The following is a 72,089-nucleotide window of genomic DNA, read 5'->3' as shown; positions in this document are numbered from 1 at the left end:
CACAATTATCAAGAATCTAGCTCTTACCAATTTGGCCAGCCAAATAATATATAGTCGCCTGGCTCAGTAAATGAATATAGGAAACTTACAGAAACTAATCTTAATGACTAAATTGTGCCTTCTTTGTGTTAACACACACAAAGATTCAGAAATATCAATTTATAACAATATTTGTACTTTTGCATAACTCCTGATCACTCTTCTCTGAAACATTTCTAGAGCAGAGGTGACGCATAAGTGGGGAGGCAGTGAAAAAGCTTCAGCTAGCATTAATTTTATAGCTCTATGAAATATGTAAATGTACAGGGGACATCAGAATAAGAGCAGTAATTCTGAATATTCTAAATACTTATAAAGCTGAAATTCTGGAGGTTTCGGACCACTGTATAAAATATCAGACTAAGCTGTCATAGTTCCATTGAAGTCAACTCTGAGTTTTATCTGGGCGTCATGTAGTCCGGCATGTTGTAGTCGCATGCAAAATTTTACATATAATTTATCATTTTATATTTCTCATATTTTTCCCTTTGTTTTTATGCTAACAAACAGCTCTTTGCTTTCTGCACATTCTGGTATGTGCTGGAATTTTTCACCATTCTACTCTGTGGATGAATGCATGCTTGCTTGTTTATGCTACACACACTTCAGTGTTACCTCCATTATCTTTATGAAACACATTCTTTTCTTTTTTTCCCCTCACTATGAGCAAATGTCCACCCTCTTAGCAGCTCCCTGGATCAGTGTTTGTTTGCTAATGAACTGAATGTGTTAAGCTAGATGAATAGCTTCCTCTGCTATCAGATCTTACTCTGGACCTTAATGACAGCTCCTTATCAGCAGTACCAATTACCAATGAATCCCCAATTCTATCTCCTTTGTCTGCCCACATTTCACAACACTTAGCCAGTTGTCACAGCATCCTAACAAAAGCCATTATTGACTTTTCACTTTTCTGATACATAATCTTCTCATGTCTCCTTTTCATAACAGCTTCTTTACACATTTGTTTCATCTTTGTGCATCATAATATGATAAATATGGTCACCACTGCCTTCTACCACAGCCTGTCCATTAGTGTCCCTACTGCATTCAGAGGCTAGAACAGTGCACCTCATGCAAATTACAGCAAACAATAAACTGAAGGTAAAAACTTTCTGGAAACTTTGATTATACATAAAACACAATTGTGATTTTGCTGTTAGTGAAATATTTAATGTTATAGACATATTATCGTGTGTATATGTATATATATATATAATGACATTGGAATTGGGAACTTAACTATTTCTAGTAAAAATATAACAATGCTACACATACTTTCTCCGATTTCTTAGCCTGGCACATGTATCCCTACAACTTCCTCACTTGGGTTTTTTTTTTTTTTCTCCTGAAAGTCTTTTGTAAGTTTAGCAACTCAAAGCTTACAGGTAAAAGACTTGGGAGAAACCAGATTAGTAAATAAAAATAAGGCTATTTTGTTTACATTTATTTTGAGGAACTATGGAACATCTACCTAAGATTATTTTTTCCAGAGTAAATTTATTTAGCAGTAAAATAAACAAACAAACAAACAAAAAAAACCCTCCATCCTGTGGTATAGGCATAAGAGGAAAAAAAAGAGTTGAACATAAGGAGTCCCATATGCAGTTCCATATATTCCAGTAATTTCTTTGTGATTTGCACCAAGTAAAATTCAATAGTTTCTAAAATTTTTGAAATAATATTTGTCTAAGGTGCTTTGTCCTGCATCTTTCCTCAAATGGCTATGTCAATATAAAACATATTTTGTTTTGTTAGGAGTAAGTGTTAATCTGCTTTGGGGTAGGAAGGCCCTACATAGGGTTCTGAACAGATTGAATCAATGGGCTGAGGCCACTGGAATGAAGTTCAACAAGACCAAGTGCCAGGTCCTGCACTTTGGCCACAACAATATTAGGCAATACTGCAGGCTTGGGGCAGAGAGGCTGGAACACTGTGTAGAGGAAATGGACCTGGGGGTATTGGTCCATGGTTGGCTGAACATGAGCCAGCAGTGTGCCAGGTGGCCAGGAATGCCAATGGCATCTTGGCTTATATCAGAAATAGCATTGTCAGCAGGAGCAAGGAAGTGATCATCCCTCTGTCTCAGCACCTCGAGTACTGCATTATCGTGGGGCCACCACTGCAAGAAAGACATCGAGGTCCTAGAGAACATCCAGAGAAGGACCGTGAATCTGGTGAGGGGCCTGATGAGGAGTAGCTGAGGGAACTGAGATTATTTAGTCTGGAGAACTGGAGGCTCAGGTGTCACCTAATCACTCTCTGCAACTATCTAAAAGGAGGCTGCGACAAGGCAGCGGTTGGCCTCTTTTCCCATGTAACTAGGGATAGAACAACAGGGAATGTCTTCATGTTGTATCAGGGAAGATTTAGGTTGGCTGGGTTGACTGTTGGGAAACATTTCTACTCTGAAAGCGTGCTCAGGTGCTGGAATGAGTTGCCCAGGGAGCTGACTGAGTCACTGTCCCTGGATGTGCTCAAGAAAAATTAGATGTTGTACTGAGTTGACATGGTTCATTGGGAAATATTGGTGATAGGTGGATGGTTGGACTGGGTGATCATGGAGGTCTTTTCCAGCCTTGGTCATTTTCTATGATTGTTTAAAAAGATGATTGCTACAGAAATGTTTCCTGGACCCTATTTATCCACAAGAAGCAGACGGTTGTTTAATACATAAAACATACGAAACTGTCTCAGACTGTACTTTCAGGTTATGCTCAGTTTGCAGGCTCTTTAAATTAAAATGTTATTATAAAAGCCTTTAGATCTTTCTCTTCTTATCTTTTTTGCATCAACAGCAGGTACTTGTTAGTGAAAAAGAAAACAGAAATTTAAAGTTTATGCTGTCTGGCATCTCATTTTGTTTTTAACAGCATCACCCAGACCCAGGTGATAAAAATCTAGATCAAATCATTAGAAGTCATTGCTGTGTTTTGTTTGTTTGTTTGTTTCAAATTAAATATAAAGCAAAGATTTAGAGCAACAACAAAAAAGTATTAAAACAAGGATAGCAAAGAGAGATCACGCAGAGACCTTCCCATTGAAAAAATATCACATAAATCAGCCATTCATCTAAATTAAATCTACATTTTGCAATATATATATATATATATATAACCCATTGTATATAACCCATTGCTTTGCAAGCATTTCTCCAGATAGAACTGGTATTTGCAAAATGCCTGATCTATATAAAGCAATGCTTAAGGCAGTGACAGTAGTGCAAGCACACACAGCATATGTACTAGATGGAGCACAAAGGTATCAGCACAGCTCAGACGGCTCAAACTACAGTGGATTGGGCTTTAGTGAACCTAGTCTTAGGTCAACATTACAACACCTTAAGAGAACATGGGAACATTGAGGGGGACGCATGGTAGCTACTGCTATGCATATCTGATACACATCGTCTCATCAGGAAAGGCAGGAAAGTCCCTATTTAGACAACTGGAAGGAGCTTTGCATGCAACTCTGCAGCTTTGTGACAGACAGGGTCTCATGCTGGAAATAAATGAAAAGATTATTTGACTCAAGGTCACAGGCAAACTGAGGATACAAGAAAAGTAAGGACTAAAAATGCTCTCATGAAAAATGTGCTTATAGGCTACTTTCTTGTGAAGAAGTACTCTGCTTTCCTTTAGGAGTAACGGGATTAACCAACCACGCACTTCATTCTTCCCTAGCATACATAACTAGGATAGAAAGAATAGGAAGCACTGAATGTATGCTGTGAGCTAGAAACAGGGAAAAAAATAAGGACTGACCACACTCTTCATTAAGGTATGCACCCAGAATGAAAAGAGTAGAGGTTTGATTCAAGATTGTGCATAATTCATATAATTCATGGATACAGACATGGAGTGGTTTTTTTTTTTGTTTTGTTTTTTTTTTTTTTTTTTTTTTTTGTTTTGGTGGTATTTTTTGTTTTGTTTGTTTGGAGGAAGAGAGGAATACGGAAAGAATTCTTCCTCTTTTAGGGGCTCAGGCAGTCATCATTGCAAATGTGCTTTCAGATAAGTTTTTACCACACCCTTCATTGTCACACCCCATCACTCAAATCTGACCTTTAAGTTGAGCCTACAAACCCACTCAAGACACAGTTCCAAATAGATGTGTTATCCTCTGGGGCTGAGTCAATACAAAAAAAAAAAAAAACAAAAGTATTCTTTAGCGGAGACAGATTTTCTACTAAGAAATATTTTATTCATGAACTTTTCTTTCTAAGAGAAGCTAAAATAATTCTTACTAAAAGAAAAAAAAATCTTACAGGCCCACAGTTACCAGAAAGAATTCCTATCAAGTTATACAATTGTTCTACAAATGAAAATAAAAAAGAAAAAGAAAAAAGAAAAAATCCTGACCGTCAGACCTGTAGAATGACAAATGTTAATGCCACAGATTAGGTGCCTCTCAGCTGAAATCTGCTTGAAAAAAAATTATTCAGAATGTTTTTTACCACTAGAAGTGTAGTAGAATGGCAACATCATCTACCAATGCAAATGGATGCCTAGCTTTCTGTCATTTACCCAGATAAAAAAAAAAAAAACCTTGTGTTTAAGTCAATGCATGTAAACACGATCTGGGTGGTTATGAATTCTATTTCTCCTAATATAGTAAATTTCTGCAGTTGCTACAAAGGAAGCACCTTTATGTACATTTGAAATTACGTGGGGTTTTTTTGCACATCACTCAGTGTAAACAGTTATCAATCTATCAGATGATGTTTCTTGTACTCTGTTCCAATAATTGCAGTGTAAATTTTAGTTCTCAAGAAAACATTGGCCTGCTCTGTCTCTGGTCACAACAATTTCTGGTCCATTAGTGAAAACAACAAATATATCCTGCAGCAGATAAATTACTCAGCAACATCAGATAACATGGTGGATACCACAGGAATTTGACTCTTGGAGTATGGGAAAGCTTTCCTTCTCTATTTTTTTCCACTGTCTGGAATAGTCTATTCGAATGTTACTGAGACTATCAGCGCTGACGACCTCCCAAACAACTTAGGCATTTAAGTTGCAAATAGCATTTCTGATGCATGTCTGTTTGTGATGCATTATCATAAGTGCCTTGGATTTTCATGCAGAAATTACTTTGATATCTATGATTGTGTTTCTACCTAGTTGATCTTGAATTACCTGAGCAATAGCCAGCTAATAATAAAAGCCATTCCTGGAGCTCCTCTTCTGCTTGTATAATCCTGGATTAGCATGCAGAGTCCAAGGACAGCACTGGTTTGAGAGACAGAGAAAATGCTATGAGTTTCAGAAGATGCAAGCATACACCTCCCATGACATGTTTCACCCAGAAAAATAAAGACTTTCTCATCCATTTTGGACAAAATACCTATATGAAAAGGAAGTCACTGCATACAAATCAAGTATGCATAACTACAAGACCTCTCTTCTGCTTATCAGTACTGGTTTTCCTATTCTATTTTCAGTTTTTGGTTATTGGTTTTGGTTATTAGGATCAATTGGACCCAATTAAAATATTAAAGAATATGTAGCAATGAGCCATTTTAACACAAACTTGGTTTTTTTATTACGCTTCTGTTGAAGCCCATGTTCCAACTGTATTAAAACAGAATAATTCTATAGTTAATAGCTAATAGGAAGAGGAGCATAATTTCGACAAGATTTGCCTATTTGAAGAAATACTTCAATGCTGAGTTCATACTTACTGAATTGAAAGCTATTTTTTTTTTCCCTTTATGTTTTATTCATGAGATCCCCTTTTGCTTTTTCAGTTTAAATAAAGAACTGTGATTATCTGTAAAACTGATTGCTTAAAGTAATTAATCATTTTCCTTATGAAATTTCCTGGGTAAATTAAGGATCTTATAATTGAAGGGTTTTCTCTTGTGTAAATGGAGCATGCTGAGAGCCCAGATTGAAAAATAAATGCACTGCCCAGACCCGTAAAGCTGTTTCTTTTCTTTCAGTCTTTTGCTTGAACTAATAGCTGTATGATGACAGTACAATATTGTTACTAATTCACAGAAATATTTATATTTTTTAATAGTAATGATTTTCCAAAAGTAAAATGCTTCGGTATTTTTTAAAATTACTCTAACAATTTTACTTTTGTACTGAGAGTTCATTTTCAGCATTCAGGCTGACATTAAACATGGAATATGAACTGTTGGTTTTTGGTAGGTGTTTTAGAAAACCTAATCTGCAGTTACAGTAGTTTGCTCAGGATGGTACCGATCTGCATAAAACAAGCTGGTACCACAACCAAAACTTCAGATTAGAGGCAGTCATTTAACCAAAATACTCCCAGTTTTCTCCAAGATCAAAGCCTGTACTGTGTAACATCAGATAATAATGTGGAAGGAAAAAGGTAGACTGTTAAAAAGCCCTAAAACATTAAAGATATATGTATGCATATGTGCACTCTAGCTTGATAAAAAATATATAAATATTGACACAAAATGAAAAGAGGACCAAAACTTTCCTGCTGCTTGAGCTCATTAAGGAAACAGAGTTCTCAATAAGAACATTATTGATCTTGATGAGGAGGAGTAGTGAGGAACATTAAACAATAAAAATTATGAAAATGGATAAGATTTTGAAAACTGTGTGAAGAAGTCAGAAGAAGGTAGGTAAACAAGAAGAAAAGGTAGTCAGTTTATTCATGCCCAATTGCAACAAATGCTTGTAATAGTAAAGGAATGCTTGGATTCAACTCCTATGGGAAAAGAAAAATATTATAAATTTAATAGAGATGGACAATTGTAATAAAATATTCTTAATACTAATTAAGTTCTAATACTAATTGAGTGAAAAAAAATCTATAGATGTCTCAAAAGAACTTAAACACCTAGTAAAAATTATAAAATTGTTAAAAGGCTTTACTTCTAATACATGCAGTTCTTATTTACATTGTTTTTCCTTGTTGCCAAAAACCATCAGCAGCTTTATTTCATTCAATAAAATATTGAAAGGCATATTAGAGGTCTAATTCCTACTAATTTCAATGAGAATTGCACCCCTTTTGGTATTCTGGGTTTGGGTACATTTGTCTCTGTTCTCACAAAGAAAATGAGAATAACATACCTTGATTTCATAGCACTTGTGAGAGTTTTAAATATTTCTAAGTCGCTCCGCAAAGGACATCTAAGTAAATGAATATTATAGATAACTTGAAAAATCATCACTATAAAAGTAAGAAATGGAACAATCTGTTACTGAAAAAGCAATAGAAAGAACATATATTACTGCAAGGTTTTTTTTTTTTTTCTTGATAAATCTGATGATAAAAGACTGAGAAATTTTTAGTATTAAGGCAAAAGTTTCATTAGAGAAAAGGCCAGTCAAAATATCCTAGCATGGACTCAGTATTTTAAGTTTCTTTTGTTCTGTTTACAAAATAAAGATAGATTTCCGTAATTTAAATGGAGAAGTATAAGAAGTTGCTATTTACATTATGCTGAAATATTTTTGATTATTAGAGAGCTACATCTTTATTCATACTACAAACATAAAAAAAAAACTTTATTAGTGTTCAACGTTATACCAGGTTGCATTCCCAAACTTGTAAAATGTCAATGTATTGTTTTTCTTGGAATCTTATAATTAATTCATCATCAGAATAGCTTTGGGTCTTCATTCTGATCCATTTTCTAAACAGTGTTACCAGGAAATTACGTTCTGTGCCTCTGTTTGTTTAAAGAATATCACTGCTGAATTTACAACAAGCAAACTAGTTAAAGGAAAGCCTTTGGGGGATTGTAGTAAATTAAAAATGAAAACACAATGAGAGGAATATGGAATTTACAACCAGAAAAAATCTCATAAAGGAGTGTACATTTCAAGATGTATATAAATCAAATCCAGCTTTTGCAAAAACTTACAAAATAATGTATAAATGGTTGCTGGATTCAAAGACTAGTAAGTTATATTACTACATCCTGCACATTCTTCCATCCTGTAAAAATGGGAGGCCCCTCAGCAGTAAGTGCAAGGATTTTGTTTGTTACTGCAATTAAATAACATGAAAAGTCAGAAATGGGCTTACCTCTAGTTATCAACAAAAGGCTTTGTCCAAATTCACTGAAGGCAATAATAATCTTTACAAATACGTCAGTGGCTTTCATTCAAAAATTCATTCAAAAAATTTTTATATAAAAATATTTTAGTGCAAATTATTGACAACTCCTTGATGTTTAATTGCAGTGAAGCTGTGTACATTTGCAGTGGTGAAAAATGATCTCCCAAAATGAATGAGGAAAATGTATATAAATAAAAAGAAGCCAATAGGATCTCAGCAGATGTAAAATAAGTCCCTGTCCTTAAATTACATTAGAATTGTTACTCTATAAATCTTCTTAAAATGGAAAAATTTTGCACTGTCGACTTCCACTAGTAAATTTCATATCAGGAAAGAAGCAAAATAGTGAGGAAAAAGAAGATAAGTAAAACGAATCTATTCCTGTAGTGTACTGCACTACTTTTGATTCTATTCACCAGTTGATAGATTGTCTTATTGTAATAAAGACTAGGTTCCTGGTTCCAGTTCCACAGTACTCTTGTGAAACTTGAGTTGTAGTTGCAGTCAGCAGAGTTAGTGTAGTAGACTGGTCAGCTGGATGACAGTCAGTGCTTCAAAGGCATTACAAGTAAAAGAACATAACTGCTACAGGAGAAAGACACAACAGGGCAGTAGTTCACCAGTTACATACGATTTAAACATTTGGCTTTATATTTCAATCTTGTGCTGTACCAACGTCTCTGAAGTTTGCTTCCTTCAATTTTCCTCTCCTCCCTTCTACATCTTCTGATTTCAACTGCACAGTATGCTTCCCATTCTTTCCTTACTCAGTTGAACTTAAGAAGCAAGAGTAGAAAACCCTGTTGAGACTGAGGAAAATTGAAAGGATGTCAGTAGTCCCTTGAATCTTCTCTCAGATCTTCAGTTGCATGATCTATGAAGTTTGCTCAGGTGACAGTCAGGAAACTGCAGCCTCTGGCTCAGCACCCTCATATATGCTTTAAGAACTCTGAAGGAAAAAATTAATAGGACTATAGAACCAGAAGCAGCATGTCATAAAAGCAGCAACGTGCGGCGTATTGCAGGAGAGCTACTAACAGACACATGATGATTCTATAGATGGTAATGTAATACTTCCAAGTTTTTCATAGCAGATCTGCTGCTCCCATAAACTGTTTTGCAATTCTCAGTTGATCAAAAAACAAACAAACAAAACACTAATTTTTCTACATCACTTCTAGTTCATTTCAGGTCAGTTCAGTCTTCTCAGTGGCATTTTTTTCTGCTAATTCATAAGCTATAAGCAAAGTAAAGGTGCATTCCCACACAGGAAAGACAAATTAAAGATAGTTGCTCTCAACCATCTGTCTAGACCCCAACAGAAACCTGAAGAATCTCAAATGTTGTTTTATTGCAGCCGGAGAAATGTTTATTTGAAGGATTTGTTAATATTTCCTAGGAAAAAAAAACAAATTATATATCCCAACTAATTCTTTTTATCTTGCCTTTTATTAGTGACAGCAACAGCAAATTTTTGACTGTGCTCAACTGCTTTTAAAGTCACAGAAAATTCCATTCAGTCAGACAAATGTCTTAACAAAACAGTCTAACAAATTATTATATAAAAACAGAAAACAATTTATGTTAAGAAAATTGTAACCAGTCCTAAATGCATGGCCTTAAGATACTATTCTTGGTAAGTTCCACAGGCAAATTTGTGCCTTGTTTCTCACAGTTTGTGCTTGGAGCCTCTCAGGCTTCTGGTTGCTCCTTTCCCTGAGATCTACTTGGCCTGTGCATGCAGGGCACTGACAAATGCAGAGAATGTTTCTGGCAAAGAAAAATTTATTTGACAGCTGATGACTTAGGGGCAACTGTGATGTCTGATTTATGACCTTTATCATCATCTTTTATTTGGACACTTCTTCTGTCAGTATTGAAAGCATTTTTTCTTTTTCTTTTATCCTTCTCTTTACAGATTGCTCTGTACCTCCATATTTGACCTTACAGTCACTTTGTGCAATCTTGGATGGCATTCTGTCAGACCATCAAAAATTAGCCATTTCTTACCAAACTGACAGAAAACCCTAACAAAGCTTCAACTGCATCTTTTGGAACTTTTTTATTTCCAGGGTACAAACTAAAGGAAATAGAAATTACTTACATCAACCACTCTTTTGGGGGCAAGTCCTTAAGATACATTCATTCTGTTGCTACAGAACTTCTGAGATGTTATGGAATGACCATATCTATGTGGACATGGCACTGTAAGTATTCCTGTAAAAGACAGGATTTACTAATAACTATTTCAGTTAATTGAAAAAAAAATCCAACAGATTCTTTCCTTTTTTTTTTTTTTTTCCCTCTCACATGTTAAATAAGTACTTGGAATAATGTCATAGCTCAGTCACTTGTTACTGCTGTAAGAATTGTTGGCCTACAGTGAGGAGTCACATTAGATAATCAGAATGGCCCTCTGAGAGCTGTGAATACACAGGCTTCTTCAACCTGAACTAATTCCTGCATGTGAGAAAATGCTAGTGTAGATAATCCTTTTCCAGTTACCTTACTGTTAAAGATGATAGATCGTTCAGAAACTGATGTCAGAAGAATTCTCTATCAAATTTTTTTCTGAATTCCATGGCAACAGAGCATAATCTAGAAGAAAACTAGCACAAACAAATAGCATCCTTGATGAAAACACAATCAAATAGAACCCTTGATGGATATTTCATACTTAGGTGTAAAAAGTAAGTCAGTTTTTTACCTAGTCAGTAGACCATCTTAAATCAGATTTGCTTTTTTTAATTGTTGTATTCTTTATGATGGGGATTGTGTGACATTGTAATTCCAATAACTAAGCAGAAGAACTAGAGAACAATAGCCATATTGATCAGATACTTAATTCTTTAGACAATAGAAAGATACAATCTGACTGCATAAATATTCCTAAACTGCAATTTATACACATTAAAAAGAGTGTACTTTGGGTTGTTGAGCTACAGATTTCAAGAAGAAGGAATTAATATCAAGGAAAGAATGGAAAACCAAGAAATTTTTTTTTTGCAAAACACACTTTTTGGAAGAATATTGTAGTTATTTATCTGTCTGTTAGTAAGTCAGTTACTCTCTGAATTTCTCAGATTCTACTTACCTGAAAAATATAAAAAATATACCGTTTATCGATGTATTTGTGTATTTGTGCTACTTGGTAGAATATGAAATTTCTAACAATGTAAACTATGGTCAGTTGATTAAAATTCTCCCCAAAAATCAAATATTTTTTATTATTTTAAATTTGGCATGATGCATATTTTACTTCTACTTTGTACTTTTCATTGTTTTTTTTTTTTAATTAAAAAAAAATCGTACATCAAGTTGTAAACACACTATTTAATATTGAAATTACTTATCCTAACACAATGCAATCTATTAAATACTAGAAGACAGCACATTTGTAAAAATACCTTATTGTACAGTTATGGAAAATGACTGGAAAAATGCAATTTCACAAATGTCAAGAAATTAAAACAAGCAAAACAGAACACCCTCTTCCTTTGTTCTGAATATAACGGGCTGATCAACTTTTCTCCTTTCAGGAGCCACAAACCACAGACAGCAGATCTCAGGGTGTGAAAAGGAAACTGAAAGAAGCTTATGGCCAAGCTCCAGCACAGCTTCCAGGCTAGCCTGCACCTGCGTATGTAATGAGGCTGATAACTTTGGTCACAACACTGGTAACAGCAGTGTGTAGTCCCTAGCCCTTTTACAGTCTGCCTATGGATCAGTGCCTTCCAGGCAGTAGAGCTCCACTTCTGATCACACAACAGAATGCTAACTAAACAATTGCATTGAACTGCTTGCAAAATGTGTGTAGCTCAGTCTTAATTAAGGAGTTTTAGGTTTTCTGCTTCCATAGAAGCAAGTTTAAATGTGGATGTAATCTCAACACTAATACTCAACACTAATAAATGTCAGCAGTCTGTGCTACAGACCACAAGATATACATTTCTTTCCATGACTCTTATACCTCCCACAGCCACTTCTGGTTCCACTGATAGCTGACTCAGGAATACACATTATTTTCCAGTGGCAAACTGTGCTTTCATATATTACAATCTGTTTAATTTTTTTCTGTAAATTGCAGTAATCGTTACTGTAACAGTAAGTGGATTGTGCCTGAAAAATCATTGGGCTCCTACAGCAATAAGCTGAACTGAACGCATTTTGTTTGTGATCTAAATGAAAAACTAACACACCTTTTTCTTACCGTAGAAAAGTCTTTCTTCAGCCATTTTATTTCTGTAGAGATGCCGAGGAAATAATGTCACTATATCCATCATCACTTATTAGATCTGATTGGATCTAGGAGAAAGAGCATAGATTGAAATAGAAAAAGAATTTTAAAAAAGAGGTAAATACATATTTGAGGTACGAACTTGAATTTTCTTTATTTCCATGATCCCTTACTAATTTATTTCTATTTGATGGCCCTGAAAGCAAAGTTCTCTCACTTGCTGAATAAAGCTCAGCCTTAGTTTGTACAGAAGAATAATGGAGAATTAAAAAAAAAAAAAAAAGAGCAGGCTGAAGAGGTTCCAGAGGCCTTAAAGAATGATCTGAGATCTGGAAATTGTGTTAGCCCTTAAGTTAGGAAGATACCCATTCTGTGAATTCATCAGATTTCAATTTGATCTAAACTGTATGACTAGATTTAGATAATTCTAATTTTAATCAGATAAATTCTAAAGTAAAGATTTCCAAATGGGAGTAAAATGTCTACTAAAAAATATAACAGATCATCATACTGAATAATTTATCTGAAAATTTGAAGTTAGCAGCATGTATATGAGGGCTGCTCCAAAAGTAATGCCTTCTATTTTATTATGTTCCTGAAAAATAGCAGTAGCTGAGAATTTGAACTGAAAAATTGCTCTATCAAATAGTGTCATTGTACTGTTTGTATCTGTTGTAACTTCCATTGAAGTAAATAGGAGGCAGTACTTTTAGAGTGACCTACATATTTATAAACAGTGAACTGGGACTCACAGCTTAGAAAACTGAGCCAGGAAAAACTGAGCCAGCTAATAAAGCAAAGCAGAATTATCTACATTCAAAACTTGTTAAATTCTAAATAATACTGCATTTCTGGGACTTCATTTCATCAGCTAAAATTTTGCTTCAGATGAGGAACTGTTTAAAATTGAGATATGTAAGAAGTAGGAATGTATAAGATCAATACATTTAAATCGTGCGTGAAATTTGAATGTCTCTTACTTACCCTTTTCATCTTTTTTAGGTGATCTAAATTTTTTTTTATATTATTTTTTTTAGAACCTATTTCATTACTAAGTGTTTTAATAGACAATATTTTACCCCACAGAATTTCCAGGCTTAATTTAGATCATATGGATAAATGCTACTACACTGCATGTTCAGATTTTCACCCATAGGATGTTATTTCCATGGTTAAAAACCAACCAACCAATGAACTAACAACACTAAAAATCCCCCACCACACACATTAAGGTTTGAGTTCCTGAACTGACTTTAGCCCGCTGTGACATAGTTGCAGCTGCAGGGTGAATTGCTCCACCATGCATTCCAGTGCTGCCAAACAAGTTCTGCAGTACTTTTTTTGGTCAAGTTAGTGCTGTCAATGAAGCATAGACATTCACTGCATCCACCACAGGTATATACAGGCTTCTAAGTATACAAAAATGTTATGTAAACTATTAATAAACAGACTTTTAAAAACTGTCATAATTCCAGCAAAATACCTGAGCCAAGTAAGAGGTATATCTGCAGTCTTTAAAATTCACATTTAAGTTTAATAGTTAGGTAACATTTTCCAATGCAGCCAATTGTCTATTTGGGGAAAACAAACAAACAAACAAAAAACCTTAAAATCCACTATAAAATGTTTGTTTGACTAAGTAAAGATAATATATAATTATGAAGGACTTTTAGTTTCCTTGAGATATAAAGCACTATAGGAAACTACATGAATGTTATAACATCCATAAAATAAATTAATAATGTAAAAACAACAGATACTTTCTCTATAAAAAGTGCAGAGAATAAAAAGAGTAAAAATATAAGTCGTCATTATTAACACATTCTTTGTCTTAGCCAAATACTGCATTTTCAATTGATAACAGCTAAGAATCAATGGCATTTTAAGAAATAATTTCTTTACTTCTTCTAAGTACGTGCATTTTCTTCCTATATGTCATTTTCCATCTAAGCATACCGCTATTTTGTGGCAAATCACTAGTCAGAAGCTTGATACATCTTACATAATGCAAACTGAGCTGCAGTTTCAGAAAACATCACCACAAAATTTCTTAACTTTTAGTCCGCATAAAAACTAATTCTCCATTCAAAATGCTATGCATTGCAAAAACAGAATTTTATAGATTTACATTACGTATCTAATTGTAGTGAAAAGGATAAACAGTTTAGTGAATATATCATAGAAAAACAAAGTATCAGTTGTTTAAACAGGCCTATCAGGAAAGCTATTCAGAATTTCATGCACTGGGATGAGCCCATTTGATTTATTAGAAACCTTCACGAACAAATCACCTCTTTTAATTTTAACCTCTAACTGTAATTACAGGCACTTGGCTAATGTCAACACTAATAAGATCTAAAACATTTTTTTTCTTGGACACTGTTCAGAATTCAGAAAAGTATGCCAAATGGTAAATTGTTAAAACTGGAAAGGAAAAGCAAACACTTTTCAGCAATTACTGAAAAATTTTGATTCTTCCCATTAACCATACATTGTGTAACATCTGGGATCTGTTTTTGATAACTACATATCATTTTAACCAAGGTTCACACCGTTATATTAATTCCAAGTTTTTGGTGACATATATAATCATTTTTCGCTATAACATGCATACATTTATTAACCAAAAGTCTAAGGGCTTCGTACTCAAGAGAAGATATAACATATGGAACTAAACATCATCACTGGCTAAATGCATGTGCTATAACCACAGGTGGATGTCACCTTTCAAATCAATTTGCATTGAAGACTGGATTGTACGTTGTTAATTCTTTGTTTCACTCAAGAACGTAAAGTGCTTCTTAATGTAACTCCATATACTCAGGACATTAAGACCTTCAGGTTTGTAACCTTAATTCCCTAAATACCTGCATTGTAATTGCCAGTGATGTAAGACATATAGCATCCCTTACTAGCCTGCTAGTTTTAGTCTTACTCAAACTAATGCAGTGTCCTTGGAGTTCACCCAGTCTGTATACATACCTGGGATTACTCTGGTCCAAATGCAAAACCTTGCACTTCATTTTGGTTAATCTCATTACATTCACAAGGGCCCACCTTTTGAGTTTATCAAAGTTCCTCTGGATGGCATCCCTTCTTTCTGCCACATCAACTGCACCACTTAGTTTGGTATCATCAACAAACATGCTAAGAACGTATTTGATCCCATCATCTATGCCACTGATAGAGGTGTTAAAGAGTATTGATCCCAAGAAGGACCCCTGGTAGACACCACTTATCACCATCCTCCACTCAGACTTACAGCCATTGACAACAACCCTCTGGCTGCAACCTTCCAACCAATTTCTTATCCACCAAATAGTCCACTGTTCAAATCTATACCTCTCCAATTTAGAGATAAGGATGTGGTGGGGACCATGTCAAAGACCTTGCAGAAGTCCAGGTGGGGGACAGGATTTTCCCTCCCTTTGTCCACCAGTGATGTCACTCTGTCATAGGAGGCCACTAGATTGGTCAGACATGAACTTCCCTTTGTGAAGTCATGCTGACTCTCTCGGATCACCTGCTCATCCTTCATGTACCCTAACACGTCTTCCAGGAGGATCTGTTCTATGATCATCCCAGGCACAGAGGAGAGGATCACTGGTCTGTACTACCCCTGGGTCCTCCTTCCTCCCTTTAGTATAAATGGGAGTGATGTTTCCCTTTTTCCAGTCACCAGAGACTTTTCCTGACAGCCACGACTTATCAGATATGACAGAGAGCTGCTCAGCAACCACATCAGTGCAAGTCCAATGCGTCTCCAAAATGAGTATCCAACAGAAGAAGCATGGATTTACAAAGATGGCATTAAGAAATCAAAACTGCTGCAGAGAGGACATGGGGTGAGATTGCTGTAGGAAATCCAATTAAAGAACAGAATGAGAAAAACTTCTGACAGGTCAGTCATATTTCACATATTTTGAAAATAAATGCCTAGGTGGTAATGAATTTATACTCTACCAGGCTTTGCATATTGAGGTTGTATTATTTGTTATATTTAAATTAGCACCCTTAAAACTAAATTGTCTTAGAGAACCACTCAAGCTACTGTTGAAACAATAGCTGAGTTCTGTTCTACTGAAGATCAAGTTTGCATATTAATATCTTTTTTATATGTCTGACATTATGTTAGTTTTGTATATATATATATTTTCTTATTCTATGACAGCACAACAAATAATCTTATTTTACCTTATCAAAAAAGGTACATTTTTGCATTAAATCTGTCCTCCAAATATCCGAGCTTAGAGCACATGAAGAATCAACACTCTTTGTTTACATGATGATTCAATTGCTACATAATGTCACTGAAGTTGTTGTATTATTTTTTTATTAAGAAAGTGCCCCAGGGCCAAGAATACCGATCAGCTCTTTGGAGGTTTTGGTAGCAGCATCCACAATACAAATATAGTTTAATAAAGCTCATTTTAATTGATATATTTTCTCTCTAATTATTCCCTCCAGTCATAGGACAGGCAGTTTTATCTTAGATAGTGTCACACGCTGGTATTAAAAAAGGTATTTTGCTAACTACATAAATCAATTAGTAGCAACACAGGCTACGGGCTAGCTGAAGTAAATGGTATTAAGTGTAATTAAGAGTAAACAAAGCTTGTCCCTAAATTCTAAGAGGCTATGTACAGTTGGATTTCAGCAACTCTATTTGGCAGTAACATATTTACTTAGTAATTGTGACTCACACAAACAATATACCTGCTCTGATTAATTTTAGTTACAAACCCTGTGGTAGGTTAATTAAATGATCCGTTCTAAATAATGACAGCCTTTTGAAAGTAGCCCTGTAGGAGCTGAACCGTTGCCTTGAAAGGCTTGAACCAAGCAGAATTTAACTAAGGCACGAGGTAGAAATTCTTTTTGACAATGTATTTACACAGAGAATACAAAGAAACTCTTTTTACTTTCTGAAATGTCATGCTATTAAGTATTTGACTACATTGTTGGCATTCTATACTTTGTAGCCAAACAGAAAAAGAAAAAAATAGAACTGAAATAAAACACGCTTGAGATTCCACAGTAAAATACATAAAAAAGTGGCATTGCAACAAATAACTAAATGACTCAGTTTATAATTGGTGAATTCATAAATGAACCAGCTTTAAAAAAAAAAAAAAAAAAATGTTCTTCAGTCTCATTTCTCCAACAGTTTGTGTGCCACCTTTGCAAGGTCACTGCAAATTATTCATTCCTACCAGACTGAGAACAATGTGAATAGTCATACCTATGAACTACAGCTTATTTCTCTGACTTTTGGCCCTGTGTTACTCTGGGGCACTTATTTTGTAAGATCTGAGAACTCCTCTAATTCAATACAAGCATACACAAATGCCCTGTTAACTACTAAAAATGAATTCAAATGCTATACAGTAGATTAATCAATAATGACAAACACTTCATTGCTAGAGACAAAGTATCTTCTAGTATGGTGTTTAGATAATAGGAAATAAGAATAAAGCCAAGACCATAATTACAAAAGCCCCCATAAGTTTTTAAATTCATCTTTAGTGTCAAATAAAGGTAACTTAAATATATATGTATGTATATGGAGAAAAATGAAGATTTTTATACAAAGATGAATTAAAGTAATTAATCATAGGTTAGTAATAGAAGCATGCTGTCTCCAGAACATACATGAGAGACAACAATTGGGTTTCTTTTTGTTATATAGTCCACGTGGGTGGTAACAAGGATAACAAAAGTCCAAAGGAGACCTTCACACTACATAAAATACTTAAATAGGTTGCTGGGAATTAGGTTCTGTTGCTGTCAGGTCCCTTGAACATTATGAGATGTATTTTCCAGATAAATTCTCTAGTATGAGAAGTGATTATGAGACCAGATCTGCTGAGGGTTATTCAAGTCTCATACAGTTCGCACCTGAACGTTCAAGTAATGGCAAAGATTTGGGCTTTTTTCTCTAGAAGTGTGGAGTGACTGTGACATAACATGCAGTACACCAAATGCAGAGGCAAAAACATCTACTTCATGCCATATGTACTTTATCCATGTGTAGTTTGATTCCTATGAGTTATGTGTGTGAAGTAAATTTCACCTTTATTTCATAAAATTCATATTCAACTTAAAAATATCATCTATTTCAGTTTCTCAGTGACAGCTGTCAGAATCTATCAACACTTAGCACAAGAATAGAATGCTAATAGGCTTGTAATATCAAAACTAAACAGACTGGTGAAACTCGAAATACTATTACTGAAAATATTCTTTTATCTGATGTTGTGTGCAGTGGGTGAGAATAATTTTAATCTTGTCTTCTTTAAAAATTGGATTGTAAATGAATGCTGACAAGATTAAATAAATGTACTTTTGATCTGAGCCTTTCCAGTACTTTATTTTTTAATTGCCTAAATGTACACTATTTGATATTCTGCAAGGGTGGGTTTGTAACCCATCTTTGGTAGGACATAGGAGAGGGATAAGAAGTTTTTTTTGCTTTTTTTTTTTTTTTTCTTTCCTCTATTTATTTGTTTCAAAGTACCTCCAAATGAATGATTTTGAATTTAGTCTGTAGAATGAATTTCACCTTGTGTCTTGCACCAGCTCAACTCATGTGAAGAATACTCCCTAAAGTAAAAAAAAAAAAAAAAAAAAAAAAATTATCCTCAGTTAGTTTGCAAATGACACTGAGTTGGGAGGAAGTGTTGATCTGCCTAAACTGAGCAGAGTGGGATGAAGTCTAACAAGACCAAGTGCTTGGACCGGCATTTTGGTCTCAACAACCCCAGGTAACACTAGAGGCTTGGGGCAGAGTGAATCATAGAATGGCCTGGGTTGAAAAGAGCAATAATGATCAACTCCCTGCCATGAGCAGGATCACCAACCACCAGACCAGGCCTCCCAGAGTCACACATCCAGCCTGATACTGGATAGTCTGATACTCTGGATCCACAGTGGCTGGAAAGCTGGAAAGAGTTAAGGTGGAAGTGGGCCTCTAAGGTCAACTTATCCAACCTCTGTTCAAGCAGGAAAATCTGCCCTGGGTTTCCCAAGTAGCTTTTGATCTTCAAGGAGATTCCACAACCTTTGGACTACTTGTGCCAGTACTCACAGCAAAGCACAGAAATGCTTCCAAATGACTAAGGAGGACTTTGTGTGTTCCTGTTTGTGCCCATGACCTCTTGCTCTGTCACTGAACATCACTGAAAAAGGCCTGGATACATCATCTTTGCTCTCTCCCATCAAGTGTTTTTAGACACTCATAAGAATCCCAAAACTCTGCTTCTAAAGGTTGAACAGTCTCTGCTCTGACTCAGAGATCTAGACAACAAATTATCAACTTCTCATAATCCTCAAGGAGTCCTAGTCATCAAAACTCAGTTTCACACATACGATCCATGACAACAGGGTTGATGAAACAGGCTTCCTTATTCAGAGGCAGCATAAGACATCTGTTGTTTCTCATCTTATAAGGAAGGAAAGCAAGAACGACCAGTAAACTGGCAAGAATTGCAATTACGGAAAGCAGTATGGAGGTGAACAATGAACACAGAAAAATGCAGTATTGTCTTGTTACGTAGAGATTGTTGATACAGATTAGTGAAATGATCACAGGTCTTTGCTGCTCAATGCTTGTACCTCAGCAATGTTTTAACTAAAAGAAAAGGAAAAAGGAAAAAATATTAGGCTAGGAATATAGAAAAAAAATTACAAAATTTATGTAGATTTTCAACCTGTTTCTTGTCACAATAAGAAGTCAGAATATTGTCTTGCTTATCTATACTTAAATCTGAGGTATACTCAGAAAGAAATGCTTCCTATTTTACTGTGTTGACCCATGACATCAGAGGCAGATGTTGGTATGGCAGTAGAGGCTGAATGGCACCTGGCATGGAACTATGTATGAAGCAAAGGTGCATCATTGAATTCCTCCATTTGGAAAAATTTTCACCCCTTGACATTTATAGCTTGCTGAATGTTTCTAGACACCAAACAGTGGGTGTGAGCATGGTGAGGTGGCAGGTGATGTGTTTCAGCAGTGGCAACAGAGACAGTGGTTCAACTTCACTGGTCCAGATTTTTAGGAGTGTGGTATGCAGGCTCTTATTCACTACTGGTGAAAATGCATTGCAAATAGTGGTGACTATGCAGAAAAAAAGGTGTTTTGCAGCAGAGAATTTGCTTTATCAAACAGTGTTATTGTGCTCTTCGTATTTGATGTAATTTCCATGAACATAAATAGGAGGCATTACTTTCAGAGCAATGTACACATAAGCATATAAAATGAATAATTACTGTAAAGCAGAGCTTTACCTTTGCATTCTTTACTTTAATTTTGAGTGCTTTCCTCAAAACAAAACAGTTTCCTTTTTCATTTTATTTGTTTCATTGCTATTGGAAAGATTTACATTTACCTTTCCCATGGTGAAGGTCACAGAATGATGGATTAAGCATTAAAAATAACCAGAAAGCATATCTGGAAGACAGCAAACATACTGAAAATAATAGATCTTTTTTTGATGATGTTTGAAGATGAGCATTTTTGTATTCATGTTGAGTATTTCTTAAAAAGAGAATTCAAAGTCATATCATTATATACAAAAGATAACAGTTTCAAAGAAAGTTATGGTACTCGGGCTAGTGCACTAGATTTTAATAATTCCCAGAAAAAAAACCAACAATATTTAAACATAAGTTTAGTGTGCTCGCTTGTCTAATACTTTATGAACATAGAGTGGAGAGACAGACTGACAGAACATTATAAAAGGAACAGAAAATGGAGAAAAAAAAAAAATGTAACCAAATAACTTTTCACAGTCCTAACATACCTCAGACGGAGATGGGGAGGCATGAGGAACAACAGGAGACAGAAGATAGTTTGCCGTTTAGGTAGCCAGTGGTTCTGATATGGTGCAACCAATGATGTAGCTCTGTTTCAGAACAAAAGCAAATAAGCAGCAGTGCCAGGGATGTGAGAGGAATTGCACATAGCTCCACGCATAGAGGCTGAATGACTTTCTGTTTGGAGCCAACTAGTGAATGCAAGTTTGCCAATGTTAAGAAAAACATGATTCTGAATTCCCTTTAAGACAAACATTGTCTGAAAGGATATTCAACAGTAAGTCACTCAGCTGTAGATACTCTTTTGTATCACTTTATAGTTGCAGTTTAACAGTATACTGCGTGCATATGTATTTATGTATATTTTTAGTGCTTCTTAAAAACAACAACATAAAGCCACATATCTATCACTTCAGTGAAACATCCTCCCAATAAACAAATAACCCATAAAAATTACCCTGTTTCCCTGTTTATTCTTCATGAGTTTGTTCTTTTTTTCTTGACAACACCCCTGCACAGCTGGAGCCTATTAAATTTAACAGCAGCACAGACACTTGCAAAGGCCTTAGAACTCCTCCTGCAATAAAATATCTTAAAAAAAGAAAAAAAAATTAAAAAGACATAAAAGAAATTGGCTTCCACATAATGAGATTATAATATGAAATTATGAAAAAATGAATAAAACCACTTATTTTTACTCCTTTGAAATTAACCAAACATAGCTCATTCATGAATATTTGAAAGTGATATGATCCATCCATCTTCTTGAACATAAAGATCTTTTCCTTATAGCATTATTTGAAAGCTCTAAGGAAGTCAGTGAATGCTTGTGTCCCATTAATTTGAAATAAAATGGGGTGCTTGTTAGCTCCTAACAGGATACATGTTAAATGTACTGGGCTATCAAAGACCTAGCTTCAGCATTCACAATTTAAGGCCGAATAAGGAGTCCCACAAGAGGAGAGGCATTGTTTTACCTGATGTTCAATTTATTTCTTAGTTACTTTGCTTAATTATCTGTTTGAACTGTTTTCAATAATTTACAAATAGTAGGATTACAGCACTTTACAGCTCACATTCACATGATTATGAGAACCTTTTGAATTTCTTCTTATAAAGAAGACCCTCAGGCAAGGCATATTTGATAATCAATGACTCTTTTTGAAAGCTATCACTGATCTGTTAATTCTCAAATTTACTCTCTTGAAATTGAGTTGCCAGAAGCTTTGAAGTAGAACATCTTTTGGAAAGAGATGTGCCAAAAGGCTTCAAAACTCTTAAACGAGTTCGTTGTCATTTTCAAATTAGAGAAAGACACAAGAAACCAGATCAACACAGGTTTTTAAACACAAAATGCTCAGAATGTGATAGACAGGAATTCCCTGTACAATAATATTTCTATCCCACTTTACTAATGTTCAAAAGCATTTTGAACTCTATATAAACTTCTCCACATCTTTACCCATTTCCCATCGGTGTGGGAATGAATTTGCCCAACTCTCATTCTGCTGTATGCAATCATACTGGAGAATCTCTACCTGCCATCTCTCCCCCTCCAGTTTTTCTGGCAGACTTTAGTGAACTGTAAAATATTTTTCACTCTGAACATTTTCAGTTGCTGTCAGGAATGAATCATCCTGACTCTCCTGCAACAGTCCTTCATATACTCAACTACAGAAACACACAACTTACTGCAATAGCTGTGAACCACAAATTCAGTTCTGCTGTTCACCCACAAAGACAATTTCTTTACTTTTTCTTTTCGTACTGACCATAGGTATCCAATAAATGACACTTGAAACCTGAAAAGGTTTGAAACAGTTGGTCCAGCTCTTTGAAAATCATATCTTGTGATCAGTGTTCATTGGAGGATGGTTGCGACTCTGAAAGTAAGAAAATGTAGCCAAATCAAAACATACGGTCATTCTACAAAATATATTTTACTTTACTAAGATAGATCTGAATCAACTAAATTTATGACCAAGCATACAGAGACTGTTAGTTCACAGGTCATTTAGTTTTTGACTTCTTACTTTCCTACTGCAGTCAACAAGTTTATAGAATTTCTGGTTATTTACAAAAGCCACACATGATAGGTCAGAATGCCTGGCTCACAGAAGTTCCTGAACCATTTTTTCAGGGGTCAAATGTATAAAGAGGAGAAAAGGCTAGCAAACACAGTAGACAGCTACTGAGCTGAAAAAGGAACTCTGTTATAATTGCAACAGAGGTTAAATACATCTGGTTGTAACACTGCAATTCTACTAAAGATACAGTATTCAGATACAGTAGAGTATTCAAAATATTTAAAATATAGAGTACTTCCAAAAAAAAAAAAAAAAAGTCAAAAAGCACAAAGACTTCATTTAGTGGTCTGATATTATTAGCTACAGAAACCAGCAAATGAAAGAGGAAAATGAGTTAGAGTCTTTTGTTCATTAATCATATCAAATTTACATCTACTTTTTTCCAGCTTGCATTTAATTTAGACCTGGAATCTCAACTGGGATTTTCAATTTACATTTTCATTAAAATATCAATAACAATCCTGCAAAAGCAATCTTGATGAAGAGAGAGACAAAAAAAAAAAAAGTTTTATGATTGTCAAATGTAGTTACAGTATGCATTACAGATTTTGTAGGCCAATGAAAAAACATTGGCAAAATTATTATGTAGATTTCCTAATTTTCAAAAGACATTACGGTTTTCCAGGTTCTGGCATTTAGGTTACTAAAAACGTCATTATTGCAGTATTTTCCTTTTTTATTAAGACATAATTGCTATGTTTTGTGGCCACCGATTTTGATTTCATGCTGTGTTTTTTTTTTGTTTTGTTTGTTTGTTTGCTTGTTTTCCATTTTTTTTTTTTAATCTTGCTTATCCTCATTGGCTTCCTGCCCCCTTATCCTGATTTCTTACTATTAGGGATGCACCATTCTTGATTTTAGAAGAAGTGGTGTTTAAGTATCAACCAACTCTCATGGGTCACCTTATCTTCTAGTGCTCTATCCCATGAGATACTCTAGGTCTTTGAAGAGGTCCAGGCTGGTTCTCCTGAAGACCAGAGTAATAGTCCTACTTATTGCTTTGCTTCTTCCACTCAAGATCTGGAACTCTACCATCTCATGAACACTGTATCCTCCAACCTTCACATCCCTAGCCTGTCCATCCTTGTTAGCAAAAACTTGGTCAAAATGCACATCCCTCCTCATGGGTTCTTCCAAAAACACCTGTGTGTTCCTGGCCAAGCTGCTTATTCAACAGATATCAAGATGATTCAAGTCTCCCATAAGAACCAGCGGCCAGGATCTTGAGGCTACTTCCAGCTGCTTGTAGAAGACCTCATCAAATTCATCCTCCTGATCAGGTGGCCTGTAGTACACACCCATAACAGCATGATCTGTGTTAGTCTACCTCTTAATTCTTACCCACAAGCTCTCAACGTGCTCATTGTTCACCCCCAGGTAGAGCTTAATGCATTCTAGTTGCTCTGTCACATAAAAACCAGCTTCATCACCTCATCTCATCAGCCTGTCTTTCCTAAAAAGTACGTAGCCATCCATGACAGCATTCCAGCCGTATGACCTGTCCCACCGTGTCTCTGCAGTCACAGTGAGATCATGACCCTGTAACTGCACACAGATCTCTAGTTCTTCCTGTTTATTTCCCATGCTGTTTGCATTGGTACAAAGACACCCAAATTTCTCTGGATGGTTTCAAGGTTTCAGCTGGGCTATTGGCAATGTTATCTTCTCTGAGGAATCTTCACAAGATTCTGTTGGAATTGAGAGGTTTATCCCCACATTTTCCTAAAATGACAGTATTCCCTGGCTGTTCTCTGAATCATCACTGTTTTTCCAGATTAAACAACTAATCGATTGGGCCTTTCTGCTGCGTTGCTTCATTTAAAATCCTGAAAGCTAACCCATTATTGTTTCTGCTTCAAAACTGGAATCCCTTATCCCTCTAGTTGCTGTGCAAGTTCTGCTTGGAGTTTTTAAGAACTTCCTGGATAATTTTTGAGTTGTCAGCTACATATAAAATTTTGTGGGAAATCATTCTGTATTTAAAGTGCTAAAATCGGTGAAGTTTCCTAGATCTACAAGACAATCTCTAAAAGACTAATTCACAATATAAAACTTACTCTGTGAAGTTATAGTTAGTACTATGACATTCAAAGATCAGTTGAAAAGAAATAGCTATTTGGTGTACATTTCTGATATACTCTTGTTACAATAAATACCAAAGAGTGATATTAAAAAATATATGTTTATTTTCAAAAATCGTGGCTAAGTCACAAAGATATACTAGCATTTCCTCTTATTTATAAAGGAAAAAGGTGTAACTGCTTCAAAAAAAGAAAAAGAAAAGAAAAGATACCTTACACTGAACGTCTGATAACCATATGAAGAAAAGTATGCAGCTTATCTGAAGAATGAGAGAATAGATGTTTGCTTTATCTAGCTAAGTAATCAAACTCATCTGCAAGACTAAAGACCAAATGACTGCCTCTTGACAGGAAGTTTATCCAAAAAGCAAAGAACAGAATGCCTCTTAATTACCAGTGTTTACCATGTGAAGAACCAGACTAAGTAGCAGATTTAATTTAATTGACATAAAGATAATGATTACTACCTATATTTCTTTTATGTGCATTGATATGATATTTTTGTTTAAAAAATTAGATGCTTACTAACTACATGTAGAGGAATTCTAATGGATATCCCTTTTTGGCGAGTGCCAATCGATAAGGGCAGCTAGTGTAGCCTGAATTCTTCAATAGGTGGAGGTGGGAGGGTTGCTGGCATTCATATCGGTGCCCTAGCACTCACCTGAACTCCCAGCCTTACCACAGAAAGAAGCAGAAATGCTTCTCTGAACAAAGATATTTCCTGCCTGTAAAATCAGGAAGCTAACCCTGGTCAATTGTCCTTTGAGATGTATATAGAACCTTCAGATTTAAGGTTTATGAAGATTCTTATATATGTCTCTGCTTACTGGACATTCTGATTTTTAAAACTGTTGTAATTAAAGGTGACATGCTTCAGAAATAAGGCAAATTGCTATGAAAAGAACCATTTCAGTCACTCCAGAAAAAAAAGATATGCTCCAGGATAGTAAATTGTCAGTTAGTTTAAATCCAAATTTAGGTGGACAAATCTTTCACAGTTTAAGAGTCATCTCACATATTTTAAGCATACTTAAGAAAAGAAAAATTCAAGAAACAACAGAAGTTTTAAACATATTATTATTGAATATGCTCATGAGGCTTGAAGATAAGTGAATTTTGGTCAGTGAAACTGCAGTTCATTTTGCTTATAGTAATTAAAATTACAGGCAAGAAATACTGCCAGCATTCTCATTCTTTCTCATTGTAAGAGCACTTTAGATATGAGAAGTTTTACAAACAGACTTCTTCTGTTCTTAACTCTCTTTTTAATAGTTTACTGATGCAAATTAGAATTTAATTATACCAATTAGTAGTGCTACATCACACATATGATGTAGCTTCAGCTAGGAGGTACCTAATATACATTAGTATAGTTTAGGTTTGTAATTAAAGTTCTTAGAGAAGTGCAAATTCAACATTATGATTATAAAACATTAAGACAACATTGATGGCACTGAAATTGGGTGTTTTAAAATGACTCTATAAATCAGTCTTAAAAAAATTTTCTATCTGGAATGACTATTGCACTCTGCTTCTCAACGCATAAGATGTTGCTATCTCCATTGACATAGCCATTTTTTTAAACGTTTATTATATTCTTCTCTAAATCATGTTTGTTGATTGAATTGAGCCCCTTTAAAGATATCTGTCAAGTTTCAATTTTATTGAGAGTCTTTTTAGAGGCTTTTTGCAATTCCTTTCATCTCCTTCTTAGACATTAAGTGCAGTGAATCTACTAAATCAAGACAATCTTATCTTGATAAAGCTCTGTTTTGGGATTAAAAGCAGAAGTCTAATTCTTTTATGTCTACAGCTTCTTCCCAGCAACATTTCATAGAATCCACTTCTGTGGTGGAGTGGTTTTATAATTTTTTTCTCTTGGCCCAGGCAAGAGGAGTGACAGCAAAAGACAATTCTTAAGATTGCTAATAGTGCTTCTCTTGAGATAGCATGTGAAGTTATTTTATATAAAGTCACTGTCCGTTCCAAAATAACACTTGTTAAGTGATAATTTTTGCTCACTTGATTTGACAACAGCATTTAGAGAAACTATTAATGTTGTAGCAGTAATTAAATTCAAAAAAGTGAAAAGATAATTTTTTTTCCTTATTGCTGTGCCTCTTTGGTGTGGTCTTAAAAATCAAAATCAAGTGATAAACTAAAAGAGCACTGCTAAACATTTATTCTACTTCCTGAGTAGCTACAAGTGATACTGGACTGGGACTGATGGCACGGTGTTCTCAGCCTCTGCTGTCACCAAATAGATGACAAAAAACATTAGCATGCAAGAAGGCATCGCTGTAGTAAGAAACCAAGCTTGAAAACAGTATTTCATACAGAATGTGACATCCAAAATGGCCAACTTGGACTTCTTCATGAGTGATGCTAGATACCTTAGTCAATCCTGGAAGTGATGAGTGATACCTGTTACCACTTCTCAGTGTGATACACAGCTGGGACATGATGCTGGGCACTGGGGAGTTTACCAACGTATTGTATATATCTGGGGCTAAACAGTACTCTCACAAAAACATACCTCACAATGTAGAGGTTACATGAGGAACCTTAAATTTCTTCTTTCTACCTTACAGGCTCTTCTGTCTCCTCTGTTTCATAAGTTTTCCTTATCTCCATCAATCATAAGTTAGGTTTGGGAGAGAACTGCAATCAAAGAATTTCAAGTGCGAAAAGGCATTCCTGCAGTATGAGACACAATATGGAAAAGATCATGATCCATATTTCCACAACAACAAAAAGAATATCCAGGATGATGTGCTGTAATCCTTTTAGCAAATGTAGGAGCTGCAAGCATTTTAATTGCAAACTGTTTTTGTGCTTCACAGTTAAGATGTGCCTCTTAATTATGATACAATTTAAATTTTTTAACTTAGATCTTGCATTCTAAGCATATTAAATTGCCATGATGGGCTACGGTTTATCATGATCATTAAAAATGAGATGTTTAGACTGTGGCCATTCATTAATCATAGTCAGAAATATAAGAAATAAATGGAGTGTAGTGCATCTTGGGAATCTATGAAAGATAATGAAATTGAATTGCCAGAAAAATAGGACAGAATAATACTTATATAACAAAAGAAAACAAAAAAACGAGAAATACTATAAACCCTATCAAATATTATTTTGAAGCATTTTATCTGTGGTCAGTGTCCCTTTCTTTCCCTCCATACACAACTAGATATGTCGCTCCAAAATTAATTCCTCCTATTTATTTTCATGGAAATTATAACAGGTGAAAAGAGCACAATAACACTACTTGAAAGAGCAAGTTCTCAGCTACAAACCACTATTTCTCAACTAAGTTACCACCAGTAGCTGTGAATTTTCACCAGCAATAAATAAAAGCCTGCATGCCACACATGTAAAAATCTGCACATGTGGAGGTGACCCACTGTTGCTGTTGCCACTGCTGAAATACACCCCCCACTGCCTCATTGTGCTCACATCCACTGTTTGGTCTCTAGAAATGTTTAGTAAGCATCAGTGAATGCCAATAAGTATCATTTTTCCCACATGAAAGGATCCAAGGACACCACCCTTTGCTTCCTATGCACTTCCATGTCAGACACTATTTTTTAAGACTACCCCTCTGCTACCATCTGTCACACAACAACCAAATGTAACAGTATTGGTGAGAAGGTTCAACCTCTGCTGCCGTACCACCAACATCTGCCTCTGATGTCATGGGCCAACATAATAAAATAGGAGGCATTACTTCCAGAGCAGAACTTGTGCCTCATTAAAAACTTTCCCAGTATAAGAATACCAACTAAGGTAACTAATATTTTGCATGTAGACATTTTTATTTCTTTTTATATGAAAGTTTTAATGATAGCTAGTTTTCTATAATAATTATAAATATAAATATTTGTGGCAAGTTCTGCAGTTTAATCAGTCTTCTACTGAAAAATGCAGTAGGTTGAACATGAATACACTGAGATTGTAAGTTGGCTGAACAACTAAATTTGGATGTCACAACTTGATTAACTTTTAACTACACTATAAAAAGAGAGGGAAAAATTCCTATATAATACTGCGTAAGCTCATTGGAATGCAAGTACTGGAAAGGTTTCTTTTAAAGATCACAACCTCCTTCCCGTCTATTAATGGGACATGAAGAGAATTTAGATATCTAAAGACAGATCTGTGGAAAGTCATACTGGAGGCAGTATTTAGTCTGTTTTGGCTAAAAGATTACATCTTTAAAATGAGACAAAAACCAATATCTTAACAGTTTCGGATTGTGTCTGAAATAAAAAGAGATTCGTCCGGAGATCATTGCTAAGACAGTCATTCTGATGTCTGAGGCAAAAATGTCAAGGACCTTAATATTTCTGTGCCTATTAAATAGACATTATTTTACAGAGGCAACTATGGTCTGATCAACAACCTGTAGATTACTTCTTGATCTGACTGTCGAAAGAAGAAGTTATCAAAATCCAGCATTTGATTTAAATAATCTTCCGATAACTTCAAAAAAGCAGGGCAGAAATGACCACTGGATGAAAGGGGCCCTCTTACAAATTTCCCTTCTCTATGCATATAAGTTTTGTCCATTTTGAATAAATTTCTATATTTTACTCAAAGGCAGCCTGTGGAAAACAGGAAGAAGTAAAAGGACATGTAAACATATTGCTCTACGCTGAAAAGAAAAATGGTATAATAAAACTTGCCACCTACATTGCAATTTTCTGTATGTGAGAAAAATGAATCAGCCTGTACATACTTATTCACACAATGCAAATTCACTGTATTGTTTAAGATATTGCTGAGTTTGCATAAAGCCAAACTGGAAGTACAAAAACATACCTTTTATTTATCTATCCTTAGAAACTCTATGTGCCAAGGCTTAACTTGCCATAGACGATCATTTGAAAATATGAGAAAGCTAACAGACATGCAGGATTCAAAAGTATGAATTACATACAGCATCCTCCACTGTACCAATTTGAAAATAAAAATAAGTTACTTTCGCAAACAAAAAAGTCATTCACCCTTCTGAAGATGTAATTATCTATTAAAGAGTTATTAAAACCTTGTTCTAAAGTCAATGTTAAGTGGTGACAGGTATTGACAGACATTGTATTGGAAAAAATATGTTTTTTGGATCAAGATTTTGTAGAATATATTTGATACACAAAGAATCTCATTGCTAGCAGAAAGTTAAGTATAGCTCATTCTGTAAAAGTGCAAGGCATTTGGGGTATTTTTTTTTTAAAAACAGTTTTTAAAAATTGTTACAGGTCACGCTTTTGACTGTATAACTGAACGCAGCTACCTCTAGTAGCAGAAGGCTTGGTTTAAAGAGGCAACATAATACTGACCAAAACTATAAGTGCCTACAAAGGGTGTGCACTCTGTTGTCCTTCCTTTTGAGAAAATAAATTGCTCCACATTTATGTTAAAGAGGCATAGCACTGAAGTATATTTTTGTAGGTATTACATAAGTATGGAAAAAGGCTGTTTCCTACATGATGATGAAATACTTCTTTTAAAATACAGAGAAGACATTTGTGTTTTTGAATTGCACCCAATGCAAAGTGATGTCATGTCGAAATAAACAGAAGTGAGCATCAGCTACATTTCAGACATGAATACACGCTGTTCTGCAGCAACAGCTGTGCCTGAATGAAAAAGCTGATGAAAAAATGTCCAGCGTTTGCAAAGAAAAAAAAGTTATCACTCTTACAAGAATTGTTGGGGACCAGATGTTAAAAACTGGTGCAGTCTGTTCATTTCAGAAGAGAGTGCTGAAAAAATGTTAATCAGGTGTTTTTATGTGGTTTAGGTTGTTCTACGTGACTATTTTATGGACTCATGTTCTTCGTATTAAATTGTTATGCTGTAACCAAAATCAGTGTGTTGCACATTCACACAGAAGTAATAGTTATCAATATGGGACAAAATTAATAAATAAAGGAAGAGGGTGCTATGACATATATGTATTATGTCAGATATATAGACACAACATACAAGGACATATAAAGTAAAGAGAAAAATTATAATCACGAATCAATATGATTTTTTCTTCCCACATATTGGCAGCAAAGATTCCTTGAAAAGCATAGCAGAAGCTAACAGACAAAAACCTGCTGGAAGAAACTGCACGCTTAATATTTTGATTAAGTGAAAATATGAGAAGTTCAATTTCACACCATACAGCTGTGTACCAACATATGCACCAACATAACTCCCAGTTACATTAGTGACTTATACTGCGCAACTGCAAATACAACTCAGGGCAATTTCCTAAATTGCTAGATTGGAGAGCAAAGCAAACTGCTTGGCACACAAGGAACTCTTTTCTGTTATCGCTTCTCTTAAGAAGAAATACACTTTGGGAAACTAACAACTGGACCAGTGGCTTGTAATGAGATTCTTTTGGAAAAAAAGAAAGTGCCAATTCACAATTTAGACAATAGTCTAAGAGTACAAAATTCATATCCACAAAACAAGGTGCTGGAAGCCTGTGCTCCAGATGTTGCACAGGACAAAGCTGGCATACTGGCCTTCTGGGCCACCAAGCTTCAGGAATCAGTTCCCTCCTGTGAGACAGAGATATTGCGGTTTCTACGATTAACAGCAGAATATCAGCTCTTCAACATTTTAATGTCATTGTAGTTCTAATCTATCCTTACTCAACACATAAAAAGTACCAATATTATAACAGCAGGTGTACCTGCGTCTGAAACGCCTTTGGTTGTTAGCAGTAAAAAGAAATCTGAGCTAACACAGTGCAAAAACAGAAAGCAAAACACAACAAGCCTGGCTGCATAGAATAATAGAGTATCTTGGGTTGGAAGGTGCAAAAATCACCAAGTCTAAGTCATTTCCTCAATGCAGAAGCACTCAAAATTCAAACTTGGTCAGAGAGCATTTGGCTCAAGCACTTCTTGAACTCCAGCAGCTTGGTGGTGTGACCATGGCTCCAGGAAGCCTGTCCAGTGCCTTACCACCACCTGGTGAAGAACCTTTTCCTAACACCTAATCTGACTCTCGCCTGACACGGCTCCATGCCATTCCTTCAGGTCCTGTCACTGTCCCCAGAGAGCATAGATCAGCTCTGCTCCTCTGCTCCACCATGAGGCTCCCTTCAGTCTGTTCTTCTCTGGGCTGAAAAAACAGTTACTTCAGCTGCTTCTCATACATCTTGCCCCCTAGATTTCACCAACTTTGGAAACTTAATAATTTTATATTCTTATATTGTGGCATTCCAGCCTGCACCCGATGCTCAAGGTGAGGCCACACAGCGCAGAGCAGAGCAGGACAGTCCCTTCCCTTGCTGGGCTGACTCAAGTGCTAGGCTTGGTGCACCTCAGGATATAGTCAATCCTTCTGGCTACCAGGGCACACTGCTAGCTCAGATTCAACCTCAACGAGAATCCCAGTCTGTTTGTATATCCAGGATTGCCTCATCCCATATGCAGACTGCACCATCTAGTCAAATCATCAGAGAGAGCAGAGAATTAATGGATAGAGAGTGAGTTCAGGAGTTTTTCACTCAATAAGATCAAAGAACTGCACACATAAAGGGGTCTTATGCCTTTTTTTTTTTTTTTTTTTTTTTTGCTTTAGAATTGATAACAGGATTTCACAAGTTGAAGCATGTGGAGAGATTGGGTCAAAAGCTGTTTTCTTTTACAGCAGGTTAGATCCCAGAATTGCTCTGTATATATGAACAGCGTCACAAGTGAGCGTATAGAACTATGTCCACCTCTGAGTGACTTACCCTCTGTCACACTGCAAACAGGAGTTGCACAGATTAACAGCAGTTCCCAGAGAGTTGACGTAAGCACTGGACTGAAATATATGCAAGCAGACAGCAGAGTGCTAAAGGTACAGCAGTGTCCTAACAGAAACCCCTTGGCAGAAAGGTAAGAAAGCATACAATACTATCTTGTGCTTGGACTTCAGAAAAAATGGAATGTGTGACTACCAAACCAATATTTTACATCTTTTTTTTCCCCCTAAGTGTTTTTGCTTTTAACCTTGTGCTGATGCTTTCAAGGGATATTCAAAGCAGCTGATTTTACAGATGCTTCTGGCTGCACATAGCCTAACAAATTTACCATAATAAAACATAATACAGTTTACTGAAATCACAAGCAGATACTGACATCTGACTTACATAGAAGACTTTTCTTGTAAAATTTTGCTAATTCTAGGTGTAAAATATTAGTTTTCAGTAATACTCAAATACTCTACATTTTGAAAGTGTCTAGAAACTTCAGCTGTTAAATATTATTTTAAATGATTTTTCATTAGCTTTTCGGTGGTGTTCATACCAAGGACAAAATTAGATTATAATAAAAAAAAAAACAAATGAAGAGATATTAGATATTCACAGAATCATAGAATAGTTTAGGTTGGAAGGGACTTTTCAGATCATCTAGTTCCAACCCCACTGCTATAAGTTGCTCAAAGCCCCATCCAGCCTGGCCTTGAATGCTTCCAGGGAGGGAGCCTTTATGTTAAATTTTAATTACATGTTCAGCAAATAACATTAACATACATGTGTATTACATATTCTAAGAACTTCTAGGGAAGCTCTACTGTGTGTGGCTCCTGTGTGAAAATTGTTAGTACACTACAGATTGATAGTCACGCAACTGATGACCAATTCAAGTGATAAGAAGTTAGGTGACATTTCCAGTGACTCATCAAACACCACGATACAACTCAAGACAGTTCAGGCCAATGTGTTAAGAAGATGCTGTGTGGTAATAACAGAAGAACACTATTAGCTTTGCCCTTGAACTCACAGGTTCATTTGGTAAGAGACCTTTCTTTTTCCAAGCAGATTTTAGCTATTAACACTGCAAGAATAAAAAGTTGGTGAATGAAGTGCAACAACGAAAAAAAATCCCAGCTGAATTAAATTATTATTTGTAAGACATTCCGAGATATTGATCTGCCAGACTTATAAGTAATTCATGCAGTTTAGTGATGAACAAAAGGTACAATTTTTAGAAAATGTGCTGTAGGGCATAACTTGTAGAATAATTAAAAACTTAAAATTACTTCTTTTGACTTAACACCCTCACTTTGACTTCAACAAAACAATGTTACATGACTCAATAGTATAATGACAAGAAGTTTATGGAGAAAATTAGGAACAAGTTTTTTTGCATTAGGCCTGTGAGAATTTCTCTGTTATAATCTGATCGATACTTTGCTTCTCCCTTTGACTTTTATATACTGCAGAACATTTAAAATAAGTAAGTAGACATGAATGGAATAAAGAAATAATGGGTCTATAAAATATTCAAATGTAAATGTGCTTAGAAAACATCAAGTCAGTTATCACTCTAATAAAAAATGAGCTTTTTCTTCAAAAATGTGAGCAAGACATAGCCTGCTGAAGGTCTTACTTTTTATTCTACCAGTCATTGAAGTTCTTGTATTGGATTTAAAAGTATTTGTAATGCCGTAAGTAAGGGAAGTAGAAGAGGAATGGTAAAAGAAGATTGATAGGAAATGACCTTAATAAGCTTTACAGATTGTTTAAGCTGGGAAAAAAAAAAAAAAGTTAGTAGCTAAAGACCCATTAGAAATACACCTAATTTGTGGTTTAACCCCACGTTTGACATTTAACTTGGTTTTACCGATTCCTTAATCCTCCTGGCCTTCAAGCCAAAATATCTTTTAATTAAAAAGCTATAAATGTGCCCCTTTGGCCATCTCTTAAATCTGCAATCCTCTTAAATTTCCCCTTAAAAGTGTAATCTCCTTAGTTCCTCAGAGAAAAGCCCTGGCTCAATGATGCTGTGGCGCAGCGCCCGGCAGAGTTGAGCAGCCTGGCCAGACTCTGCATGCGGACTTTGCACTGGGTAGGCTAGAGTATTCTGCTTCTCACCTTACCACAACTGGCTCCTCAAATGGGGCAGTAAGACAGGAAGAGAATAAAGTTATATATAAAGCATCTTATCTGATTGACTAAATTACTGGTAGGGCAAACAATGAATCCTTTCTCTCCAGCATCATCTTTTCTATTGGTAACAAGACAGAACATTTATGCAAACTAGTCGATAAATCTTGAGTATGTGAGTCTTTGGGTTTTTAATTTCCACCACACTTTTTAATGCCATTAGGAAACAAAAGCAACCACTTTAATTTCAAATTATAGTTCAAAACAACTGAGAAAAAAGTGATATCCATGAGATGTATAACGAAGGACTGCATTTTCCTAAGGAGATTTTTCTAAGAAGAAAACACATTTGTACTTAACAGGAGGAAAAAAAAAAATGCTGTGCCAAATTATTGTTCTGTTGCAAAATTAAAAATCAAGATTAGAAGCCAACCATATTTCTCAAACATGGCATGTTCTCTGCACCATATGCTCTGAAGAGAGATTCATTTAATTGTTTGGAACAAATCCATATAGTTGTCAAATTCCAAAACTCCACCTAAAGTCATGTAATAGGTTTCTTCAAGGTGCTTTATATCACATTCTGCTGTTTTCCAGATTTGAATTATATTGCTCAACATAAAAGACATTGACAGCCTCTCAGTCTGATAATAAATAGCTAAACTCAAAAGGCAATGAGAGCCAGATCAATGCTTCAATGCTAAAAATGATAGTGCAGGTAAAGCTCCTTAAAGTCATCCACATTAAATGTAGAGAATTAGAAATTAGAGGGTTGTTTACAGTAGACAGCCTGCTGGGACACCAGAATCTAGACAAACTAGGAGAAATTGTCATTTAAAGGGCAATATTGCAGAACTCAGATCTCTTCGAGGTATTTATCTGAACAGGTTGCCCAATATCCAAAGCTGGTCACCCAAAGGCTGATTGAATCACCAGCGAAATGCAGCAAAGATTCCTTTGCCTTCTTAGGAGGATCTTAGCCTTGCTCCCAAAACCATTTATGTAACAAGCGTGCCCCAAAAGTCTGTCTAGGGTCTCAAGCCTTTAAATATACCAAGCCTTACTCGTTAACAGGACAAATGATAAGGCAATGTAATCTGTGGAAATGCCATTCACATTTCCCATTATAATCTATTGCTTATTATTATGTTCACAGGTAGGTCTTAATGAGAACTTTTGAGCTGAACATAAAGCAAGAACACGTCAATCTCAGAGAAGAATCAAAATGCCCTTGTTTGGCCTTTTTAGAGGGAAAAGGAGCCACAGGACAAGGAAAGAACTTGCAGAGATAAAATAATCCCAAACATAGTCTGGTTCTAGTACTGTGGTGCAAAAATTATTTATAGCAATAAAGTTCATTGCTCTGTCTACAATATGCTGTATAACTGTTTCAAGAATTACCTACGAGGAATGAGAACTTCAAAAGCCATTTTATAAAAGAACAGTTAAACATTAGTGTATATGGAAGAGCTGGAACCACCTCAACATAGTATTTACCTAGAGATTCCAGCAGACTGAGTAACAGAATGGCTGGTTATATAGGCAGAACAGAAGGAGTAAAAGTAACCTGTGTCACAAAATCAGGCACCTTAAATTGGACTTAGGTACTCAACACGATAGGCTGCAAAAAACTCATGTTTTGCTATGATTGAACCTTACTATATAAGAAGAGAAAGACCAGCTGTTCCACTATTTGCAGCAAAAAAAACAAAAATCCTGTTTGTTAGCTTTATTTCAGGAATTAAGCGTTTATGTCCTTTTGCATATTGTTTTCTGTGTTTTTTCTTTCAATTATAACAAAATGTTTTAGCCAAATTCACGCTTGTGGAACTGCATTTACTTTGATAAATTGCATGGCAGAATTGGAGAGTGAAGTAGTTTTGCTTATGTGATACTCTTATGCTTCAGGGATTTTACTGTGGACAAGCAGAACTTTAGTTCTGTGGGCTTGTCATTCATAAAATTTTCAGGGAGGCATGTGCATGCTGTGAGCACAGCTTTGAGATCGCTTTCATTCAGAAAGAAAATGAAGCAAGCACTCCAAGCTCATTCTTCAAAGCAAACCACAATGCAGTAAGCAGAAGAGAAACTTGTTTCAAAACTTTATGCCTGTTTTGAGGTAAAATGCTAATGCGGACTCACCCTGAGCACTACAAAGCTTAATGTTATTCTTTTCAATGTTTCTAGGTGAGGAGATCCCACCAGAATTTTACTACCATTCCTTTTAAATTTGAAAACATTATTCTTGCCACCCATCAGACCTAGCAGAAGAGTAACACTTATCAAAATAAAGTCTTTCATATAATGTTAGCAGAAAATATTTGTGAGGGATGGAAAAGGACCTTTGTGTATTGCAGCCAGACTGCTCACTGAATAACAAACAGCATCTGGCTGAAACAAGACCTTTCACATTCTCTATAAAAGGCTTACTATCATTTTTTTCCTCTTTTCAAAATGGAATAGGAATAACAACAAAATACAAAGCAAATAAAAATTGTTCTTTTTCAGTAGCGAGTGTTCTTAAAGTGGAAAGAAATGGGTTCAAAGTCTCTTCTCTCTAAATGGATTTGAAACCCTCTCCTACCATGCTTTTCCCTTAGAGTAAGGAAGTTTGAGTGCTCCAGCTCCCAAGCCCTACACCCTGACCCTTCCTCAATATTTCATACCGTATTACCCAGCCACCCCATGAGCCCACTGCAGTAGTCTGTACAATGCTGAGACTCATTCCTGGCTGTAGCTGAGTCCTTAGGAAGCACCCCGTGGTGCCAGGTGTAAATCACAGTCTTCATCAATGGTTGACCTCAGTGTGGTCACACGATGGCTCCCACTTCACCTTGAAAATTACTAGACTTGGAAAGACTCTTAATTCTACAAGAAACACAGCTTTAGGAATCCACATCTTCTCTGTGAATGTTTTGTTTGCTTTATTCCTTTGTACTGCTCTACAGAACATTCATGTCTAAATTCTACATGAATTATGTTTTAGGAGACTCTGCGCCCTTTCAGACTTGGCTGAAAAATCACTGCCTGGGAGAAGTACCTACATTTGAGAGGCACCAATCAACCTGAGTGCAGACAGGAATGAAGAGTCACTACACAGTGCTGACTGTAATACTGACCTTGCTTTTCAGGCCCTGGTCCACAGATATTCATTCCACTCAGGGAAGTTTGGATCTTTCTGTCTCTGTTGGGCATCTATCATCCTACAAATTTCATGATGAAGATACCTCAGACTTCCTTCTTTATACAATAAAAATGCTATACTTTCCAGTCCTCCCTGGTCCTTGACAGACAAGTGATCACCTCAAAGGAATTTCAAGGTGGTTTTGTCATGGTGAAAGTGAAATTTCCCGTAGAAAAGGAGCTAAGATTTTTTTTTTTTTTAGTCTAACAACATTTAAGTAGCCTAGTAGTCTTAATTTAAAAAAAAAAAAAAAAGTGCAATAACAATACAGTTGTATTTCCTACAAAAAAAAAAAAAAAGAAAAAAATACAGCAAAAACAAACAAACAAAAAAAAAACAACCAACCAACCAAACAAAAACCTTCCCTTTTATGTCTTCCTTGCAACTGGAGGCATGGTCAGCATTCCTTTTAGTGATCTATTAATAACAAAAATCTTATTTACTTGGCACTAGCAAACAAACATTTACAAACCTGTGAGAAGTTTCACTTTTATAAAGTTGCTTTCCTAAGTACTGTATTGATCTATGCTAGCATTTGGTGAATTGCCTTTTTTAATTACATGAAGGATTAACTATATGCCACATTTTTGTTCCAGGTTGGTCTATTACAAATAAGTTTTACTAGACAAAATTAATACTATATTTTATTTATCTGGACATTATTGAGGAAAAAAAAAAAAAAAAAAAAAAGAACTCACAAAACTTTATATCAGAATGCCACTTCTTTTTCCAGCCACATGAGCTGCAAATTCTAGCAGTAATTTAGAATTTCTACCAGGGATAGAGATCCTGCTGGTGCAGGAATCAGGGTAGAAAGAGGCAGGATTTTCCAAACGGCTATAGCTATGCTCAGTCAGTAATAAATATGGGCAAAAGCCTGTCAACCACTTCTGCAGATAATTCTAGCTTTCTTTTTGATTACAAACAAGACAATCTCACCAGAGTTGGCTATGTTTCTGTAATTCTTCAGGACTTTGTCTGGAGAGTACAGATGCATGACCAATAAAAGTGCACCAAATATCTTTTTGTCTCATCTCACATAATAACATTATTTAGGTGTAAGGATAGTGTTTATTTACAATAAAAATCTTCAAAAAAGTTTAATATCAATCCCTAATGTTTATATTTCCTTTATCAAATAATATTACGTGTTAAGTTTTGCTCTATTAGATTGATTTGATATATATTGATTTCAGTTTTAGAATTCTCTTTATATACTCACACACAGTTGTTTTGTTCACATTTAACAATGTATATACTGTGCTAATTTATTTTACATTGAGTTTAATTTGACAGCAGTAGGTGCTAATGAAAAATTATAAAAAGAAACCTGTAAGCCTTTCTAAATATGTTTCAGCATACTGATATTTTTTCTAAAAAGAAAATCACAGAATTTAACTACATACCTTCCATAACTTCTGTATGATGCTAGCTCTTTGATTAAATCTCTATTTGTTTTGTAAATAGTTTGTAGATGAACACCCCAGAGGGAAGCTTCCTATGCACAAGCGAGAACAACCTTCTCTGAATTCCAGACCAACATCTTTCCTCTTTTCTTTGCTCACTGAATGGAACTTTTTAAGACCATTATAAATCTTTAAAAGCTAATGGCTCCCATCTAGCTTTTTACCTTCAACACAGCTTTAAGAAAGGATATTAAATTATATTTTCTAAGGATTGCCAGTTGAACTGCATTGATCTTTCTTTGTATCTGCTTATGTAGTTCTCCCAATAATTGCAACATCGAGCTTTCACTACTTTCAATGTTTCTAGACATAATACATATTTATATTTAACATAAAAGGCTATGATTTGGAATGCTTCTAAGATTACCATAAGTAACTTAGTCACTGTAAATTACCATAATAATACCTAGTATGCATCAAATTAAAATCTACATGGATCCATAATGCAAGTTATATTTGAAGCAAACGTCAGCTGTTCCATTACAGCTAAGAGACCTTCCTTGTAACTGCAGAATAAGGACATGACAACTGAAATAGAGGGATGGATCCACGTTATTACAGAGAAATTATTCTTTAAATGGCACTGAAAAATATGTTTCTTTACTAATATAAAAGATCTTCACTGTTTTTTAACTCCTAATTGACTGCAGTAAGTAAACGGCAGGTGAATATTGAGATAAATTTTATGGTACTTAAGATAGGACTACAATTCCATTGTACCTCTGCATAAGTCCTTCTTCAAAGGGCTTCCAAGCAGTAGCCCGTTAAGGAGCTAGAGGTACTGTAAAACACACAAACAAATATGTATTTCTGCATATACACACAAAATCAAGAAATGAAATTGTAGATATGTAAAGACACTGGTATTTCATATTTTTATCTACAGTTATATATGTTTAATAATGTAATTAGTCCTAACATATTATCTTCCACTATCATATGACATTCTCTTTTATATTATGGTAATATAGGATTCTGTTCCATATTCAACTGACTTTTCTTTCCCACGTGGACAGTTATGGAAAAAATTCTGCATTTATAAGCACTAAATTCCTATTACATCACAGAAGATAAACACAACTAAAGACATCACCTGGCCCATCTTGCAAATTTGCATAAAATAACAACATCAAGACTGAAAAGGACGTTGGAAGAGAGGTGTGTCTATCTGTCTCTTCAGCTTCACTAACATTTCTCCTTAGCATCACTAGTACTTTGACCACATGTATGGATTTCTGTCTAAACTCAAACTTGAAGAAAGACAAAAATAATTTTGGCAGATTTAGTACCTTGCCTCTGAGAGAAGACAGTTCTTGTAAATCACTGTCTAGGGGACTGATGCTATTATCTTGCTCTGACTTGGATAAAATTATGGATAATCTATATTTTTTAAAGTACATCTGACTGTTGTGAATGAACTTGTCAGTGTATTATCAGGAGATAAGAGCTGTAAATTGCCATGACCTCCATAAACAGTAGTAGTTTTGGATGTTGCTCAGTCTGAATTTTCTCACTTCTCTCTCACTGTCCTAGAAATCCTCTTATTGAAACATTATTCTTAGGACAAAATATATTAAAAACCTAAAACACATTTATCACATAACACAGTATGTCACAAACACTGATTCTAAGGGAACTGAAATAGGACAGAGGTCTTAAGATGTATCTCCCTTCCCAGGGGGTTCCTTGGAGGATGCTCTCAAACATAATCAAAATTTTCCATTTTAAGAAGTTTGGGATGGAAAATACAGCATCTAATACATACAAATGCTTAGCATTCTGTGAATAGTACCAAAACCTAATAAAAATATATAAAAAATAAAACACCCATGCTGTGTAAGAAGAATTGCAATTCTTCTTGACTATGGGTGTCCACAATAGGTATGCTCACAAAAGCATGTTGTGACAGGCTGTGGCCTCCTCAACATTAAATTATTTTACTTTCTATGCCCTAGGAAACATATATGCGGCTTTTGTGGTAGTTTGGACAACTGAAATGATACAAAGATTAGAGGATATGACAGAAGAAGAGCAAGTAGGAAACTTAATGTACACAGCTTAAAGATAAAAAGATTAAGGGGATATAAAACTGCAAATAATATCTTCAAGGATTCAAGGAAATAATACCAAGCCAGGAATAGGAGGTCGCATGTTACCCCAAAAAAAAAGTTATAAAAAAATTGTGTGTCTTAAAACTACTATTAGAAAGTTTTGATTGGACAGTTGAAAAAGTACGGGTAAAGAAATTAAAAAATGAAGTGTTAAACCTGCGAAACCAAGTGAGGTAGCTGCACCACAATACGAGAACAGAACAAAGTAAAAATTGTTTGTAGCTGTACAATAAAAACAAAAACAAAAAAACAAAGGAAAACAAACAAACAAACTGCAGTGAGCAAAGATTTGATACTCACATCCAGTTTCCATTCAATTAAGATGCCCAGGAGTAAGGCCTTCAGAACCTAAGAAAATTTTCCCAATTTACTACCGGGCTGTTTTTCACTGAGTGATATATGAAAATGCCAGAACTGCCAACTGTTGCAGTTTTAAGCATATTTTGTGATAACAGAATTTCTTCTTAAAGAGTTTTTACTCTGTTTGTCTGGTTCTTTTCAGAATTTTTTAAGACCTGCCAGCCTATTTTTCCATTATACTTGTCTTTGCAAAAGGAGGAAAATACTATCTAAGGACTTTGGAGGGACTTACAGAAATTACATAAAATGAAATAAAATAAAACTTATCAAGAACAAATGAAAGAACTTATTTGATCTCTGCCTATAGTATAATTAATAAACATGTTTTGGTTAGCAATTCTGGAAGAGAAAAAGCAAATGAATCTAACTTCAAATATATCTCATTGCAAATCCATGGAAACAAATAACAGGAATGAAAACAGTAATGTTCAAAAGGATTTAGATCAGCCACAAAGGAAAGATGGATATCTGGTTTCAGACATTGTTTTTTTTTTAACCTCCTACTCCATCACCTCCCTATTAACTTATGAAACTGTGGGATAATTCCAACTAAATTCGATGAAGATGTAGTCCTTCAATAGGAACTAAATTTCAATCAGTTTAGCAGTAATCAGCAGCCAAGTAGAGAAGACAGACTCAAAGAAGTACTCTGACTGTGCAAAAAGCAGGAAAATAAATGCACCATTATCTGCTCTGCTCAGCATGCTAGGCAGCCGATCAACAGGGCTGAGGTGGCCAGTTATCCTCACATCACTTAGAGATGGCCTCAGCATGAGCTGCAAGGTAATAGCTGGGAGATTTGAGAGGCAGCTAGGGGGACTGGCTGTTGTGGAGACAGAGGAAGGATTTAATGGAAGACACTCTAGATCAACTGTACTACAGGTAAGGACAGAAAGAACTTAAAACAGATTGGAAGAGGCCTGGAAAGTTTCCCTGGCCGTAGAATGCTTTATATATATAAATATATATATATATATATATATATATATATATATATATATATATTTTTTTTTTCCCCTACAAACTGAGTCATATATGAAACAATAGTTATTCTTATTTGTTTCTGTTATGTACTGAACATCTTAAGAAAACCTTCTGAAGCCCATATTCTTTAATCTAAAATTTTCTAACACACCTTAGAAATTAAGTGCTCGTATTATATTGATCTTTCTGTTTAATTCTGTTTTGAATAATACATCACAGTAGTGGCAATGCTTTTATGATTTCTTAGTGTCATACATCATAACTAGCACCCCTACTCTAGTGATGTATTACCCACAGAGTGGCACTAACCAGAAAGATAAATGCTGGTGTATTGATGTCTACGTACATCTCTTGAGAAACAGAGATAAAGACAGATTAATTTATACACACTTTAAAATCCAGAAATAAATAAAAAGTCTATCCAGTACAGACTGTGTATCACATTCAGCAGGATATATGTACATCTTCACAAAAGAAAAAGTAAGAAAGCCATATATTTGTTTCCAAGTCAAATATTCTGCAAATAAATCCTGATTCTCTGAGTGAAAGGAGCTCAGAGAGGAACACCCTTTGCTCACTGACAAGAGAACTCAAATATAAAATGAATTGTTTCATACAGTGTACAGGGCCTCAGCATTTTTACAGGAATCAATCCTGTCTTAAAAGTGTTTTCAGGATCACAGAATTGTAGGGATCAAAAGGGACCTCTAGAGATCACTGAGTCCAACCAAGCAGGTTCCCTTCAACAGGTCGCACAGGTAGGCATCCAGATAGGTCTTGGATATTTCCAGAGAAGGAGACTCCACCACTTTTCTGGGTAGCCTGTTCCAGTGCTCCATTACTCTGACAGTAAAGTTCTTCACGGTGTTAGTATGGAACTCACTGTATTTCAGTTTCTGCATATTGCACTTTGTTCTATTTCTACACACACCAAATAGACTGATCAACTTGACATCTGCGCTATTTGTGAACAGTGATTAGATCCCCTCTCAACTTTCTCTTTTCTAAGATGAAGAGTCCCAGCTCTCTCAGCCTTTCCTCATAAGAAAGGTGCTCAAGAACATGATCTTCATCTCTGCTGGACCCTTTCTAGGCAATATCCGTCTTTTTTGAATTGGGGATCCCAGATCTGGACACAGTATTCTAAATGTAGCCTTACCAGTGCAGAGTAGAGGGGGAGGATCATTCTTTTTAATGCACCTCAAGATAACACTGGCCTTCTTGGTTACAGGGGCACAATGCTGGCTCATGGCCAACCTGCTGTCCACCAGGGTAATTAGGCCCCTCTCTGCAGAGCTCCTCTTCTGCAGGTCAGCCCCTAACTTGTACTGGAGCATACAGTTATTGTTCCCCAGGTGCCATACTCTACTACATTTGCTCTTGTTGGACCTCATCAGTTTCCTCTCTGCCTAACGCTCCAATCTGCCCAGATCTTATGGGTCACACTTTCCAAGAGAGAAGCCCCTTTCTACTTCCTTTCTTACACGCTACACTGATGCTGAAGTTAGTTTCTGTAACATATTTTATGCTTTGCATCTAATTTTCTATTTCTCTAGCATGAAGATTTGAATTACATTAATCTCATTCTTATTCACATTAAAAAACAGAGCTCGTTATTTGGCCATAAACATACTATATTGTTTCAACTGCTTGCTGTCTTTGCTGAGATTTTTTAGAGTTCTGCACAGGAGAACTTGTGTTGTGCAGAAGGGTAACTCATTCAGGAAAGTTCATAGACCATTCTCTAGCAGATAATTTGTGTTCACATCCTCAGTGTCCACAAATTTAGAAGGTGCCTCTACACAGAAGAGAAGCTCAGATTTCTGAGCAGTAATGGAAGTTCCTGCAATCTCAAACTCTTTCTGCTCACAGCCACTTTTTCCCACTGTGGGGCAGCCTTTTACTGTGCTGATTTGCATCTCTATCAGTCATGGTCCTAGCACAGCTTCCCTGCTCAGCAACACAGCAGAAGTGCTGGGTGACAGGTGAGCATGGGCATTCATAGGTGAAAGTCCTGCTGAGAAATTCTCTTTTGTCTGGCCAAGAGTCATTTTAAACAAGTCCTGTCATTTCATTAAATCTCTCTTATTTTTTCAAAAGAAACAGAGACAAAAGAACAGGATTTGAAGACAGAAAGATTTTCTCTCTAACTATCTGAAAGGAGGTTGCAGTGAGATGGGTGTTGGCATCTTTTCTCAGGTGAGAAGCTATAACACCTGATGGAATGGCCTCAAGTGGCACCAGGGGCAGTTTAGATTAGATAGCAGGAAGAATTTCCTCACTGAAAGTGTGGTTAAACTTTGGAACGGGCTGCCCATGGTGGTAATGGAACCACCACCCCTGGAGGTCTTTAAGAGACGTAGAGATGTGGCACATTGGGATATTGCTCAATGTTCCACTTGGAAGTGGACATGGACTTAGGTGATGGTTGGACCTGATCTTATTGGTCTTTCTTAACCTATATTATTCTATGATTTTTTGATTCTTTACAACACTTGAAAAATATTTGTCAGATAAAATAAGTGCAATATTTCTTCTTCTTACCCATGTAAATAAAGTTGAAGATCAATGCACGTGGTATATTAGATAATTAGGTCATAAACCACAATAGTTATTTCAGATTATGTAGTCTATGAATGAAACACATTAATTGGGGCAAGATGAATCAGCTTTGAACTAATGGACTTGAAACTGTGCCTTTCCTCTGAGCAGAACCAAAAGCAAAGATTTCCTGCTTTGTTTGCCTTTGTTAATTGATCAGTCAGGAGCAGACATGAAAATATCTCAAGAAAGATTTAAATTTTTATAAATTATTCAAAACTTAATCACTACTAGACATAGTGATTATAGGACAAGAACATCAGAACTTGTGAAATTTCTAGCCTGATTTTCTGCATTTGTGCCTAAAGATAATGTTATTATCTTGGCTTCTAGGCTCATCACCTTACTGTGAAATCAAAAAAAGAAAAATACTTATGAAACACAGAAGAGAACTAGCCATATAGGGAAACAAAAATACATATACACAAAATATCCTTTAGATAACTTGTGACTACTGAAATATCACCCTGTTGGAGAAAGATTAGAGGTAACAATCTATTCCACAGTCACTACTGCGCAGTATGTAATACTAACAAGTTGACCTATCAAGTCTCTTAGCAACATTAAATCAGTCAGTTAGATGGTATGAATTATGAAGCATATGATAATGGAATTTTCCAGATTTGTTACGCTTAACTGGGTATTATCTAGCTTCTTGTATGATTAAAACAACATATACCCTCACTACCTTGGAGACTAGAAAAGACTTCTTAACTGCTTTTTTCATTGGGAAGTGGGAAGATGTGGTGGACAGAATGCCAATTAAACAAGTGACAATGGTAGCCTTTGGCTGCTGGACTCCTCTGTTGCAGATTTAATAGTGTATGTACTGACAAATTTGCCAGGTGCTTTGTATAATACAATCAGCATGCACAAGTTGTAAGACCATATTCTCATGCTTAATTACAGCAACTGTAGCATCAGCACAGGTTAAACACAGTGGCTTTCAATTTCCAGTATTAATCAGAAGAAAACAATGAAATTCAGTCCAGTAGGCTTTCAATTCCCTATCCTTTTATTGTAGTTTCATCATTCTCTTCCCTGAAAAGGCTTTATTCAATTTCTGCCTTTTATATCACACCCTGTGAATCATTTGAAATAAAATACAAGCCTGATAATTTGTTATAAAGCTGAGACTGCATGTGCATCATCAGTCCTGTTGAAAAATTATTTTGTAAAAATGGCTGCTAATGTTGGTTAGCTTTGTATTTGTTATTTTTTCTGTCTCTTTATGCTTTTGTATATCTGTCCCCAGAAGATCATAAAATTATTTTAATTAGGAATGTCAACTTCTGCCTGAGAAACTGAGGGGGTAATTACATCATTTATATGCAAAATGGGTAATTTTCTCCCTGCTCTTCACCATTCTATTCTTTCCATTTATTTCCCTATATCTCCACTCTTCAGAGTTGAGCTATTTAATTTTATTTTTGTCCATCTGGAATATCTCCGCCACTCTTCCATTCTGTCTCAGACATAAAAGTAGGAACTACCCTTACTTTAAATCTTCACAGCTTTTTTATCAGAAGTATTCCTGGCGTTATTTAATACTCATAGGGAGTTTTAGGCCCACCATGATACGCAGAAGTAGCTTCTGACCTCTTGTACCAATCATCAGTAACATTTTACTTAGTCTTATTATAGAAAATTGCAAAGGAACTGGATACGAGGCTTTCACAGCTATTAAAATCACAGTTGACTGGAAAAGCAGCATAGCAGAGAATGAAGGGAATCAAGTTGAAAACAACTGCTCATTACAAAGAGGCAGCACAAAGTCAAAAAGCATATAGATACTAAATGAGACTGATATCTCAAGAAGACTTCCTAGATATGAATCATTTCTGAACCATAAATGAAACTTATTTAAAAGGTAATCTCAGTAAAAGAATGTGTAGAACTATAAGTCCCAAGCTTTGTAAGCAGTACATGAAGAGACTTCAAACATTCACTGCTGTGCTTGTAACGGATGCCATCCAAAGAGGTCAAAGGAAGACTTTTTCCTGACACTATACCATTCTGATGCTCTTAACTTCCTTCTCTTTTTCCAGCTGATTAACACAGAGGTAAACTTTGAAACTTCTCTCTAGATAATGCAATAACATAGATTTTAAAAGTATATATAAATACGTGTCATTTAAATGTGAAATCACTCAATTTCTCACATTCACTAACAATCTGGGGGAATTAGTTCCTGGCAAGAAACCAGACTCATTGGTATCTAGAAGAAAATATCTAGACTACTGAAAGATTCACTATTAATACCTGAATAAATTGACTTTTCTATAGTATCGTCTAATCCAAACTAAGAGAACTTTCCTATTGATACTTTTAGAGTTAGAAGATCCTAAAGAAAATGGCACGTGTCATTAAGAAATGCAGACAACTTCTGGCACATATAGAGAAAAATAAAGAAACAAAAAAAAAAAAAAGAAAGAAAGAAAGAAAAAGAAACACAAACCTCCAAAGGTTCATTGAACTGCTTCTTTATAAGAAGTTGCAAAGGCCAGCTTAATAAAACGCAAACAAAAAGGTGCCCATTAATTCAAAGAGCTTCTTCATTGAATCAAATGATGCAATTATATAAGATAATGATTTAGCTACTAGTCTGAATGTAAACGTATATTTAAATCTCCTGCTTAGCTGGACCCTGGAGCATAAACCAAAGCAGTGGCAGAAAAAAATAGTAGACAGTAACTGACACAAAAGTAGACAGCGATTGAGAAATTCAGAATCAACTATGTTGATTCCTCATCTTCAAGAGAGCTTCCTGTTTTCTCTGTCCATGGGAAGGAAAGATCAGGAAACCAGCACTCCATGATATAAAAAGAAGAAAACTGCTCCGCTGTTTAGGGGAGGCAGAAGTGCCAAATCATTTTCAGGAAGATGAAAATAAACTTGTATCTAAACAGGTAGCTCTGGATACTGAGAAGAAAAGTACTCTTGGGTGGAAAAAATAAAAGCCTATGCACTTGGTTTCATAATTCTATACTTAACAGAAAAGCAGTGGATCAGAACAGAGATGGGAATTTTGAGGAACATCTTTTCATGCCTAAGAGACTTCATAACAGAGTTTCTCAGCTATCTATCCACCTATCTATGCCTCCTATAGAGCTGCGCAGAAGCTAATGCAGAAGCTGGATATGCTCTCTACTTTAGAAGTTGCAAGGGGAGTGGAACAGCATGCACTGGTATTGTCAAAAATAAAAACTATTATACATTACAAATAATTTTTTTTTTCCTCTCATCTGTGCCTGTCTCAAGCATCCGGGAGAGACAGAAGATAGAAGATACTTTAAAATGCTCATTTTGTATCAAAGGGTTTCCCAGAGTGGCCCTAATTAGATCTCTTCACATTGAAATAATCTCGAAGAAAGTACATTTTCCTCAGACTACATCTTCAGATATTTCTGATATCCATATTTTTTCTGCTGCATACATTTTAACAGCATATCACAGAACTGTTCAAGTGGTAGATTTAGACCCAGATATAAACCATACTTGTGAATGAATTTTACTTTGACCTTTCCTAGGCTGACAAAAAGAATTTATATCATATAGTTTTTTGATTCTCTTGAAAAAATCATTACCATAAGCAAGAGGTGAAGGAAATGTAATCAGTTGCCTATTGAGCAGACAATACAATTACCCAGCAGACTTTAGTAAAAAAATAAAAAAGAATATAAATTCTACAAAAAAGGTATTTTGAGAAATGATAGACAAGCTTGAAATGGAAGTTTTAACAAGACCTGGAAGGAGCCAGACTATAGATTTAAACCTCTTTTAAAAAAGTAAATTGTTTTAAATTTTCATTTCTTAAAAGCAAAACCATGCAGGAAAGATGCTAGTACAGTTAAGTATAGTAATGATCTGAAATCATCATAAACATGCTTACCTCAGATAAGGAAAACATAAGAATCTTTCAACAGTGAAATACATAAAGAAATAAGAACGTAATCCAGCAACTCAATAAAAACTCTACCTGCAAACATGTAAGGATTTCTGACATTGGTCCTTCTGAGCTGATTTGGGCACCTTACACCAGGCCCTCCTGAAGGGAGGTTCTAACTCAATTGGGAACTCTCAAAACATAGCATCAGATCAATCATATATACCTCTTGTTACTAATAAACCTTCCCCATGAAACATGCTGTAGTGAAGCATATCAGTACTTCAAGGATTATCCTGTCAGGAAAATATCCAGCTACCCAATTTTCCCAATCAATAAGAGAAGTTCAACAGGAACACTGTTCTAAAATTTCCAGTTTCAGTTGCACACTGCATAGAGTGAAGAAGTTGTCTTGATTTGCCATTTCTTTGTTTTGAGTTCAGCACTGGCTTCGGCAATCTCAAGGCACTTTACTGTTGCTCTGCATTCAGAAACCATTCTCCTCTCTGAAGCTGTTCTGTTGCATCCACTACTACACTATCTGAGGTTGATTGAACCAGCTGGAGTATTAACTGCACAATTATTTGTGCAAGTCTGATGCTGCAAAAACAATCAATCATTACATAACAAAGGCTGTAATTCAACAAAGTGTTCAAGGGTGCATGTAGCTGCAGAAAATTCTGACACATTTTTTAATATTATAAAAATCTAGCTCATTATATGAAAAAGAAAGTTTATAATTCATTTGTGCCTGTTGAAGAATGTTAGTGCAACTAACTAACTAACTCATTCCCAAATGTGCTATGCATGCCATGGAATAAAATCAGAAAAGTGATGGACACATGGGAAAAATCAGAGAGCTCTTTTACCATACCTTTAATTATTTTTATGTTTAAAATATTTTGTTCATTCTTAAAGCCATAAAAATCCATTAAGAAAAACATTTATAAAAAGAATGTGAAAAATTAAGTAATTCTACTAATCATTCAAGCTGAAATTATAGCTTTTCTTTACTGCTAATCAACCACAACTGTCTTTTTCAGAAAGAAAACTACTCTGTAGGTCTAATAAAAGGTCCTAGTCCAAACTAATTTTATTTTCTTCTGTTTTACTCTGGGGAACTAAAACAGACCAAATCCAAGAACATGATTCCTTTATCAGGTTCACGTCATTTGTCTTTAACTTCTAGACTTTAGAATCAGAGAGAATACATAATATTTCCATTACCCTTACCCCAAGTAATAAAAGCCTGCTCTGCTACTCAGCTCAGATTCTAATTACCCATCTCCAAGGTTAATTTCAATGTGGATCTGCAAATAGATTAATACACTTTGTTCAAATAAAGAAAACATTTACAGAAAATACACCATATGGACACTATTTAGACAGATGATCTAATTATCATAATGCCCAATGAACTGATGTAGGAGAGGTTTTAGAGCAGGATGCTTCTTTCTGGACTTTGCCCTCCAATCTTGTTCTGCAGCAGAGGTGATGTTGTTCTCTGAAACCTGTGACCAAAATGTTCTCACTCTACGCGATAAAAATTCACATTTTTGTATTTTAGAAGTGTTCTTTAACACAAGTGATCTGCAAGTCCGAAGAAAAGTTGCATTAAATAACAGGGAAAATAAGACTGCTAATGAAGACTGAAGAGGCAATTCCATGAAAGAAACTGTTTTTAGAGAGAAAGGAGAATTATTATAATATTACAAGTGACAGACAGGTACACGCTAATATGCCTGTTTTAGAACTAATTGCCTTAAGATCTGAGACTAAATTACATCTGTATTTCTTTTGAGGCTTTCTTTGCCTATCTGCACATCCTCATAGAATTTTCCTGTGGCTTAGCCTTCATAGATGGGCAACATAAATTGTATCATAGCTACATCGTTATTTTTATTGTCAAGTTAAATTATAGAGATATTTGGGAAATGTGACTGCTATTTCTACAAGTGAAAATCTATTTTTAACACTACAATTTACTAAATCATAAGAAAACCACCTATTTCAGCCTATTAATGCACAGAAAATTAAGATGTAAGCCCCCACAGTGCTCTTTTCCTTACAGTACTTGTTAACTATCCGTTGGCATGTCTGTGCACAACCAGCTTAAGCATCATGAAAGTGTCAGTGACACAGGCTAAGGGAGATCTACAAATTAATTTGAATAATAATAAAGCATTTACTTCCCATTACAAAGGAGATGGACAATGTATACAGTTCAGCAGCACTTTAAGGTTGTTCTTAAGCTTTTAGAATTTCTACAAAGTCTACTAACCTTGGAGTTGAGTTTAATACCTAATGTCTCACAGTGAACGTTGTACTATCAGAGTACTTTGACTGAAGTATACCAACAAAGGGTGCAATAACATCAGATGATGAGGAGAAATATCAATTCAGTTCAGCCTCTGCATTAAACTACTTCCATTTGCCAATGACAAGACTTTGTGTGGTCTTGAAACACTCAGCCAACTTCTCATTTTTAGCTTTAAATTCTTCATTTTTATCGCGCACCACAATCTTAAGTCTAATTACAGCCCTACACCAAAATATGCTATTGTATGGAATTATGCTGCAGGACATGGAAAGTACGAAGAGTTATATAGCTTTCACTGACAATCAGCGCACATTCTCTTAATTGCTGTAAACTCTTCATTTTGATAGTTCATATTACCCCTACAACTACATAAGGTATTCATCTTAGCTGTAATAAACATAGAGATTTTCAGTTAGAAGCAAAATCTCCTGGACTTCAGGAGGTCTGTGGGGTGGAGAGATTTATACTCATTAGAATAAAGTTTTAAGCTAGATAAAGATACTGCAGAGGTAATTCAATGAATTGTCATGATTGGCATGCTCATTTCTCTTTTTGAACTGTCAAGATAATAATGTAAAGTGAATCCATATATTGTGTAGCAACATTTCTTCTAATATATTTGGATTCAACCTGAGACAACATATGAATAAAACTATAAATTTTATTAATTACTTCAGTTGTTAAAATTTCAGAAGGTACTGCAATTAATAAAACTATAGCATGTTATTGCATTTTACAGTACAACGTGCATAGTTAAAAAAGCATTGAATGTGAAAATAGAACTATTTTATATCTGCTGGTTAAGCCAGCAAGCAGCTTAGACCTTTGGGATTAGTCCAAGACTTTTGCAGTGAATGTTACTTACGTCACTAGAATTGGGCTAGATTATACAGCTCTGATTCATTACACCTTAGCTCATGAATAGGACACTACAGTTCAATAACACTAGTAATTTATTTAACGTTAAGCACATTCTCAGATGTTTATTGGATTGATGCCTGTATGCAGAATGTTTCAACATGAGCTGTACCTGCCAAAATAGGAAAGCAAGTTTAAAAAAAAATAAATTCATTCAGGGGAAGGCACAGCCATTTGCATTATATAAGGAAACTACCTACATGCCTAAGAACTACACTATTAACCCATATGATAAGGAATAGTCAAATTTCCATCAGAAAACAAAAGTGACTAATGTAATGCTATAAAGCTTTTATGATAGAAGATGGGATTTCCCACCATAGAGGAATTATAGGCTACACAGCATTTGCCATGGGTGCTCTTAACAAATAGCACAGGTGGGTGGGCAGAAGAAAAAAAAAATCTGCTTTCCTTATGTCAACATACGATTCCATTTCTTAAAAGCTTTTCTAATGATACATGATTATGGAAGGAAAAAGAAAAAAAAAATCTCCACAGTTTTGTAACTATCCTGTTTTTATATCATTTTCCTTTTTTTTCTTAAAAATATAAATATTCATGCTGTAGTAAAAAAAAAAGATATTATTGGTACACGATAATATATACAAGATGTTTTCTTAAATACAATCATGTTTAGCTTTCATTTACTTCCATAACTAGTGTTTTTGTATGGAAAATGTTCTAGTGGTAGGCAGGATGAGTTATTTGCTTTTAAAACAAGATGCAGAGGTGATTTGAGGTATTCATGTTTTATGTAATAAATAAAATGAGAATAAATTATTGGCAAGAGATACACAAAATTGTCTTAATCTTTTGTTCCCATATTTTCCAGTTTGCTATGCCCTTTGCAGAGATCATTGTATCAAAATGCTATTTCACATGTTAGGATGATTCACAGTAGGGAAGAACATTCTTATAATATTTTCATCAAAAGCAGCTTATATTTCTTTTGCACATCTGAATATTACCATTAGACTGCTAATTTACACTTTGGTAAAAGGGTCAGGAGTATTCCTTTTTTTTGATGACTTGATATTAGCTTGAAATAGAATTTTTAATAACTCTTATAATTTGCCACTGTAGTTTCCAGTGCCTTTGAATTATATATGTCTTATAAAACAAAACTCTGGAAGAATGTGTATATCAAGATTTTAAGTCTTTCAGATTTAAGAATAGCCTCTATTTATTGTGATCACAGCAGAGGACCTCATATTTCAGTGAGAACAACTTGGTACTCAATACATAAATTCAAGTACTAATAAAAGTAGTAATGCTTGTTAACATTCACCAGGACACAAACTTTACTTATGATAAGGTAACTTTCACAACTGTTGATGTCCCAGAAATATACTGAAATATTTTCTTAGCAAGAAACCAGTACAGGGATTTTCCAAGAGACTTTCCAAGTACTATACATAAGTACCAGGACATAAGAATCAGATTGTTAAATTTGGATAGTGCGTCAGGAAGAAACCTATTTGATCAGTAACCATTACAAAGTAAGGATCCATTCTTTTACTAGATGATGTTGGTCAGTCATCTGTAATTCAGTTCAAGCAAATAAAGTAATTCTGTGAATATTTGCTGTGTGTTAAGGAGACTGTGTCAAATAGAAGTGTCATTTTTGTTGACAGTGAGTATAAAGAGAATAAGATATTCCTTTTCATATCCTATTGACATGATGTCAGATCTTCCATCCATATAAGTCACACTGATTATAATGAAGGTCTGGGCAATTCGCAACTACAGCAGATGAACTGATCCATAAATTAGTTAATTGTAAAGAATTTTTACAATCCAAATGGGAACTATATCATAACTGGGAAGTGACAAGTGACAGGGAAGCTTTTCATCCAGAGGGTGGTAACGCACCAGAACAGATTGCCCAAGGAGGTTGTGGATGCCCCATCCCTAGGGGCATTCAAAACCAGGCTGGATGTGACTCCAGGTAGGCTGGTTTGGTTGCTGGCAACCCTGCACATAGCAGGGGAGTTGAAAGTAAATGATCATTGTGGTCCTTTTCAGCCCAGGCCATTCTATGATTGAGAAATAATTATAAGAAAATATGGCCAAAAAAAAAAGTGATGGATGCTCCTGAGGTATACAAAAGGTATGAAAAGGACCTACTGCTTGACACAGAAGTGGTAGGAACTCAGTATGTTTAGGAAGTGTAAAGAATGTGGCTCTCATGCCATGCCAGTTCCATACCCACATGGTCTACACCTGGACTGAAGAGCCCAGGGCCATTTTACTGTTTGGACAGAATCTTCTCTTTCCCCTATCTGGACATAATTTTGAGGCTCAGAAGATAGAACAGAACTGTGAAACTCTTTTGTTATGTTCTCATCTGGATAATGAGGTCCCAAAGGCAATGTGTGTTATCTGCACAGGCTGATTCCAGCTCTGCAACAGCACAAACAAAAGGAGGTCCAGGGAGAAGCTTCATCCTTTATTGGATGTGGAAGGGAACATTGCCACCAGGAATAAGGAAAAGGCTGAGGTACTCCTTGTCTACTTTACTTTTGGGTTTAATAGTCAGAACAGTTATCTTTGGGGTACTCAGCCCCCTGAGCTGGAAGAAAGGAATGGGGGCAGGATAAATTCCCCCCGTTCAGGAGAAAACAGCAACTTGCTACTTTACCTAGACTATCCAGAGAAGGGCAACAAAGCTGGTGAAAGTTCTGGAGCACAGGTCTTATGAGGAGAGGCTAAGGGAATTGGGATTGTTTAGTCTAAAACTGCTGGAAAGGAGGTTGTGGTTAAAAAAAAAAAAAAAACAAAAACCAACACACTTCTCTGAAAGAGTGGCTAAGCTTTGGAACAGGCTTCCCAGAAAAGTGGAGTCACTGTCTCTGGAGGAGTTCAAGAAACTTGTGGGTGTGAGATTGAGTGACATGATTTAGTTGGCAAGGTGGTGATGGGTTGATGATTGGACTTGATGATCTTAGAGGTCTTTTTCAACCTTATTGTTTCTGTGATTCAAAACCATGATCAGTCTGAGAAGGAAACTTGTTCACACTTGTGAACTAACCTGGTCTTTCTGGAAATAGTTCCAGTTCTCAAATCACCACCATACAGGTTGTTATTTTGCAAGATCTCCAGCCAGTGATCAGGTAGGGAGGATTTCTTTCCCCCACATTTCCAAATGCTTTTAGAACTTTTACGTTGGTTTACGCTTCTGCTAAAAGACAATGCCTGCCAAAGCCTCGTAGCTCATTTGACTCACTTGAACAAAGGAAAAAAAAAAATGTGAGCCAGCATAGGACATGTGAAGAATGGAGAGGAAGAATGGAGGCACAGTAGAATTTTACAATATATATTTGCCAAACATCATTATTGTTCTGTTTCTGAGTCTTCTCCAGTTTGTTCGAACAACTCCTTCCTTCACTTCCCAGCAGCACTGCTGTCACAGTCTCTGCTCTACTTTCCTTATTTACCTGTCAGTAGCTTAAGCTCTGCCTCGATTTAGCCTTGGCCAACTCTGTGCTATTCTGCTAAACTGGGGCTGGTGTTTATACTGATGTACTGAACAAAGTATACAGACCCCATTTCTAAACATGTAAGAAAGTGCATGAGGCATTATTTTTACTCTGTGCACTAAATGTATCAGAAGTGTCCCTCTGTGCACCTCCTGAGGCACAAGGAGTAGAAAACTGTAAAAAGACACTAAGAACTGATACTGTGACAGAATAAAGTCTGAAGAGAATGAAGACATCTCCAATATCAAAAGACATTAATATTTTGTCTTTGATTGCTGATCAATGGCAGTTCACCTGGGATACCACATGTAAACCTGAAATCTTACGAATGTGAAGCAGATCAAAGTGGCATCACAAAAGCTTTAGTTTGGGAATGTCAATTCTAAAGCTGCAACCACTGTAAAAAAGATTTCTCAGAAATACTGAGCTCATTATAGAGTGCATCTATTTAAGGAAAAAGCTAATTTGGAAGGCTAATCTGGAAGAAATCAGGTGCCTACATTTGACGACATGTACAAATTTACTTGCTTTTATGCACTGATATAAATGACAGAAGAACAGGTAAGAGATTTATAGGAATTTATACCCGTTGTTATAAATGACCCTGATTTGGCCTCATAGAATCAAAATCAAATGGAGCCAGTAAGACATTAGACCAGTTAAAGAATTTCTAAAAAGCACTCAGAATAAATGTCGCTGGATAAGAGTTAATATTAAATTGCATCTTACCTGACATATAGCAAGACCATTTTACATATTAACCTAAATTGACACTTTACAACTTTTCTGACCCTGCAGTCTTCAACTTTCCCAAATTCCATCTTTCTTAAAAGGTAGCACTGCAGTAATCAAAGATCTGTTCCAAATCCCTAACAGTCTCATTCATTTCCTCTACTGCATTTTAAACCTGTTTCTTTACAGTGTGAATTTAGCAAGGGATGATCTTGTTATCCTGTAGACAATCCTATTTCCTGGGTATGGTCTCTTCAGTATAATCCTTCCAATAACCCTGTTAAGGGTCACCTTACTCTCACCTTTGGTCCATTTTAAGAGAATCATATAAAAAGTCTACAGCTCCCCTCTAGAGAGCTATAATGTCTGTTCAGCAGCTGAAATATTTCACTAAACTACCCTCAAATCTTTGAGCCCCATCTTACAATAAGCCATTGTTATAAATACTAATTAAGTAATATATTTAGAAGGAATGAGCTGGAAATGGGTACAATGAAACAAGAATTACCAAAAAAGCAAAAGATGAATGGTCAATTTGCCTGCAGCAGGAGGCCATGCTAGATATTCCATTAAGAGACATTAAACTTCTTTTCTAATTATAAGAAGCAGGTGAAGAAGGAAATTTCCAAGGGAGCTCAATGGGACACTGATTAAGCCAAAAAACTAAGAACTCCATCCACAGAGCAGGTGAAGTATTTAATTTTAAGTAAGAAGACTGACTCCCTTTTATTCAGTTGGACTCCACAAAAAGCTTTGATAGATTAGAATGAAAGTATTCACTCTTAAAAATTCAAACTGGAATATCACTTACTTCAGCCCTATATTTCTTTTTTATACATAAAAAAAACGAGTTTTCTCTTACAAACTGATGTCAAACTTTTCTACATATGCAGAGATGTACCATGTTACTTTATTTAATCTTTTTAAAGTTCACATTTTTTCTAATTCCTTGTAGTTATATACCATCTCTACATTGTATTTTATTCTGAAAATATTAAAAAGTCACTAGAAATATAATGCCCTTTCTTTTACACTTGATCATGGCACGAACACTAAGAAATATATCTAGTAGAACATACTACAGAGGCTCCCAGGTATACAGGTTTTCTGTGACATTTTGTTTAACAATGCTGTATGAAATTAGTTATTCAGAAACTGAATAAAGGCAAGAGCAGATATTTTACGTCTAGAGTTAAATAAAAAAAATTATGAAGTCCTTAACTTTCCTATCATTATGTGCAAATTTCAGAAAAGCTTACAAATTTTGTCTCCTAAATTTGAAACGTTCATTCCAAATTTAAGTCCTTTTGTACTTTTATTGTGAATGGCAGGAGAAATAGAGGATGCACGTTTTATCTACTTAGCTTTTCATACATTACATTGCAAAAGAAAAATTAAACTCTACAGATATGTACCTTGAAGTGCTTGAAGACTGTAAGTATGCCTAAAGTATGGAAATATTTCAAAACTGAAAAATAAATGAGTACAGGTTCACAAGTTCCTTAGACAAAATGTCAGAGGCAGATGTTATCTTGTAGATGAGTACATTTTGTAATGCACTCAAAAAAGTTCATATTTTCAATGTTTTTTTTAAATAGGTTCCTAAATTCTACATTATATCAACAGATTCAGACTATCAACATAAGTAACAACAAGTTTATTGTAAGTTTTACATAAAAATATGATTATTTTTCTCCTCTATACTTCTTTTAAACTACAGGTATGAGCAGGTTTGTAACTCGAATTTTGATTATTAAAAAGACACATGGGTTCACCTTCTTCTCATAAATATGTATATGTGGATTATCTTCTGGGCCACAAACTCAGCTGTAGTTTATAAGGTGGATACCCAGACATACATTCAGCAAATTCAGAGGCTGTTCTTTCAGTTCTTTCAGTCAAAAGAAGCTGTTGGATAAAACAGTTTAACTGGCAAGTCTTTAATAAATATCTCAGAAAGCACTCCTACCTAAGCAGTTTCTTCAGAGCATCTGAAGAAGTTATGTTCTCTGGCAGGGAGATAGGGAGGAAGTGATCTCTGGAGTTTGTCACCTGCAGCTGGAAGACTGAGAATGTCTGCTCCCAGTCGTCACAGACTCCTCATGCTCTTACCTGCCACCTTGGCATGTACTGCTATACTCTTTTGCTAGGCACTGGGAAGACCCAGTCCCTTACCACAGCTCCCATGAGATAAGTCCTACTAAAAGTCTAGAAGTACAGTCAAGTATTTTTCCATAGAAAATTCCCATAAGCAGAGCACAAGGAATGTGCAACAGTTCAAATACTTCTCAGGAACAGGACATTTTAAATTATGGTTTCAGATGTAATTCCTACCTGATCACTGTCAGCATTAATTCTTGCATTATATTTATGAAATGAAAAGACATTTCAATTAGTCTATTTCAATTTTACCAATTTAAGCTCATGTAATAAAAGCTTTTCTTTTCAGTTACACAAAGGTGAAGCACTGTTGCTGATGTCAGCATTGTTCTCAACAAAACATTAGGAAGTAGTAAATAAAACACCAAAAATAACCACTGTACAAAAGCAGGAGAAAGTGACTAACTGATATCTTATGACTCAAAAAAAAAAACAAAACAAGAAGTTGGAAAATGATAAATGCTAGTCTTATTCACAGAGCAATTTCTAGATGCTTAAAAGCAAGCAGAAATGAAATAATTAGTATTTGGTAGATGGAATACTACAGTTCAAGAACACAGTATAAAACAAAGCAACTGCTACAAAAGAAAAAGCCAGGAGACTGCATAGCCTGTAACTGTGTTTCTACTGCCACTTCCAATGGAGTCCAAAGTTAGATTACTTATTTTAAGCTAAATTACTATTTTCTTACTGAGGATGTTTTGCTCAGTTAAAAAAAAAAATAAACCTAGTTGTTCTGAGAAGCCAGATCCTCTCATACCATGTGATTTTTTTTTTTTAATTTTTATTTTTTAAACCAGTTCTGGTTGTTGGTTGTCATCAATTTTACAATAACTCTTTTTAATGTGGGATTTTTTTTAGCTTGAGTAAATTTAGATAACTTTGCCAGGAATCTCATGAGTACTCAAATTAGACAGACGGAAAACACGTGATTTCCTTTACTTTACTTGAGTGAATACGCTGACAGAAATACTAGGTTGTTTTATGTGTTTTGTTTTTTTGGGTTTTTTTTTTTTGGTTTTTTTTTCCTGGGGGGGGGGGGGGGGGGGAGGAAGGGAGGAGACGGGGAGAGAGGAGGGGTTAATGCAGACTTCCAAAATAAAAAAAGAAAATGGAAAGACTTTGATTTTGTCTCCGTTCTTATTAAGTGAAAAAGCTATCAATTTTATATTTTGTCTCCTGGTAATCATACAGAAATACAATTTATACTATCTACAAAAATGTAAATAATGGGAAGCTTTGTTGCTCAGAAAAGCAAGGATGTTCAGCTTGACACTTTATCTTCTAGAATCTACAATACAGCTTAGCAACACTGACTTTAAAATGCTCAATATTTGGAACTTCCTTCAGTAAAAAGCGTAAAGCAGAGAGAACTTCTATAAAGTGAAACAAGTTGTGACTTAGTTACAGAAATGAAGATAGGCAGATGACTAAATGACTTATGTTGGATGTCAGACTAACACAGAAAACAAGAACACACACTTGAACCCAGTAAGAGTGTAGTTGTGATGGTGAGACCAATTACTGATGCGGGTTAAGAAACAACAGGCATACCACAAAAGAAATTAGATTTGAACACTAAAAATATTAATTTATTAAATGGACTCAAAAACTGAGATTTTCTAGTGAAAAAATATAAAAGAAATGCCTTCTCCTTAAGGAGAGAAAAGCCATGGCACCACATTTTTTTCTCATTAGGAGATTCATTTTTTAGAACAGCATTTAAAAAAAAAATGTCTTCTTACTAAGGACTGACTAATCCACAAAGATACCCCAAATTCTGTCTGTACTAAATTGTTCATTGTGGCCTTCATATTCATTAGAGGAGATACAAAGAGGATGTTATCCTCATTTTAGAGAGTTGTCTTGCTAAGCCACGTGGCTTATGTTTTTGTTTTACAGCTTCTAGCTATTTACTACAACAAATGTTTCAATTTCCATTTTTATTCATTTTCTCAATTTTTCAGCTTGAACCCATTTGGATAATCCTATCAAGAATGCGATTTAAGTAGCCTATCAAATCTCATTAAAACCCTTGTGCCCAGTTTATATGCCAATAATGTGTCTATGGATCATAATTACAAGTTCATTAAGTAAGCATCTGATTACTTATATCATATGGGCTGTTATTAATCTACTCCTACTTTTTTTCCCCCCCCATATACTGCTCTTTCAATTAGTAGATGGAAGACATTTTAAAGTGTCTTTAAAAATACGTAAAATCAGATGTCAGAAGTTATCCAAATGATGAATTTACCACAATGTCACCAGATGAGGTGAGAGATATGTTAAGGGGAACTGAAAGCAATAGAGCTACACATAACACTGGGGAACCATAGTTGATGACTAGAAATACAAGCTTAAGTAGGAGACAAGCTCCTGGCACTCATCACTGTGTGATAAATGGATTGTGCTAGAGATTGATATACTCCAAGTACAAAACACAGGTCTAGCACAGGTACTGAGAGCATCACTTCACTGCTAGCTTGCCAGAGATTTGCTGCCTGAGGAAGTCAGTTAAGGCTTTACGGCAGCATCTAAAATGTCGCAGCAGCAGTGATGATGCTTCAAGGAAAAATGTATAAGCAGCTAGGGGTAACAATAGCCAAGCAGTAGTCATAAGCTCTAGGATACCTGTCTTGTCAATCTGTGATGCCAAAGCGAAGAAAAATATCTTTACCCCTAAGCATGCCTGACAAGCCAGGAAAGCAAGAGTCCCACTTTGTTGACAAAAGAGTTATGACAGATTGATAAATAAGACAGAAAAGAGCAATATTGTAATACTATCTGTTTCTCCAGTTACCTGTCAAATGTCAAGCACGTGGCTTATTTTTATTCTTGCTTTTTAAACAACTGGGCACACCATCGAGGTAATGGCAACATCTTTAAGAGCACTGAAATAACATTGACCCTATATACATAAAAATTAAAATGAATTGCCTAGAAGGTACTTGTTTTGAACATAACAGAGATAAAATGTTTGTTCATGTGAAAATTCAACATCTTTTTCTGAATGAAAAAACACAGCATTACAGAGAGATCATTTGTTTGTTTTTTTTTTTCTTCCCCCTATCTGTGGGACTCAAGAAACAGTAAGTTATCATCACACAAGCAATTCAATTATAGTAATCTTTTGAGATTTAATAACTATTTTCTATAATGATCATAACTGCAAAGAGAGAAAGATACAAAGTGTTCAATTTTATTGCAGTATTTTACACTCGGCTTCACTCTGCTGCCCCACTAATTTATAAGCTATATGTTCGAGATTAAAAAAAGAAGAAAACTCAATTACAAACTGTACAGCTCAAGGGATATTCTGTTTTATATTTATTCTGGTGTAATTCCAAATACTGAAAATGAGTTTTATATTTTTAGCATACCACACTAATAATTTAGGGCCATAAAACTGTATTGTGTGTGAAGATACAGAATAGATACAGTCCTGTATTTTAAGTATGGCTCTCTATGGAAGTAGTTGCAAGAACTGTAATCCACACAGGCAGCCTTAAGAGCCCACACATGGAAACCATGCTCTCCAAGACACTAATGCAGAGCTACAGAGCTAATCATTACAGCCAACAGTGGACTGACCAAGTCCTGCCATTCATATATACTTCATTTTCCAAAAGAATGAGGTATATATTCACAACAGCTGCAGCTGTCCACTGATAATGAGTAGTCTAGAGCCAACCATCTTCTGAATTTTCAGGAGGTACTTTTTCTTAATTTGACCCTGGACTAGATTTAACTTTAGTATTTTTTCCATGTAGAGAGTTAAATGACACTGCCTACCTATCATTCTCATCTTCCAACAAAGCACTGCTAGCTAATATTTTGTCCTTCCCCTCTCTCCTGCTTGTGCCCTGCATCTCATGTTCTTATTTTACCTATAACTCCTTATCCTCAGTATTCTACTTCTCTATCATTTCACTCTTCAGCATTCACTTTCTTTCATTATCTCATCCATCATCTTCCTCCTCTTCTTCTGTTAGTATGTTAAAATGTTTGTCCGGATGTCTCACAATGCTGATTAGTTGACTGATGACTTAGGCTAAAGAGCCATCCTAATCAGATCAAACAGCTTATCCTTTGTCATCACTTTAATTTAAAATTAAATAATAGCATTCTTTATTTTTTGTTAGCCCTGAAGTTGTCAGGCAGCTGGATTTGATGGTCTTTGTCCAGCGCTTTCAACTGAACTATCCCATTGCATTCATTTCTACTATTTTCAGAGTCTGTCATAAGAGCTTTGAGAGTAAACAAAGGTACATTTGGGGACAAAAACATCCCAAAGCCTATCAATGAAGCCATATCATTTCATACTAAAGAAATACCATAAAAGTAGCAACATCGAGTCTGCCCTGCTTAGAGGCCTTAGAAACAGTACCTCCTACCCCAGAAGGGGTCCCTAACTATTGCAGGGAAGACAGCAAGGAAGGCTAAAAAGAATTCAGAATTCATTCTGACAGGACTCAGAAGGTTTAAATTGTAAGTGTGGAGTTTTTCACCTACGGAGGAATAACTGCATGCATCAGTATAGGTTGGAGAATGACCTGATGGAAGTCAGAGAGGGACCTGGGTGTCCTGGTGGACAACAGGTTGGCCACAAGCCACCAGTGTGCCCTGGGGGCCAAAAAGACCAATGGTATCCTGGGGTGCGTTAAAAAGATTATGGTCAGCAGGTCAAGGGAGGTGATCCTTCTCCTCTGCTCTGCCCTGGTCAGGCCTCACCTGGAGTACTGTATCCAGTTCTGGGCTCACCAGTATAAAAAAAGACATGGATCTCCTAGAAAGAGTTCAATGGAGGGCCACAATGATGATAAAGGTCATGGAGCACCTCTCTTATGAGAGAAAGGCTGAGCAAGCTTGATCTGTTCAGCCTAGAGGAAATAAGACAGAGGGGATCTGATCAATGTTTATAAATATCTAAGATGTGGGAGGCAAAGGGACGAGGCCAGACTTTTCAGTGGTATGTTGCTATAGGGAGAGGGGAAGTGACCACAAACTGAAGCATACGATGAAGTTCTGCACAAACTTGCTTAAGAACTTCTTCACAGTAAGGGTGACAGAGCACTGGAACAGGCTGCACAGGGAGTTCTTCTGCAGAGATAAGAGATCTGTCTGGCTATCTATCTTTGCAATCTGATCTAGGGGGACTGGTTTGGCAGTGCAGTTGGATTAAGTGATCTCTAGAGGTCCCTTCCAGCCCCTACAATTCTGTAAAGTATTTCAAAGCCAATTCCTACATACTGGTATAAAGAACTGTGACAAGATACAAAAATATGACAAACTCATCACCTCCCTTCTAAAAGCGACAGTAGCAGACAGTTCTGAGGGGGATTATCAATAAAAGCCTTTGATGTGATGCCCGCTGCCAGGAGCCCACTTAAGTATTTCACTTCCACTCAACAATTCAAGAAGGGATAGATCAAAATTAGCAGCAAGTACAAGAATTGACAACAATGAAGGACATAAAAAGATTTTGAATGTTTGCCACATGAGAAATAACTATAACTTAGTGAGGAAAAAATAGACATGAAAAAAAAGAGAAAGTCTCCTCATTGTCTTTTACTGGAGAAAAGATAGGAAGCATGAAATAAATTAACACAGGGTAGGCTCAAAACAAACAAAATGAGCTATATCATCAGGCAGCATGCATTACACCGTGGAACTCAATTCAGTACAACTTAGTGTTAGAAACGTACAGAGATGCAAAAAGCTATTAGACAAAATAATGAACAGTTATTTAGGAAGTAGTTTTTCACAGAAAGGTATCCCCTCTGACTCAATTTACCTGGAAAAGAGGGAATATTCTTTAAGTACCTGTACTTGCTTTCCTTGCCCTTAGAATTTTCCCTAAGATTTTTACCAGGTACAGTATCAATACTATAAGAGATAAATTTCTGTAACCCTACACTAACAGGGTGTTAATCCAAAAGGTCACTGATCACTTTTCCCCCACTTTGACATTTCATGAAAGGAACTCAAAATGTCTTACAACATTTGAGAGCAATTAAGTCTTTATACAGAAAAGCAAGTGTGCTGAATAGCCAACAGTTCTGTCTTGCCTTCCCTTATCACCTTTTCTGAATGGATGTCTTGTAGCACAAGATGTCCTTTAATGCATACCTCCCAGTCCAGCATCAGAGAAAAGCAAGTATATAATATAAAAAAGACTGCTGGCTTGGAGTCAACGAGATTGCTGAATGTAACTTCACTTCTGAGATATGGTACTGCACATTTTACAAAAAAAAATTACATTTGAAAGTCTTCATGATTACTAACAGAAGAAGGATGGTCTGCAAAGACAGGAGAGTAACAATCCTGCCATCCAGAGGAGGGCAATGGTGCCAAAAAAAACTCTCAAAAGACATGAATATAAATTCGAATCACTAGGAAAAAAGTCTAATGCAAGTCATAGGATTTTTGTATTATTTTCAGAACAAAAGCCAAATGAAACAGCAGCAAGAAAGTCTGAGGTGTGTAGATCTTAGTAAAGTTGTTTTTTCCCCAAGAAAATCCTTCAAACAGGCTGGTCAGCAGCAAATGATCCTTCTGAAGGGACACCTCCCTTTCACATGCAAGGAAAGCCATGCAAAAAGCAGGCTTGCTACTATTATATAGCTTCCTTCACTTCTAAGAAAGGAAAATCTAGCCTGCAAACTAGAACAGGAGAGAAAAGGGCACTGACAATCATTAGGAATGACTCCAACTGACTGGAAAACAGAAGATACTGCTTTTCCTCCTCAAACCAAGGGCACAGCAGTTTTGCAGTTGTGACCAAGCAGCAGGGTTAAGTTTCTTCAAAAATTTCCTAAGACCTTAAGCTGCTTTCTAAGCATATTCACAAGCAACATTGAGAAAACAGACAAAAGAACAAAAATGAATGGGAAAGCAAGGCAAACAATAATTCCAGTATTAAATGAAGATACAAGTTACTTTATCTTCATCAAGTTTGCCAAACTCAGGTTCTGACAATCCTACATAGGAAGGAAGCGAAACAGAGCTCCTAATAATGCCTAGATACAAGGCTTTGGGTTCCCACAGCAATCTTCAATCATTTTTAATGCTCTTTAAATTTAGATTTATATTTTATTTAGATTTATCTAAATAATATATTTTGTCACTTAATGTTTTGTTTACTTTCATAATCAGATTATATAATGTATATGTGATGTTGCACAGCCTGTTGATTTTTCATTGATTTATGTACATATTTTTCTAGTCAAATTCTTACGTATATGGTGGATGTATTTGCATATTTTAATAAACAGGATTCTTTGCATATTTTAGCAAAAAGATCTGTGTTTTGCTGATCCATTTCTTCTCCAGGATGAGCTACTGTATACACTATTAACACTTCGCAAAGCTTCACTGGACCACATACTTCAGAACCTGAGTTGCTTCTTACACACTTAACTCTCAGGTCCAGCCTTCTCTAGATAACAACTGAGTGAACATCACTGTTACAGTTGGCGTTACAGCTGGAAAGATCATTGTAGTGAAAACAGGAAAAGAAACAAACAGAGGAGAAACACTCACCTGTATCCAAAGATCTGGGTTTGCAGGAAAGACTACACAGAAGAGGGATCTCCAAAAAGATTCCCTAAAACCTTAAACCCAAAACCTTCCCTAGTGGCAATCAGCCCTTAAATGGGGTCTAAGAGAGGTGCAGCCAGGCTCCACCCCTTCTAGTCACAGCTGAATTGCCTTCACCTGTGCTCCCACAGCTGACTCAATGCTTGCCTCAGGTGATCAATCAGAGGCTCAGGCTGTGACTCAACAGTTCCCATACAATAAATCAACAAGGAGATTTCCAGTTATCACAAATTCTACCATACTTTACTATCCAAATACATATTCTAAATTAAATTATATGTACTTTTAGTGCAGACAAATTTACTCCAAAAGTAATGCTTCCTATTTATTTCCATGCAAACTATAGCAGATACAAAGATGACAACAATACTGTATGATAGAGCAAATTCTCAGCTACAAAACAATACTTTTCAGCATATTCTCTACCATAAGCTATGCATTTTCACCTGGAGTGAGCAAGAGCCTGCATGCTTTGCTCGTAAAATTCTGCACCAGTAGTGGTAATCGCTGTTGCCGTTGCCACTGCTTAAGCACACCACCCACTGCCTCACTGACTCACATCCACTGTCTGGTCTCCATAAACGTTCAGCAAGCATAGATGATTGTCAGTAAGTGCAATTTTTTTTCCACCATGGAATAATTGGAATAATTTAATAGCACACTTTTGCTTCATACACACTTCCATGTCAGAAGGCATTTTGTTAGCATGCCCCTTTACTGCTATCTATCACACGGCTACATCATGTAATATGTAATATGTAATATTGGCAGGAAGGTTCAACCTCTCTCTGAAACGGTGGGCCGACGTAATAAAATAGGAGGAAAAAAAAAAATCAATAACATTTGATCTTTGGAGCTTATTTCTTTTGTAATATACATAGGAGCACATGTTCTGAGAAGAAAAGATTATTTCCTTTCAGGTAACATATAATGCACACAGAAAGATGATATCACAAAATAAATGTTTTCTTGTGAAATCACAAGGTCTAATTTTATGTAATAGAATAGTATATTTTCACAGAACATGAAAAAAAATACCCAAAAACAATAAAATAAAATAAAATCTGAAATCTTAACTTCCAGTACTCACAGGAAGTAATGATGCTCTTGGCTGTGATCTTGCCTCCTCCTGGGAGAATTTAAGTCTCCTATGTTTGTAAGTCAGTATGAATAATCATTGCAATAGAAAATTCTGTTGAAAAAAAATGCCTTCAGTAAATTAATTTCACATATAACTATACATTCCAGTTCATGCTTTAGTTAGACATGTTTTGATTAATACATTTCTATGCATTTTCTGATTTAAAGTCTTAGGACATATTCTTCCCTGAGAAACAAATTATTGTGCTTGCTTAGCCAAGAAAATATATTATGACTTTTTACAAGTATTTATGGCTATTATTTTTGGAAAATACTTCTGTTTACTTAAAAAGGAACAAGTGTATGTAACATCAGCAGGTAGTTAACCCATGCCTGTTTGAAGCAGAACAACTCATGTCTAGGTAGCAGTGAATGTATTTCTTCATCATGTGATAAGCCTTCTAAGCATACACTGATCTAATATTATTCTAAGCAACATATCCCATCTCTTCGAAAACATTTGCAATCGAAAGGCCTTGAGATCAGAAAAAAAAGGCTCTCATTGACTTTTGTATCTCATTTTCAAGTGCTTCTATCTTTTCATGTTGTAAATAGAGAACTCAGGAGCTCTCAGTTTTGCTTTTAATTTGGAACCGGGCAGCATCCAATGACAGCAACTGCAATTTTCTGGTTCGCAGCATGAAAAACAAACAAAAACAGAAAAGCAAATTAAAAAGTCCTTGACTGTTCTTCCACCTTCTTTGATATCACATGAATTCTGATATCCTCCATAGTCCTTGGTTCAAACAAATCTTTCACTTGCTCAAAACTCCTCCAAACAGCTGCAACTGGTTTGCGGCTTTAAAAGGTGAAGTAGTTTCAGAACAGCATAAGAAATTTAGTGGATTTTCAATCTGAACTGAACGAGGCTCAAATGGTCATACAGGTTCCCAAGGTCACAAAATCAGAAATGGGCTTTGGTAAATTTGTCAAGCCAAAATCTGTCAAAAACAAAACAAAAAAAACCAGCAACAACAAAAAGTACACTGATATAAGTTGTATGAGTATCTTCACAACACAGTCCTACTTTACTGAATTCATACCTTCATTCCTTAGACAAAATTATTCTCTTTTGTTGCTATATAGTATATATTATGATGCAAGGATTACAGGAGCTCAAAAATATGCACTGATGAAGAGAAAGCAATTGATTAGTTTTTTAAATTCACAACATTATTAAGCATTACAGCATTACAGATGCACAGCCTGCTATTAAATTTGATCAAGTGAACAAGAACAAGCATCTAACTCTACTTCATCCTATGTGGCTGGTGCTATAACTGTCTCAATTTCCAAAACTATTAAACAAATAGAGCTAGGAACGCACAGTGGTGTTCATTTTCACAATTAAGCAAAAGCAGGTCTAAAATGTCTCTTGCAGTTTAAATTGCCTACAGTCCACCCAAATCTGAACTTGTCTGAATGTCTGTTACCAATCACATCAAAAATTTGATTGATCCTTAGCTCTTTCAAGCATAAAAACAAATTATTCACTGCAGAGAACAAATATAATCTTGTAGGTAAAATAAACTTTGAGAGACAGCTCCTGTTAGAATATACCACATTTCTACCTTATTTTAAAATGTGATATCTGTGATTGGCCCACCAAACTAAGCTAAGGCCCAGAAAGGCTTCAGAAGATAAAACTCCAATAGCCCATGTTGATATGGGTTGTAGAAATTAGGAAGGAAAAATGAAAGAGTGAATCCGTTAATAGCTTGTCAATGTTCTCACAAGCATGTTTTCAAAATCTATGCAATATTTAGCCATATTTTTCCAGACTTTCTTTTATGTCACAATGCAAGCTTCAGGTAGAGAAGTATAACCCTTTTTGACAGTTAAAACCACCTAGACAAAGACAGAATAGATGACATTACAGTTCTTAGATTTTTTGTGTTATTTTTATTTTGGTAACACTCATATGATACATGATGCTGAAGCACCAAACTTCCATTAATTTTACAAACCTACCTTTCTCTAAAGTATTTTGTCTATACACTGAGAGAGCTATTAGGTCTCTTCAGCAGCTCACTAAGTATTCACGTGCTGAGGGGAGAGAAAGAGACAAAGCATTCCATAATGAATTATGTTCGTGCTCTTAAATCACAACCCAAGAAGATACAGGAGGAGGAATGCCAGGAAAAGGAGGCGGTGAGCCTAACAAGCCTTCTAGAAAGAAGAAATGGAATGAAGATATATTAAATGTAAATGGAATTCCATTTTTAGCATGTGGTCAGTGATGTATGAGCTCGGAACTGAACTCATACTGCGTGAAAAATTGGAATGGCTGGAAATCAGCTGTGCTACCAAATGGAAAATCTTGGAAGAAAGCATGCTATTGCTCAGCTCAGCAGATTTACATAAGCAGGAAGACATCTTCTTTTAGCAACTTGCATCCATTTTCTCATCCTAGCAGTGCATATCCAATGTTTTAACTTGGATGCCAAAATCACTCAGAGTAGAAAATGTAGGTCCAAAAACAACAAAAAGAAATGAGAAGACTAAGATCATACGAGGTGCCTAAGATACAGAAATAAAAGAATGCTCAGTGGTTAAATGTGTATTTGAGCATTTCAAATGAAAGAGGCATGATTTAAGGTGAACAAACAAATGAAAAATTACTAGTAATGATAATGCATCTCGATTGGAAAATGACAATCTAGATTTTGACCCTGAAGTATTCAGTCTGAAAATCTCATGGGTACACATTACTGTAATCTTTGTTCTAAATTGGCTGGAATCAGTTTTACAGTAAGTTGTTGGGTTTTTATTTTCTTTTTGGTAGCAGATTAAGATTATTTAAAATATATATATATTTTAAAAGATATAATTCTTTATAAAAATATTCAGTATTAATAATTTCTTATTTTACAAAATGAAAATTAACATTAATAATAAAGTTTTTTCCTCTTTAGCACAATGTCTAAAAAATTCACCTGGTTGTTTCATATCTAACTATATCTGTATTCTCCATTTTCAGTACTAAGCTTGAAAGTGTCAGAACAGGAATCTCTCTAAAAACCTTTTTTATGTTGACTTGTTGCTCTGGATATTGTACCCAGGGTAAAACTGCCAATTTCACATTTCCTCAGAAAATAAAGTGGAGAATTGACTTTACCCTTCATTGAAAAGTTATTTATTCAGTAACATGTATTGTTTGTTTTCTTGTGAATGATAGAGATCTCAAACAAAGGTCACTTTTTCAGACCATGTAGAGTTCGACTGCAAAATCCAGCACACTCACCCATAGAAGAGTGCATATAATTCAATGTAAAGCACATTTACATTTAGTAACATAATTCATTACCTTCTCAAGAGTTTCTGCTAGAATCCAGACTCCAAATGAAGCTTTAAGTTCCTCATATTGACCTGTCATAGGCCATAATATCATCTTTTATCAATATAACTTTCAATTACATCATGACTTTTATAGAGGGAGTTGGAAATTCATATTGCGCTTGAATAACCATTAAAATATGGTGCCCAGGATATCCTGGGCTATCCTGTAGAAGCTATCCACACACTCAGCTGCTGTAGGATATATGACTCTTTGCAGCTCTCTAATGGGAAGAGGATCAGACTTTTGCAGCAATTGGTACCTAAGTGGCTACTTAACAGGCAGAAGCTCTAATATTAACATAAGCAAAAAGGCAGCAGCTACAAGGTGCTGCAAGGTGAAAATTTTGCATGCTTCTGACACACTATTCAAATTAAGAGATCCATTTCTTTGTTGGAAATACCTCAGAGAAGGCTGGCAATAAATTAAAATTTTATTCCAGAAGGAATAAGGTAGCTTAATTTCAAAATTTTCTAAATGAAATTCAGTGAAGAATCAGTCCGAATTTTAAAATGTCTTAACATCATTATGTACAGTCATTTTGTAAGATATTTACAGGAGGAACTAAGAAAATGAGCCTTCAATATATTACTTGTCT

This window comes from Meleagris gallopavo, chromosome 4, assembly GCF_905368555.1.
Source record: "Meleagris gallopavo chromosome 4, MGAL_WU_HG_1.1, whole genome shotgun sequence".
Taxonomy (NCBI): domain Eukaryota; kingdom Metazoa; phylum Chordata; class Aves; order Galliformes; family Phasianidae; genus Meleagris; species Meleagris gallopavo.
This window is presented reverse-complemented; position numbering follows the sequence as displayed.